Here is a 67,305-nt window from a genome sequence, read left to right on the forward strand (position 1 = left end):
TGCTGCCGCCGCTCTATCCTGCTGCCTGCGCCATGTCCTGGCTGCCCCTTGTTTTTATACAAACAGCAGTGTGGAAGCAGTAGAAGCAGCAGCAGCATCTCTGAAGCTTCTAGCAAAACTCCTGGTGGATGGGGCATTAAGTAGAAGAAGGAATTGATGTTGGGTTGGATGGGTAGAAGGAAGGAGGAGGGAATGAGAATGGGAGTTGGGTTTTTGGAGCGTTTTTTTGCCGGTAGCAACGACAGAGAACACCAAAAAAATATATTCCACTAGAAATGTTTATTAAATTTCTTGCATTTAAGCTGCCGGACCGTCAAGCGCACAAACCCACGCAATGTATACAAACAATCGAATGGGAAATCTACCGGAAATATAGAGTATTATTTTGCAGAATTATGAGAGGATATTTGATGGGATAAGAGAGTTTTCGGATGATCTGCAAATGGAATGCAGTATTTAAAGATTCGAACGATCATTTCGTTCTGTACGTTTTCTGTTGAGGCACATGATTTTTCTAGCCGTTAAATATTAACATTCTTTCATCTCTTTAGCAAGTACATGTACAAGAGGCTTTTTTATATTTTCCAACAGCTGTATGCCGATAGGATCACGATAGCAATTGATAATTATCATATGAGGTGTGTCCCTGCTGACAGGGGCATTTATTTGTTGCAACAACCCTCTTTACGACGTGCGAGTATATGATGATTGCGATATGATTTTGCAAATATGTTTGAATCATTTGAAAGTCGGAAACCTGTTTTTTTTTGGGAACAGATTGCTAGAGTATTGCATATTGGAGATAGATTATAAAAACTTTGGCGGTTGTAGGGCATTGATTTTAAACATCTTTGATTAAGTTCCTGGAGATTCCTTTGGAGGATTACCAATGGAAATGGGAAATATTAATGGAAATACCCTTATGTTCCATTGAATTTCACCAGATCTTCAGGGTACTCTTCCTTTTCCCATACTTTAGTCATCATAGAGATATCTTAACCCTTATGAAACATGAATTTACATATATGTGTAAGCATTTCTCTCTAAGTGGTAGTGTTGCATCCCACTCGCGCGCATCAATATTTATTGTCCGATTATGGGGGCACCGGGGCGCACGTTTAACATTCGGTAACATGACCCACTAATTGGTTTGGCTGTCCGGAAAACAAAGACTTGACCTGGTAAAAAGTTTTTTTTGGGAGCACACGAATGCAGCAGCGCCCAGCAGGTGGCATGTGGCGGCATGTGTGCGGGTGATGCGACAAGCAGTGCGGATGACACCTCTCGGAAGGTGGGGATTACTTGGAATCCTGCCCCCGATATTTCTGGCTCACCTTGCCGATACCTAACCTCTCGAAAGGAGTCCTGAATCTTCAGTCTACTCTCATCACACTCTTTACTTATCCTGCCCCTCTCTCCCGATGCTTTACTCCAATTCTCAGCGCTCCACGCACTCCTTAATCTCCCCCCTCTCATCCTACCACTAATATTCCATTCTTCCCGCTTTCTCTATTAACATCCTTGCCCTCTCTCCATCTCCTAGTCGACCGCCCACCGTGCGAAAGGTCAGCCATAGAAGCCGCAATTTTGTTGAGCCTGGTCCTGCCTCTTTGCTCCTGCCTTTGTTTGGAGGCCCGCCTCCTGGCTGACGTTTTGGAGGCTGTCTGTGGCCCCCAGTGCGTGCGTTGCATGTGACCCATATACATAGACACAAACATGGACAAACAAACATGAACATACATCCACACACAGATGCGCCCACAGACATGGACACATGGACAGAATGGCTGTGTTCATTCATATAAGCCAAAACACTTCAACCTGCCCCCAAGCCGCACTACCACCCAGTGCTGGCCCCCGTGCTTCATCGCCTGCCACATGTCAAAGTGCGTTGAGGAGTTATGCAAATGTATGAAGGGTAGGAGAGGCATGCCACGAGGCTAGGTGTCGGCATATCCATTCCCCTCCCTCTTCCTCCCTCTCGAATCAGATTCCCCTCTGTCCTGTTGCCGTCTAGCAAACCGTAGCGGGCGCTACGTAGGAGCTGTGGCAGAGGACAACAATGCCATGCCACAAAGAGACTGCAGACAGGCGAGAAGGCGGCTCGACTCGACTCCACTCGTCTCCTTGCCGCGCTTTAATCAGCGCTGCCTCTGTCTCTGCCGCTCCCAAGCGAAAGTTTCTGCTTCTGCCGCTGCAACTTCTTGGCAGGCAGAAATTTTGGTTTTTATTATTTCTTTTTATATATGCGGCGCCGCCGTGAAAAGTGAAAAACTTTGCCAACCTCCCTCCTCCAGAACCCCTTCGCTTTGTTGCAAACTGCAGCGCCCGGAGAGAGAAGCAGCGCAGCGCGGGCAGCGAAGCTGGCAGAGCGGAGTGTAGTGCAATTGAGAAAAGCAAGCAGTGAAGTGACTTTAGCAAGCAGTAAAGAGAAGGCAGCACCGATTGCATTCAACAGCAGCCAGGCAGCGACGTTGACGTCAGCATCAAAAGCACCAAGCATCGCATCGGAGGAGCAGTGCCGTGGCGTATTTTCAATTTATGGTTTTGTATGCAGGCTTCAGACTCTCCCAAAACACGCATGTGTGAGAGCCAAAGCCAATGCACCCCGTTCATACATGTATATGTATATGTGCGAGGGCGAGTGGTGGTGTGGGTGCGTCGTCGTCTGGTGCTGCCTGCTGCTTCGTACGTTTGCTTTTAATACATTTTTCCAGCTGTTTTGACGCTGTTTCTAAACTAAAACCTCCCTCTGGCTAAGGAAGAGGAAGAGAGAGCGTGGCTAGGCTGAGATGCTGCTAGAACAGGAGTGGGAGAGGGTGAGAGCCGACCACTTCTCGCATGTGAATTATGACAGACTTTTGTTGTCGCTGCAGCAGACGGACGCCCTGCCGAAAGCTGCGCTGCTAAGCTCTACGCTAACTGCGCTGCCTCTGTCCGGAGCAAGCCCGCTGTCGCAGTCGGCGTTTGTTTTGCATTTTTCATGCTCGAAAAGCAGCGAAGCAGCAGACAAGCGGCGACCTTGAACAGTTTACTGTTGCGAGGGGGGCAGGCACTCTTCTGTGATCCCCTCCTCCTCCTTTTACTACACCTCTCAACTCTGCTGCCGCTCTTTATTTATTTATTTATGGGTATTTTTGTTGTTGGTGCTGTTCCTATATCGCTGCTTCTGTAATGTATGCAAAAGGGGTATCTGCTAGCGGGAGAGGGGAGAGCAGGGCCACAGTGGGGCACAGCGAAACAACGGGGAAAACCTGTCACTCAAAGCCGTCAACATTGAAAACCTCTAAAAAGCAGCAAGCGCCACACAGCCTCCATAATCCAACCTCTTTCGTCTCTGTTCATCTATCCATCCATCCGACCATTCATTCATCCATCCATCCATCTATCATTATACTCTTTTGGCAGAGATATTCTGATTTTGAGGAGGTTTCTGTAATGGAGAACTAGAATCCTGGATCTTATAGTGTTGGTATCCATATCTACGCCATATCCATCTATTATTTTGTATTTTATTTCAAAAATCTGCCAGAAACTTTGGGCTCAGCAAGTACTGACAAAAAGAACCATCAAGATTTCATGGAAATAATCAATCAAAAATAAAGTTTTTGTGTGCGTTATCCTCTGTAGGTAAATATGTACATACATATGTATCTTTCAAAGAAACAACTCATCGTTTAAGAGTATCTAAAACTTCGGCACCCGCATATGGCCCGTTCCTTTCTTTTTAGTCAATGTTGCTACCACTTTGACTACGTCATCGGGAGGCAGACAGAAGGCAGTAGGCGGCGGCAGTCAGCGAAAGTGTTACGTTCAATGCTCTTTCGGTCACTTTGACTTTGGCGTTTTCCCAAAAAAGAACCAACAAAAAAAAAAAGAAACAGAGCCGCGAGTAACAAGTGGTTATCCCTTAAAGAAAGCCCCATCTACCCTAACCCATCCTAACCTCTATTGAACGCCCACTTTGCAACGCTTCTCTTCCACCTTTTTGGTGAGAATTGTAATCAGGTTTAGTCTTAGTTTCTGCGGCTATGCAACAAGAGGCAGCAACGAGAACCATGAATCCCTTTTATTTCTCGTAATTAGGCGTGAAAACCCACTCAATGGAGTGCTGAATGCGAATGCGGAATGGTTGTGGCAGGCAGGGGGCAGGCCCCATATATGGATTACGTTGTTGAAGTGGGTGGGACTAATTGTGAATGAATTTGGGTTGAAGAGCAGGGGAAGAATAGCCACTTGAGGAATACTTATGCTAACCATAAAACAGCAATTGAAGAGGAAACACATTTGATTCCGTACCAATATTGGATCTTATGGCATGCAGAAACGATCTGGCAGCCCGGAACGTTTCATTTCGTACTCTTACACGTTTTAGTGTTGGAAAGTCTAGTATATTACCTGTATTATACCAAACTTTTAAGTAAGACAATTTTATAAATAAAATACCGTCATTTATTTTCCAAGTTTAATGTCATTCTTTTTTTTCATTCAAACACTGAAATCTTAAGAGTACTTGTAGGATTTCAGTGCAGTATTCGCAAAAATTTCTGCTTTCTAAATGCATATTCCTGGAATTATCCTGAAAAACATTACATTTCCCCTTGAAGGCCAAAGGAAAGTATCTTTACATTCGCAATACCTAATTTCTTTGGAAGCAATCTTTGGCTGCCTTTGTACTTCCACTTCTTCGCCAAACAATAGCCAGGGTTGCCAGGGCAACGTACACTTCACTTCAGTCTTTGATCCGGGACCCAAGCCAAGCCAGCACACACAACACACACGACTTGGCCCAAACCCGAAAGCCGAAAGCTGGATGCCAAAACCAAGCCACAAACTTAATGTCCGAATTCTCTTATGCAGCGGTCAATATTTCATATGCACGTGGCTCATGTTCCATGTTTATGAGTGTATCTGTATCTGTGTGTGTGGCTGTGCACATATCTGTATATGTATCTGTATCTCTGTATTTGCATTTGTGTCTGCCATTACACAGAGCAACACATGATACTACAGTGCGTATACGTAACATGCAACTATTCCATCGCACTCTATCGCTTACCCCCAAAATCCCAGAAACAAAATAGTTCCATCCTTTTAGTCATCATCGTCGTTTCACTGGCAGTCTGTTCCTCATTTCTATCCCTATTCGTTGTCCTGCCTCTTTCAACTGTGTGACTAGTGGACAACTATCCAAAGCTTCTGGCATTCTATTTAGTTCGTTGCACAGTCTGGGGCTTAGGGTCTGCTCAACCCACATTTCCAGCTCAACGCTCGCTGGCCCTGGCAATCAGTGACTCCTTCTGTGGCTCCATCTCCGACTCTCAAACTCTCCCAGCTCCCTTCCTGAGTCCAACTTCTGCCCTCAGCTCTCGATTTTTTGCCGTCCAGCAGCCTTGTGGCAGCCAGCTACAACGGGAGTTCCGACGCCGCCTCTGGTCGCGGGCCAGGGGCGTATTTTGATGCTTCATTGTAGCCGTGGCAAAAGTCTACACAGAGAGAAAAAAAAGAGAGCTTTCCAAGCTGAGATAAAGGATTTCCGAATCATTTTTTTTTAGTGAAAATAAATTTAGCAATCTTTTAGATTATTTTCTTAGGCAAAAGCTTTGAATAAGAAAATAGTTTTCGATCTTAAACAGGTTGTTACTGAAAGCAAAAACCAACGGACGGATGTGTGATCTCTATGATCTCTAAAACATATACGAAGGGATATATCAATACATTACGATCGATAATAAAACAGAAAGAAATACTGTTCTACCCCGTTTTTCATCCATTCGTGCCAGATAAAATGTTTTCATACTTTCTACCATTCCAAGGACCAGTCGAATGCATTTTTGTAGGAAACAGCCTGGCAACCCTGAAGCCTCTCCCAAAGAAAAAAGGAGGAGAATCCGTTAAAGTTTCATCATAAATTTATTTGGTTTTCTGCGCAGAATTCCTTCGTAATTTTCCAACACTGTCGTGCAACGGTATAACAGCGGTATGCGTTACACTCAGCCCGGCCCCTATTATAGTTACCCCTCCTTCGCCCTTACCCCCTTACCCCTCTTCTATATCTCATAGCTTCCCCTCTGATTCCACGCCATCTAGCGACTCGGCTTACTGACAGTTCAATTGTGGCGCCGTTGACGTCGTCCTCGTCCTGGTAGTAGTCGCTATATTAGTAGTCGGTATGGCATACACAACTAGACTCGAAAACGAAACGAGACGAGCGAAATTTATGCGGCACCAAGTCGGTCCCAAAAAGCAGCCAGCAATCCCAATCGCAATCCAAGAGCCGGAGACCGAGAACAGGAGCCAGAGCCAGGGCCCATAGCTAGAGCCAAAAAGCAATGCGAACCCCATTCCCATTTTCATTTACCAAAAAACCCAAACCCTAGGATACACGGACCCACTGTGCAATAGCATCATGACATTGCTCATGCCGCCATGAAGTAGCAACCACCCAAAGGCAGCAATACCACCAGCAGCACAGCACCCATTCCCATTCCCATCCCGAAACTCCCAATTCCTACTCCCAGTCGGCAGAACCATTCCCCCAGTCCCAGTCGTAGGTCTCAGGCGAAGCTACCATCTGACGGAGTGGCATTCGTACTCGCCAACCCGCTCTCTGGCAGGCTCTCTGACGATTTTCCTCCTCCTTGCTCTTCTCGTTCTTTTGGGTGGGTTTTCAGCCTCCTCTTTCTCTCTCTCTCTCTCTCTCTCTCTCGCTCGTTGTGTGTGTATATGCTTGGCTGATGTCGTAGTCAGATAGATTAAATCGATGGAAATGTAGGACTGCATACACACACACACACACACACACACACTACATGGAACTTGAACACACTCACAGATCCAGATACATATATCCACTGACACACGAACATTCAGCAGAGATACAGATGCACACATACACAGTGGCACTCGTCTAACGAACAAAATGTTTTTGTTGCTGTGCGGCAAAATACAACAACGACAACAACAACAGCAATCCCAGGCAACGCATCACAGCAGCGGCCATTGCCAGGGGCTTACTATATTCAAAGAGGGGACACACGTTTGTGTGCGACTCGACAAAATCATTTTCAGCATTCTCGGCATTTTTTATGAAGATCTCTTCTAATTTTTTCGTTTTAAAATCACCAAGAATCAAACCGCAATAGATCTCTAGAGAACATGACAATGAGGAACTCTAATGAAAGTTATCATAGATGTTGCAGGAGCTTCAAATCTTATAGAAAGCCAAGTTAATTAAATTATAATTATAAATGTATGGAATTATAGATGATTAGCCTAATAAAATGTCCAGAGATAGTGTTTTGCTCTGAAATTATAGTTGATAAATGTGTTTAGGCTTTAAAGATACGGAATTTTAAACCGACCGAGTTGCGCTGCTGCAAGACGTGTAGTACATGTATATTCAGGAAGGAATATAGAAATTTTAACAGACTTTTCCCTCACCTGAGAGCCTATATTTTGAAAGCCCCTTTTTTTCTGGTGATTTCACTACGCCACTACGCCACTGCCTTACCGCATTTTCAGTTTTGTTTGCCTTCATATGCTGCTTGCTTTAGACATGCATGTATGTGTGTACCATGTGTATATGCCTGGAGTGTGTGTGGATGCATATGTATCCGAGAGTACAGCATGTATGCAGGCGTGAGTATATATGTGCCTGCGAGCGAGTGCCTGTGTGTGTGCTTTAGCGTTGTCATATACAGTGAAAGCTCTCACTAATGGCTGAGGCTCCTCTGAATCCTAAGGTAACATTTTCCCCAGATCGCCCGAAAATCATAAGATAAGATGATGCTTCTACGATCATCACCACAGGAGGGGATTAAGGAGAGTGGTTTATCCAGAGGCAATACACACTGTGAATGTGTTGGGATGGATGGTGGGGGGTGGTGGATAAGCCTCGAAAACAAAATCATCAAAGCGAGCACTCAAACCATGCCCCCGACCGACCCACACAAAAGACAGAGAGAGAGATAGTTAGCCAGAGAGAAAGAGTGGGTGGGAAAGAGTCGTGCTATATGGGCAGTTGGGGGCATGAGAGGCGCGTAGAAAGGCCTGTGGCAGAAATGAAATATCAATAAATGATTAACATTTCGGGCAATCAAGAGAATTTTATTAGAAACACAGAATTATTAAAGTTGCATATTTTTCATTGTTAAAGATGGATTTAATATTAAACGGGGAGTTAGAGAGAGTTACCAGAGGTTTGGGCTGGGAAGTCATGGATTGCCCAGACGGTGAGCGATCTCTGGGGGAAATCTTCTCTGGTTATTCCACGCAGAAGTTTTCTACGATCTAGCATGGGGTTTTTGGGCTTTTTATACCCGATACTCAAAGTGAGTATAGGGGTATATTAGACTTGTGCTGAGAGTGGATGTGTGCTACACTCAGGAGGAGGCGTTTTCGACCTTATAAAGCATATCTATTCTTGATCAGAATCAAGAGCCAAGTCAATATAGCAATGTCTGTGCGTCTGTCCTGATATGCGATATTCAGACTTCTGTGATATCACCCTGTTTCCAGTGTATTTAAAAATTTCACCCCATCCCTTTTCGGCACCACAAAAATCGAAAATCTGTGAACTTTTCAGTTTTGAAGATACGAGCAGACTATAAACGCAGAATTATAGAGCATGAGCATGTCTACCAAATTATTAAATCTAGTAAGAATGGATTATTATAATAGACAAAAAGAACAACGGAAACTGCTGTGGCTACGAAATTCATTCCCTCTGCTTTATAAACACTCTTATCGTGCAGTGTACGCCCTCTGGCGGAAGGAACCCATACTGACTGAGTATCGTGTATGAATATAGAGTCGCGGCCTTAGCCGCGACTCACAACGTTCCCCCTCGTTCTATATACAATTTCGCCATCTATCTATATATCCATCTATTTATCTATCTCCTAACCATAATGCTCTGAGGTTGATCAGATATCAACAGTTTCTAACTCTAGCTAGTGCCTATCCGTCTCCCCAAATTGATGGATAAGTTCCAGTTTTCAAAAGTCGCCGCCATCTAATAGAACTCTAGCCCTCTATCCTTTCCCCCCAATGGCAATGAACATTTGAAATCCAATTTTTTTGGACAATGCCAAAGGCGACTGCAGAAGAACCTGCAACTCCCTTTGCTGGTATCCCCCTTAGGCCTTGAGCCAGACTCCCGACTGGAGACAGACCACAGACTCCGTCTTCGACCTTTCCGTAGACAAAGCAGAGCCCCAACTGGCGGCAACTGGCCCCAACTGCGATGGCGATGTGGCGGCGGTGACGGTGACGCCGCTGTCGCTGCCGAGTCTCGTTAATGTGGCCTGAATCCCACATCGTTGTTGTTGCTGCTTCTGATTCTGCTTGGGATGCTGCTTTCGACGATGCTCTGTGCGGCTCCTCTGCCGCTTCTACGCGATGTTGTAAAGTTTTGCGCACAAATCAGCAAGGCAGCACGCACGCACACACACGTCAAAAGAATACGCAACCATAAGAGCAAAGGAAGGAGATGGAGATTAGGTTTCTGGAGGAATCGAAGGCTTGGATACCCTTGAGCAGGCATTGCCTCATACGATTTTGATGCAATTTTTTAAAAATCTTAAGGAGCAATATTCAGAAAGACTTGATTTGAAGGATGCGTCCAATGAAATGGTACAAATTTAAAGGGAGCCGGGAGCCAGCACAAAATCCACCCTACAAAAATCGTGTACGATATTTGCGGCGTTAAGACTCTTACTATATGACAACTATGTATAAGCATAGGCAGCTATTGGGACTATCTTGAATATACTCCTACTCTCCAAGGCTTCGAAAATTGTTCACCTTTCAAGCATCTGCAGTTCGGCATGCTCCACTCTGTTTAGAGTATCCACAAACTGGTATTTTCAAAGCTTGGCGCTCGAGGGCGAACAATGAATGCCGCCACAGAGCGGGGCAACATCGTTAGAGCTTTAACAGAGCCTCTTTCAGCAATGCTCCCCCCTGGCAACCCCTTTGGGGTACAGCACCCCTGCAACCATTTGCGACGCTGCGCTGCGTCGCACAATTTTCAATGCGCTCTTTGCCTCGAAATGGTGGAAAATGCGCGTCCGTTGTTAGTCGGAAAACGTCGTCATCCGTCGACGGTTGTTTGGCCTGGCCTGGCCTGGGCTTTGGACCAGGTTTGCCTGCCCCAAAAAGAGTCGCCGCCGCAGCAGAAGAGGCTAAAGTATTGGCAGCATTGGGAGCGGCAGAGCCAGGCCGGACTCTAGCTTTTGGCCACCATCGCCGTCGCCGTCGCCGTTGCCTTGACTGACAACAACAACAACAACAGCGAACAAGTCCCAACTCAAACACGAAGCTCTCAGTAACTTCGGCTTTCGGTGTTCGGTTGTGGTGTGGGAGTCGTGTGCAAAACAAAGAGCCACCCAGCAATCTTTCTCTCACTCTCTCGCTCATTCTATCTCTATAGTAGTACATAGACACATACACACGCAAAGACATATATATATATATATATACTTCGGTGGAGAGTGTGTGCAATGCCATCAAGCAAGCAAAGCAATCAGCAGTCATTCCAGGGGTCAGGGGAGGGCATGTGGGGTAAAGCTTTATGTATGCGTGTGCAAGTGTGTGTGTGTGTGTTTGTGTGTACATGGAGGATGCCTAAGCCGACGACGGCGCCAGCCGCAAACTCCACTCCAATCTACAGCCCAACAGCCACCCACCTGCCACCCCAATTTTATCAGTCAGCAAAAGGTCGTTCGGCTATGTGGTGCCTCTGCCTCAGCGGATGAATGCCGTTTCATTTCAGCACCTGACGCTGCTGCCGCTGTGTATAATTGCTCGTATTCGCAAGATCAGGTGTGCTGAGGACGCATTGGGTGGGAGCTTTATCTGGCAGCCGTGGGCAACCAAAAGGCATGATCTCAACAGCCAACCCATTATCTTTTATTGTCTTGGAAGTAATTTTGTAATTAATTTGATAAGGATAATTATAGAAACGATCGATTGCTCTTTTACTATACATATCATTTATAGTATTTTATGTTCATCTACATACGTATTTAATAAGGTTTAGTATAGTATAGTATTGAAATACATCGATCAGATACTGCATTTATATATACATACATATGTATTTATATGACATCCTTTTATCAATATAAAATCTTTCTAAAATCAAGTTATGTAAGATAGATATAGATATTAATCTTTGCCGACGATCCAAAAAAATATCCGTCTCACATCTTAAGATTATGATGATCTGCTATTAACAGAATCAAATTATGTATCCTCACCTATCTTGAGCCAATTATTTTACATAGCATAATATTTTCCCATTGTAGATGCTTATCATATAGATTATCAGAGCTCCACAAACTCTTTCGTATACCAAAGAATGGATCATTCCCCTCTGAAGCATATATATGTACCCCCATATTCCGATACGAAAACCTTTTCCCACAACTTTTTACCATTCTAAACTCTAATCAAAACCTATCGATACACAGACTGCCCATCGATTAGAGACCGTTGGGCGGCATTCGCAATTATCGACTTTAGCAAACGAGCAAACGATGGTAACAGCAACATAACCCCACTATCCCCAATCGAATCGAAGTCGGAGTCGGTGTCGGTGGGGCTGCTGCTGCCTTTGTTGTTCAGGCACTAAAATAGTTCAACTGTCGATGGGAGGGAGGAAGTGGGAGGTAATGCCAGGAAGGGTGCCTGCCAGCCCAAGGAGCTGTAGGGAGTTGGCTACCGCACCCCCTCTCCCCCCCCCCCCCACCCTATAGTAGGGTTTGGGGTTTTGTGGCTTTCGCCTGGCATGTTCTGGCCTGGCGGCTTTCCACAGCGCAACTGAAAATACAAAACGGAAAACTCAGAGCGCGCCAGCAGCAGCACCAGCAACAACAAAGAACATGCGCACGTGGCAGGGCTGCCAGGCGGCGACGACGAGTCGGAGTCGAACGATTTGCTCCACTCGGCTTGCGAGCTCTGGCAACCCTGGCCGGGGGCTGGCTCCGATCCGCCATCATCAGCCAGTGCTGGCCTGGCCAAAAGCGCCCCGTCCATTCAGTACGAACTCTGCACTTCGCACAGCAAGACGCCAACGACCAGCGACGACGACGCCATCGGCGCGCGGCCATAGCCACAGAGCCCGAGCAAAAACTACGTAAATCTCCCAACTGGAGGAAAAGCAAAACCCGTAGAAGCAAGGAAAATAACCAGCAATAAAACCAAAACGAATCAAAAAAAGTGTGTGATATTTCTGAGTGAAAACTGAATAAATATCTTATTCTGTAAACACTTGCCTCTTACTCCGGCAACATGTGGAGCTGGGGCTAGAACTAATAATTCAGTAACAGAAAAAAGGCGCCAAAACTATTAAATCATCGATTAAATCGTTAGAGTCGAGAGCTTTCCTCCAAAGAGCAATCCTGCAGGAAACAGGCAATGCAATGAAGATGTGGACTGAGGCCAATGTGAGTAGATCAATAGATAAAGGTTTATATTATGTTTATAAGAAATAAAGACCTTGATTGTGTTCAAGGTGATCATTTAGCCATTTTCAATCAAATACGTGGGCCATTACACATTACCTCTCCTTTTCCAAACATTTTCTATCTGTGTTACGGTTAGTTTAGTCTTCTGTTAGGCTCTGTTTTGAAGAGGTATCAATGGAGGTCTTCATTCTAACTTTGAGCCTCTTCAGTCTACCTCTACAGTCTTTGCTGTGCCCTGTCCTTTGTAACAAGAAAAGTATGGATGATTGCCTGAGAGATACCATTGCTCTTCCACCCCTCTCATCCATATCACTCCTTGTTGCCTCCTGATGGGTTTGTCTTCCGTTTAACTTAGGCCACCCCTTTCTACAAATATATCCATTGATCATCGTCTATGCTTTACCAAAGACAATTTATTAAATTTACAAATTTTGTGTTGTTTCCCATTATGCTTTGGTTTGAAGATAGACTATCAAACATGTTAGAACTATGCCTGATCTTGATCAATTATGAAGTTGTTTTCCACGTTTTCCATTTTTGTTTGACAAAGTCCTTAAACATTCCATGATATCCAATATGTAATACTTTTATTTTTATTTTTTGTGTGCTTCAAAATCTCTTCAGTTAATGATAATGCCATACCATTTATTGATTTCTCTTATTCTAATTTTTCTTTCCGTTTTATTTTTGACATAAATAATCGTTTTCTTTGTTTTGATTCTCGAGTTTCTTGCTATCCTCCTCCGTTATGTTTTGTGCGCCTCGTTTGCCATTTACCTTTTACCGGCAAAACCCAATTGAAAAGCTATTTAATTGAGAGAGCCGAATTCGAATCGAATGGGAAAGGAAGGAGCGTCAACGGCTAACAGAGGGGTGCGGGCACTGGTGGTCGGTGCTGGTCTCTGACGAGACACACGCAACACCCATGTGGGGGCACGGATATGGGTACGTTACGGTACTCGTAGTAGGCACGGCACGCACAGCACGTCATGCACCCCCCCCCCCACACGCCACTTTAACCGATTCCGCTTCGATTTCCATTCTCCGATGTTGTACTGCTCACTCATCGCTCATCGGTCACCTCTCCCCAGCCCCCCCTTCGAAGTAAAGTAAACAAAGCCAACAACACCAAATGTGCTTTTCCTCTCTCTCTTTTTGTTTTCATTCTTTCTTTTCTTTTGTTGCTTTTTTTGTTGCTCTCAGCAATTAAATGAAAGTTTTTGTGATGATGTGCTAGCTAAAGGAAGGGGAGAGGCGTGTGGCACAGCAGCGGGGTTCTGGTAGGAGGAGGCATTGTAGAAGCTGGCGAGCAAAACAAAAACTGCAAAAATGTCATATGCATCAAACGGGGGCGAAGAGTGGGCGCAAGTAGGTGGGTGGACCGTATGGCGGATGGTGGTTGGCAATGGGTGGTGTTGGTGGGTAGTGTGCCTGCCACGTTTGGGGGGTGTAAAGTGCATTGGCATTTAAGATTCCTCTGCAGGCGGCATTTCGGTCGTTTCGAAGTTTTCTGCCCAAAAAAAATAAACGACAGGAATTTATTGAAATAAACTTGACCCACAATTGCCTCAAATGGCCTCATTCTCTCTCTTCCTTACTATCTCTCTCTATCTCTCTCTCTCTCTTACGGAAATGTCTATATTCCCTCTTTGATCAAATATTCCGCACAAATGGATTTTAATATGAAAGATTTTCGATTTGAAATGTGGGACAGGTTAAGGGTAACAGGTTTTCAGTGCAGGATTTTGTGCGGAGTGTGAAAGTAAAAAAAGTACAGGAAAGGTTTGAGTATTCGAGTTTCTTCTACCAGAACATTCCCAAGTCTAGCTCCCTTAGCTCTTTTGCTTCTGAACTGAGGATCCACAAGAGGAACCAGAAGCAGTCAGTTCTTAGCTTCGCAAATGATCCACCAAATTCCACTTCGAACTGTTGAGAAGTAAACAGTTTCCACTCTCTCTTCTACTCAGTGCACATAAATGATTGAACTGCAAGAGCAGCAGCAGCGGCAGCGGCAGCGGCAGCGGTCGTGAAACGGTAAATCAACAATAAATACAGTTCACACACGCACACACCCATACATTTAAAGAATCGCACTTGTCCTTGACACAGTGAGGTTCCAAACGTCCAAACGGTTGTATAATAATAGCATCATGACTTGCGCTTGCCAATGGTCATCTCGTGGTCCCTTTCTCACCCACAGAACCTTTCCTTTGGTGGTTGCTGAAGAGAAACGGGTGGGTGGAGGAGGAAGGCAGAACAGATTTTCATTATCGGTTCGGGTCTGCGCTCCGTTCCCCATGCAAATTAAATGCCTCTCTGCCGGCACATACCTTAGGTCAGTTTTTCGTATCATAAAAAAGCTGACACACACAGAGAGACGTACAGAAGTGGCAGCAGAAAAAGCCGCAGCCGCACTGTTGTGGCAGAAACGTAGGCAGTGCTGTCGGAAAAACCCCTTTTTTGCGACCCGCATTTAATACAACGGTTTTATGTGTATTCACCATTACGACGCCCTTCAATCGGCAATATTAATGGTAATCCTCCTGCTCTTTCTCTGGTTTTGATCTGTTTGGCAGCAGGGTATATTCAAGAGAAGGCAACACAGTGCAAGAGATCAGGCCAATATCATTTGGGGATCCGCTCTAAATCTTCCTAAGGCGTACTGCACTGCCTTCCCTTTATTTAACATACCCTGGCACTTCCGCTTTAACACTGACGCCAGCTTTCCTATGCTCCTGCTCTGCTCCCGACTCTTGTGGCTGGCCATAATTTATTGGCCACTTGTTTCTAAGCGACGGCAGCAGGCAACGTCATGAATGAATGAATGCGAGAGTGAGTGAGTGAATGAATGGCACTCGCTAATAAGCATCAAAGAGCAGACACAAAAGGGCAACAGCAACAACAAAACTAGGGAGTGAGAAGGAGGCCGGTCAGGCCAGAGGCAGAGGCAGAGGCAGAGCTAGAAGCAGCGACGGCGGACAGCACGTGCTAAGCACATTTAACGACAACTACAAAAACAACAAGAGATAGAGAGAGCAGGAGTATCAAGAGCAAGAGCAAGAGTGTGCTGGCAGGGGGAAGAGGGCACAAAAACGATTAAATTAAAAACCAAAACAAACTAAAGAAACGTTGCCGCGCAGCCAGCGTCAGACCAAGCAGAGGCCAAGGCAGCGCCAAGGAGACACACACACAACCAAAATAAAAATAAAAATAATAAAAAGGCAAAACGGCGACGCAAGTAGTAGCAGCAGCGCATAATAAACGTCAATTTAAAATGCTAAAAGCTTGCGACTGCGACGTCAGCAGAGGGCAGAGCAAAGCCGGCGACAATAATAATAATACAAAAAACAACAAAAGAGAATCGCCGAAAGTTAAGAAGTAAAGAGAGACATACACACCTACACCGACAGACATACACACCTACGGGACGGAGAGCAATAAAAAAAACCCTTTTTCCGGTTTTTGTTTTGCTTTGCAGTTTCTAATCAAGAGAAACACACACGAAAAGCTTAGCATAGAAAAATGCCGCTACTTTTGAGTTGATGAAGGAGGAAACGGTGGAGGAAGCGGAGACTAAGATTATTTTTTTAGGCATTTAACATAATCAAAAGGGGTTGTTGGGGCTTTGGGGTCGCACAATCCTTTTCATGTTGCGCCTGCGAAACAGTGGAACAAAAAGGAAAAGGAAAAGAGATTAAATTGCTAATAAAGTTATTGGGGAAGCAGTGTAAGCTCTTTGAGAGGACAGCCAGCTCCGATATGGTTGCGCACTTTTCAATGTAATTCAGTAATGGAGAGAGTTCTAAGCCATATGCTGTACTTTGAACGTAACGTAAAGAAAGAACTCTAGAAATAAGAAACAGAGAATGGTTATGAAGATTCCTCCTATTTGTAGAACACATAAGATAAAGAGAACGGAGTGAATGAATGGAAAGCTACACACCCAAGCCGATTGAGTCAGCTGCTTCTGGCTATTCCATTTATGTTTACTACGAATCATTCATGGCACCAAACGTTTTCACTATCAACCCACGCCACGACGATTAGTTGAGAAATGGCAATAAAAGCAATATAAAAAAATCATCTCCCCATCATTTACATAGCGACCGAAAAACAAAGCACATCTGGATTGGGGTTGGTGTAGGGTCGATATGCCGGCCGGGTATCATAAATAATACCGAATAAAATGATATTATTAGCTAAATAAATATGTATGAACGAATGGAGGAACGAGAAGGAAGCAGGTCAGCCAAGCAATCAGCGTGGCAGAAAGAGTCAGTCTCAAACATGAATGAAAGACAAAGCGGCGCCGCCGTAAGCAGCACTGCCTGGCGTGAGAAAACCCATTCAAATTGTCAAACACAAGTGGCAGCATCGGCAGCGGCAGCGACAGCGATAGCGACGTCGAACGTAATGATCGGCCGCCTAATAAATGACAATAAAATGGGAATGAAACGAGTCAATGAGTGGGCCAGAGAGGGAGAGTGAGTGAACGAGAGCGAAAGTGTGACTTTAATTAGAGACTGGCTGTCTGTGCATTGCATGAGCGAAATGAGATCGCGAGAGCATGCAAATGGGCGAGACCTCTCGAGTGGATTGGATTGCATTGCTCGTGTGGGAGAAGGATAAAACGATTTAACTGCAAGCTATTGGAAGAGTCTGTGTGGAACGTTTGACTGGGAGAAGTTTCGATTAGTTCGTGGGTTTAATTTTAGAGGTGAATGAATCCCGTTGCTCCTTACGCATATGACCTTGCTCCTCTCCCTACTGTGGCTAAAATCCCTCTCTCAAGAGTTCATTTACCTGCAGTAGCACTATCGTACCAAGAATAATCTGCAATTTGTTTGGCGCTGAGATCTACAGCAGCTGTGGCCCCAAATTGCAACATAAACGGTCCCCCCCCTGCTCTCACGAGAACCCTTTAAAGGTCGCTGGTGGTAGGAGGGGAACTTGGTAGTACGAACAGGCGTAACAAAACAAAAAAGGCGACGTTCTGAGCAGAATTAATAAATTATAGACGGCAGAGCAGTGCAGTCGCGGCCGGCGGCGACAGCGCAGTCACAGACATTTTCCAAAGTAAAGGCAGCGCAGCAGAAGAGGACAGAGAGTCACGTGTAGCGAAGCAAGTGATCAAAACAGAAACGGAGAAAAAAACGAATTTATTATTACAGAAAAGCAATAAAATTAATCAACAATTCAAAAAACTGCAAGTGGTCGTCGAGAGAAGAAGGGGCATAGCAGAGGCAGAGTCTGAGCAGAGCTGCTTCTGCGGTTGGTTTAATAACCCGAAAATAAACGAGAGCGAGAGCAAAAGAGATGCCAATAGTTAGTGATTCGAAGGCAGAAGCAGAGCATGAGCAGAGCGGATGAAGTAGAGTACCAGACGTCGTCGTCGTAGTCGTCATTAAAACAACATAAAAAGTAATAAATAAATATGAGTGTGAACGAGAGGGAGAAGGGGAGAATGAACGACCTTCAACTTCCTACCCCCTTCGACCGAGATAGACAGACAGGCTGAGTAAGTAAGTGCGAGCGAGTGAGTAGCGGCGCTACCTGTCCGTCTGTCTGTCAGCGATGACATTGATAGCTTTAACGGTAAACGCTGTACAAAAGGCGCTCAAAGAGAGCCAGCGCACAGATTAAGTGTGTGTTTGAGCGTGTGGGAGAGGGAGCGAGCAAACAAACGGCATAAATTAAAGTCGTATGCAACATGTGTGAGTGCGGGTCTGTCTGAGATTTTCGGCTGGCTGCTGCGGTGCGCTTGGATGCTGCTCTCCGCTGCGGCTAACTGTTTTGCATATATGCAAATCCCAGGCCAGGCAGCGCCATGTGCACCTTGCAACCGCGTCGCGAATTCGAACTTGTTTGAAGAGCGTGCGCTAGCTTGCCCCCTCCACTGCTGCCTGGACTGCCAGCATGTTGCATGCCATAAGAAAAAGAAACAGCAACAGGAGCAGCGGGAGAAGCAAATTAAACTAATAAGCGTAAAAGGAACAGCGAGTCGCAATAAAGCAACACTTCAAAAGAAACACATACACACGTATGGGGGGAAACTGCAACTGCAGTGCTGCGTGCTGCTGCAGCGACGCCGCGCTGGCGTCGTCGAGACACAACTTCGACTGTCAAAATCCATTATAACCTCAATCGCATTTCTTCCTTCGAGTGGTGCGGACACGGAGCCAGGACAAAGCCAAAGCCGCATGTACAGCCTCTCTAGCCAAAGTGGGCGGATGTGGATGGGGGCACCCCTCCCTTTCTGTGGCAACTGTAAAATCATAAAAACGACCTCATCTGAGAGGGAGCTGCAGCAACAGCATTGGAGTTGCATCCCCAACGAACGCAACCTAACCGAAATGCACCGAACAGAACAGAATAGAACCTAACCAGCTTTTGGCTATGGCCAAAGTCTAATCCGACAGGGACAACACGGACAGGCAATGGAAATTGGCAAGGGCTAACGGAGTGAACAGGTGTACAAGAGAGCAAGGGAAGGGGTATTCTAGGAGCATGGTCGTAGGAATGCAAGCTTTCGGAAATTGAAGCTGGCATTAGGAGAGTGACGATGAAATTTGAGATAATCACGAAGGGATCCATAGCAACTCAAAGAACAAATTGAATGCTAAAGAAATTACAGAAGTAAAAGCAAGAACATCCATAGGTTTCAAATATTTATTGTATTTTATATTTAATATGTTCTCTTTCTTAACATGTTCAGTTCATGTTTGTATAAACCGTTCTTGCAATTGATTTTCCATTTTATTGCATACTTTTAAGCCCCCAGATCTTGTGTACTAACGTTCTTTAAATTGTTCTTAAAACTTTTTCGTACAAATATGGTATACTAGATACAAATTTTGAAACGGTTCTTGGAGTATTCCATAAATCTATTACGATGACTCTATTAGTAGTCAAGCTGCAGTCCATAAATAATTGACTATATTGGAAAACTGGTTTTGAGATACTGATATCACAGCTCCATTCAATTCCCGCTTCTGTGAGTCTACTACGATAACTTATGTGTGTATTTCTTCAAAATCTGCTATTGAAGATTTACATATCCTTATAGGTTGGTTTATACACATACACATGCGAACATTCCACCAACCTAATCCCATGCAAATCTAAAAGTCTATTTCTGTGTTCCCAGAACTGATAGTGACCCAAAAACGTATCCCTAATAAAAAAGTAATCATTACAAGTAAGCCAATAGAGACCGCAGCAATATTCATCTTCAGCTGCACCTGAATTCAGTTATCAATGATTATCGAGTGGTGGGCCCAGCAGATACGATACGACTACGAGTATAGAGCATCTGATGATCATTTCAATATCGCAATTCCTCCTCCAAAAAGCGGCACGAGCAAAAATAGCCACCGCTTCGCCGCGCCGCGAACACAGGCATTAATAATGCCTTTGTTGTTGTTTGGATAAGTTTTACTCAGTCGCATCGGGAGACGAGTCATCATCCACATTCACATTCGATGCGGACGCGATATGGTGGGGCGAGCGGAGCGAGCTTGCTAGTCTCCAAAAATAATGCCAGCTAAAAGCAACAAGATATAAAAACAACAACAATAACGGAGGAGGAGAGCACAAGGCCAACAGCTGGTCGCTCTAGTCTTGGGGCCCGAATCCGAATTTGCCTCTTCATCGACATCCAACATCTCCGTGTCTGTCGCGGTTTCGGGCCTTCATCTCCGTCCCTGGCTCTGCCACCGGCATCATCATATTCATTCCGTTCGCTCTGTTTCGGCCTGGCGTTCCACATTCACATCACCATCCACACACATCCACAACGAAATCCAACAACGTAGCCGCCAAACCTGCAGCGGGTCTTTTTTCCATACCCTTTAATGAGGGTATTCATATTTTAAGCAGATCTTTTAAAATGCTTTCTTTATGATTCCAAAAGTAGAAGGTTTAGCCAGATTGCGTTTTATGTGTTTCCTCCAAATCGGATGAATCTATTATATACATATGTACATACATACATATGTAGGTAGATCATCTCCTAGGGTATATAAAGCTTCGTTCTCCCAAAATACGTTGTTCCTTTCTTGTTTTTAGTGATATTTCGAGTAACTAGCACAACAACAGAGTTGCGTCGGCACCAGCACCAGGCAGACCATCCGAACATGTTTAAAGTTTCTCTGATGCGGCGGCTAAGAGAACGAACGAACCAGACCGACCAGCGAGCGAACAACCTAACCTCCTCCACAGCACACTCTCATAAAATTTTAATACAAAAATTCTGCCAAGCATTTGCCCACCCCCGCAGCAGCAGCATCAGCATCGACGGCGAGCGACCATTACGCAGGGGCCTCTTTTTCCCGTGGCTGGGGCCGGTCCGACCTGACACTCAACTCGTCGTCGTTTGCCGTTCAGCAATTTCATTTCAACATGTTTCTAACAGAGAGCCGGAGACAGAGCCAGAGCCACAGACAGAGACAGAGCTCCCAAGCACCAAGCCCCAACAGATCTTACATCCAGCGCCGGTTCGCTCCGCTTCAGCAAAAGCATCTTAAATTTTTTTTTTGCCTCGGCCCCAGCCCCAGTACCACTAGTGCCAGTCCGGGCCCTCCATGGCATACCACTCCACACTCCACCCGCAGTCGACGTACTTTATAGTCTTACTTTGTTGGTTTTCTACCCACAAGTCTTTCTCTTTTTCGTTGTCGCTCCGTACCCAAGGCAGCCCAAGAGCCAGGCCATAGCAAGACCAGAGCCAGAGCTGGGGCAAAAAACCGAGGGAAAAAGAATTTTTTTATAGGTATTATTTCGTTCCCACATACGACGGACGCGTCGTCCCACAGTCCCGTCCCGCATTTAGACGGGTGGGACCGACGGACGGACGGACGAGCGAACAGACAGTCGAGTCGGCTGGGTTGGCAGGCGGGCGAACGAAACGAAACGAGAATCAGTAGGATATGGGAAAAGCAGGGAGAGAGAGGAAGGGAATGAACGAAGCGAACAAGGGTGAGGTGAATGGTGCGGAGCGGAGAGAGGAAACGGGCAGAGGCCGTGACAGCGTCAGCGCATGTACATACATACATACATATAAAACTCGATACTACGTCGACGTTGGCGTCGTTGTTGTTGCTTTTGCTGCTGCTGCCTCTGCTGATGTTATGCCGCCTGTCTGCCAACCAGCCTGCAACGCAACCCCTCGCACCGCTACCCTCTCTCCCACCCATTACCCAACGCTACAGCCATCAAGCCATTTGCCTCTGACAGCGCACACGATGCGACGCACATAGATACAGATGATGCATACATATGTACACTCGTACCCGTACCAGAGCAAGAGCCAGAGCCAGAGCCAGAGCTATGTATTTTTGTAGGTTATGTGTATATAACAGCGCGCGGTCGACGGCGAAGCAGTGTGAGTCAAGCATTGCGATTGTGGGAGAGAAGCGAGCAACGAAAAACCGAACCAACGAGCAGAAACGAGCTCGCTTCGTGTTTCTCTCTTCTCTTTCTGTTATGTGACTGTGTGTATGGGGGAGGGTAGGACTGTTCTGTGTAAATACAGTGCGGCCTCAGTGGTAGAAATGCCTTGTGTTGGGTCCACAAATCTGAGAGATTTAACGAGTGTTCACTGTGAGCACTGTACATAAAATGTTAAAACTCTGATTATGAGGATGACGTTGGCAAGGGAAGCGAGGTGGTGGAGGGATGAGAAACGACAGCACAGCAGCAGCAGCAGCAGCGGTTGAGCGGAGAGAAGAAGCCGAAGGCAGCAGCAAAAAAAGTTTCAAATGGAAATTTTGAATTAATGAACGAAACGAAACGAAATGAACTAAAACTGGTTTCATTTGTGCTCTGCTCTTCTCTGAGCCAGAGCTCAGAGTTGTTTTTTCCCCGCTCTACCGCTCTTCCACTCTCTTCGCTTCTTCCTCTCTCTCTCTCTCTCACTGGCTTTTGTTACTGTTGTTGTGCCGCTTTCTTGGTGCGTTTCTCATTTGAAAATATTTTCGCCTCGCCCCGAACGAAAGAGGCTAATTAAGCCAAAGGAATTTCTCTGCAATTTTCAGGCGGCGACAACCAACAGCAATTGAGTTTTCGAAAACTTGTCGTCAGCTGAGACTGAGTCTGAGGCCGGAGTAGAGTAGGAAGTTATCATCACTGAGAACGAGCGATCCTATCCGCCGCGAGATCTCTGGTCGCCGTAGCAAACATTTTATTTCGCCGTAGATTTCGTTTCGACTTGGGGGGGTTTTTTTTTTGCTCGGTTTTCAAGGCAATCAGGTGCAATAGTTTCCCACTCGTTGGTTCCGAATGGTCGCCTTTTCATCTGCTTGCTGCGGCTGCTTCGGTTAGCCTCTTGCGAAAACAACGAAACAAAGCGGAAATGAATGGATCGGATCGGTTTGGATCGATTTGATGGTTGGTGGTGTTCGCTCTCGAACAAGTGCAGAAACGTTTGGAACGTGTTCTCTATGAGTTCGATTGCCGTTCAAGCCCCGTTCCAATGCTATTATTCTGCTTTTGCTCTGTTGCCTCGGCCTCTGTTGCTGATTGTTCCTTGCACTGCAGCCGCGACGCCGACAGCAGGTTGCTTCCTGTTCGAATGCTTTTCTTATCAGTGTACCTGCCCTGCTTGCGCCACTATGCTATCGGTCAGGGTCGACATCGGGGTGTGCACAGCAGGTTGGCTCTCTGCTCCGTGTCCGGGTCCTGGTGCCTGTTGACAGATTGTATAATTGGCGTGGAGTAGATTTGATTGCAGGGAGCGCGTGTGCCATCGATCGATATGAATTATACAATCGATAATTGGTAATCGAATGAAAGGTACACCTCGAAGAAGCTTTTAAAGAGAGAGAATGATGGAAACATCTGGACAGTAAGGGAAGATGCAAGTTCTTTATCTCTATCAATTATGTAACTTTCCTTTATTTACATAGGCATGGTAATGCTCTGGCTATAGATCCTTCCCCTTTTTTAATTTGGTTTAAGAGTACAGTCCCACCCTACTCCTAGATTTCCTACCGATAACTTCTTTAATGATTATTAAAATTGCTTTTTAAATAGGAATTTCTGTCTATCGCTTATCGCTTTTTATAAACTAATCAGCCCGTCAAATTTTTTTGCCAAATTATTCGCCATTTCTACAGATAAGCATAGACCTACTTTCATTGAAAGTAACGCAATAAATACAATTTTATACTATCGATGCTTATAAAGGCATATAATGTTTCGGATTCCATAAGTTTAACAGTGAATAATAGAACGGGTTCCTGAGGATTGTATTTTGTAAGATAGTGGCAACAGAAACTTGCGATAACTTAATTGTTTTGATGAGGTCAGTATAAATAATAATAAATATAAAAGGCTATTATTCACTAATTACTAGTAGAAGATGTTTAAGATGTTATGTTTTATTTCCTCTTAGAGTCCTTTAACAACAGTTATTTAAGTCAATAAATTCCATTTGTTTTCTAAAGAAGACAATTGCAATTCTCTTAACCGACAGTTTTCCTGGTAGTTCTATGATATATGGAAATAGGGCACTAATGCATTTGAGAAATGTAATGCGTGTGTCTTGGTTCACAAAAATTAAGACGCCTGCATCCACAATTTCCACAGGATTCCCCATTTATTGGAAGCTGCTCCTCCTGCTGTTCCCTTTGCAGTGCGAATAGACTCGTAATCCGGCTAATGGAATCCAATCATTCGACAGTGCCATGAGACTCTACGAATATGCAAAGCGGCCACCTGTTTTGGCTAAAATGATATCTCACTACACCGCGCCACGCCATGTCGCCGCCTCAGCCATTGTTTTGTGCGGTCCTTTTGCTGGTCCTCCTCCTGTCCATGGCCATAAATTCGCATTCAAAACTCGTCTAAAATCTAAACCGAAGCAACATGTGTGTTGTTCGAGAGTGAGTGAAAGAGTGAGTACCGGCAAGAGCGTCGGCGGTGGACATGGTCGAAAGGGGATGGATGGATAGGTCGGCTGGGGGAATGGAAGCTTTAGGGGGTGCCGGTCCCCATAGCATATGTGTGTGAATAGCGAATGCTAGCAAAATATTTGCACGACACAGCCTTGCACACACACACACGCACACTCTTGGTATGGCGGAAAAGCTGGCTAACGCTGGCGGGTGCAGAGGCTGAGGCAGAGGCAGAGGAGGAGCGCGTGTGGGCGGTTGCGCAACGCCGCTGCTTGCATTGAACTCGGAAGTAAACGCAATAGAAATAGAGAGAATATCCACACTGAAACCAGTGGTTGGCGACGACGCGGAGGAACATGCAACATCAACATCATAACATATTTAAATCGCCAGCGACACCGCTGTAACCGACAGCATAGCAGAACAGAGCAGCAGCAGAGCTTCGGAGCTTTTACTCTCACATGGAAACTGAAGTTTTTGTTTTTTGTTGTTGCATCGCGTCACGAATTAAACTAAACCAACAGCGGAACACAGAAACCGAACAGAAGATGGGAGGGGTAAGCCCCGACTAGAAGATGCTGTGGTTTCTTCTGAATTCCATTCGCATCATTTAATCTTCAATACGATCAATCGGTAATCACTTCATCGGCTCTAAAAGTATGCTGCGGAAAATGTCAACGAAAGCGGAATCAAGAACAGACCATTAAACGATCCAAGGAAGAATAATGCGGGGTTGAAGTAGAGGTTAGTTTTTTGAGGGTTCTTAGTGCTGATACGAGTTTCCCCCAATGAATTATAATAAAACTTAAACTCTACAGAAATCTTTGAGTAATTTGAGTAATGTATATTTTTATAAAACTCACAATCACACGACTAAAACTATTCCTTGTATGTCCTAGGCATTTCTCGGAAATCCCTTATTATGCTTATGAGTATCCGTATTTTGGTATGTGTATGCCTTGCCTACCTGAAGAAGTGATAGTACTGTACTATCCCCACAAAAACCCTATGCATATAGAACTTTACAATTTTCTTAAGTATCTATTATTCAAACCCTATCTACCAGTTGTATGCCTCGTCGTCGTCTTAAACGGCAACTAGTAGCTCTAAGTTTGCCACAACGTACCCGATGTCGTGCCACAGCGCGTACCCCTTTCGATTGAGTAAGCCAGCGATTTTTCGCTCGCCTTTTTCGCAAAAATAATGACATCAGCGACAACGAAAACGACGACAGAGGCAACGAAGAGGTAACTAAAGCACCGAAGCAGGATACGGCAGAAATTGGTTTGATTTGTGTTTTGGGTTCTGCTCCCGTTGCGTTGCGTTCCGTTTTCGACTTCTCGACTTAAACAACAATCATCAGTCAACGTTTGTCCACAGCCTGCGTCGGACTGTGCCACAGCCACTTCTGCTGCTTCGCCTGACCTTCAATCAAAATTCGCTTCGAATTAGAATTGGCGCGCATTTGGTTGTGGCCATATGCAATTTTTTTTTTTTTTGGGGCCAAGAGATAAGCTCTGGCAGTGGCAGCGGCAGCGGCAGCGGCAGCGGCGAAAACAGCAAAATGTTTCAAGGCGAAAACGCAAACGCGGACGCCGCCGCAACAGAAAATTTTTTGCTTTGGCTGGCTGCTGTCAGTCAGGCCAAGCAGTGCGTCGCATAAAATAGCACAGAGCGCGCACACGGCACACCAAACGAGGCCCAAAAGTACCTGGCACCACCAAGGCACAAAGATACAGCTACAGCTACGAGAGCCAGGCGGCGGCCAAGCAACCAGTCAGTCAGCCAGCCAGCGCCAACATCAGAGATACAGATACGAACGGAGCGGAGAGGCGGCAACTGAAATAAACAAAAATGTTGAGCACAAAGCACCAAACACCAAGCAGCAGTGGATGAGGCAGAGAGACGGCAACTCTGTGCTGTGCCTCGCTTTGTTGCTGTGCCTTCGCTTCGGCACATACCCACCGCACACACACACACACACACACACAAAATGAGACTCGTATCTGTGTGTGGGACACTGTATCTATGTGCATGTGTGCGCATGTGGAACCGTACCTTTATATAAACGAAAACGAGCGACCCGACACACTATACGAAATCCCAACTGACAAGCAGCGCACATCGCACATACACTCTCGACTCGCATTTGCACTCATGAGAATGAGAAACTGTGTGTATGTGTGCGATTGTGTTGTGCTGGTGTGTGTGGGTAGACTGTTAGTCAGCATTTGTGCCGCGACCAGGGTTGCCATATGGTAGGAGAATTGACTCATGCGAACGGCGGTTACTGGGAAAGTGGGTTGCGTTGAGCTGTTCGATGGGAAAGTTTTTGGGAAAACTTTGGATTCTATTGAAATCTTATGCTATATCTTCTTTTGATTATAGTGGAACAAATTGGAAGAATTTTGGCGGTACTGTACTAGAAAAGTACAAGAAGCTTTGATTGGTAAATCAATTACTTTCAAAAAGTAATTTCCTTGAACTTTTATTTTGTGATATTTTAAGATATCAGAAGTTATTTGAAGGATTATAAAGAACAAATATATATAAATATCCCTTTAAAATTCAAATTAGCAAACAAAAATGTGAAATGTGAAATTCTGAAAACTACACAGACCACTCCTATATCTTTCAATTTAAAATACCTTGAGACCTCTACCAGTATTCCAAATCTCTTCTTCTTCTGATTGATATCCCAATCGAGTTTCAAATCGTAGCTGGGCTATCGGGCTATCTGGTAACGCTGCGAGGTCTTTTCAAATAAACACCCGCTCCCACAACTTTCGTCGGCGAACAACCGTTTGCACAACGTCGTCGTTTCATCGGTTAGTGGTTGCTGGGCTGTGCTGTTCGTTGCCTTTATTCCACTGAAATATTTCTGCTGGCAATGCCGTTGCCTCGCGTTACATCTGGCAGTGCCGTCAGTATTGTATACGTAGCCCTTCCTCTGCCTGCTCTGCACCGCCGCTCGGCTCGCTCTCCCCTGCTCTCTAGAAACTCGTTCAGTTTCAATGCTTTTTACATAAGTGCGCGTTGAGAGAAAGAGAGAGGGTCATGGTTTAGCATCTCGCTCTGCCTGCCTGCTAGCTGCCTCGAAACAGGGGTGCATTTACTCGTATTCGATTCTGGGCGTGTGTGTGTGTACGCTACAGCGTATCTGTGTGAGTGCGTGCTGGTTTGCCGTTGCCTGCTGCTTGCTTCTTGAACAACGTCCGACCAGTTTATTTCTGATTTCAGCACGACTGCCAGAGGTTCACGTCGCTCGCTCGCTCCGTGTGTCCGCCAGAGCCAGAGCTCCAATACGAAAAAACGACGTAAATATCATCATCACCAGTAGCGCGCGTAATTCAAAGTAAATCAAAATCCCAATTGAAATTTGAGAAAAAAGTGCTCCAAAAAATAATTATTAATTATTAAGAAATTAAATGTGTAACTAAAATACGCGAAACACAACAAATCTGAATATATTGCATTCCGGAAAAAAAGTGATTGGGATGACAAAAGAACACAAAACATTATAAAGTTTATACTTTGAAGAAAATTCTTAAGAAAATGTCATCTGGTGTTCAGTGCTGTGTTGCCGCTTTGGTCCAGGCGGCAGGCTACTACTCGTGCTACTCCTCCTGCTCCTTGGGACACCTGCTGGCCGCCCTTTGAGACCGCCGAACGGATTCTCCCAATCTCAGTGACTGAACCACAGTTTGAGGGAGATATATAGAGATAGATCTGGAAATAAACTACTACAAAAATAACTTTTATTCCGTTTAACGTTTTCATCCATTGGATATAAACATTGTGAACTATAACATTATCCTTGAGAACGGCCCAGCCGAAAATGTGCACAGAGGTGAGTGTCTTTTTGATGATCTTTAAGAGATCAAAGTGTATTTTGTGGAGGAGATGGCGTAGATGTTTATAAGAAAGATCTTAAACGATTCTATGTAACTTTTTTTGTGAAAATGGACGTAGACAGAAATATGCGATATCATATAGGATCTATACAAGATATTGCAAGAGATTATATATGTTCTAGTTGTACATGGAGAAGTATGACCTCATACATTCACGGTGAGGTGTAGGGCTTATTATGGGTCAGAGGACTACGTGTCTGATATTTCTCTAGATATTTAGGGATTAAATGTTTCTTAAGTAAAGAAAACTAGGTTGTATCTGAAAATTGCATGGTATTGGTACGAAAGGAATATAGTAATCTCAAGATTAACAATCACTTACGGAATACCTTAACTTCCTATATCTGAGTTTTCAATCCCGTTCAATCCCAGCGCTTTCCTCCCTTCTCTTTAGAGAGCTTTATCAGCAACTTGAACTTGCCGCAAGTTCAGTTTCAGAGTATGATAAGGGCTCTACGTGTGTGTGGGTGTTTCTGTGTGTGGGAAGGGGAGGTTCTTCTCCTAGAAATTGAGTGAATCATTCAGGTGGTATGCCCACCACCTGCAACATGGTGATGGTGCCTTAGAAATGCGCGTAGTCGTACCCTCAACATGTGGTTTGTGGGCTCCGCCTCCTACTCGCTTATTGGCAATGCGTATGTGGGTGCTACTCTAAGTGGGTGGTGTGGTGTGGCATGACTCGGTTAAAGGATAAAGTCGAAGCTTATGGCTACGGCTGCGGTTGCGACTGCAGCTTTCATTGAACATGTAAACAATGCAAAAGTTGCACGTGCAACGAGCCAGAGACCATGGCCCCCAGCCCCGGTCTGACCGGGCATCATGAAGCGCCATCTATCAGTACACATTCGCAATATGCAAAATAGCCGCTGCTTACGTCGCTGTTGCCGGCTAAGCTGCTGTGCTCCTCAGTCAGCAGCAATAGAGTCGTCTAATGCAACAATTGGACATCGCAGCAGCAGAGACAGCTGACTTTTGGGGCCCGTTTCGTTTAATTAATTACATGCACAAAACGCTCTTTTTCGGCTCGTTCTCTCTGCACTCTCTGCCTGTGTGCTCTCTCTCACCCCCACCACTCCCACTACAGCAACAAACTTTTTGGCGTCGGTCGCCCGTTCCTCTGTCGCCGTCAACTGCTCTGTTTACGTTTTCTCTTTCGTTTGCGGCAGCGCTGCCACCGCATTCATTTCTTAGTCTGGGCAGAGGTCTGGGGATCCGAAGCCCCTCTACCTTCTATAATCTCAGTATTGTACCTCTATAATCAGCAAAGGGTATGATCTGTTTTGCATGGTGTATGCTTGTTGGAATAAATACTCAAAAGGATTTACCGTTTAGTTTCTTAACCTAAACGTTTTCAATTTAGAGGCATCCCTCAATATCCATTGATCACTTCTATAACTTTGTTTTCCTGATTTGCTTTTAATTTATTTCCGCTTTAATACGTTTTCTTTCAATTCTATTCTTACTTCAAATCGCACTCTATCAAATTCGTGAATCATCTTATCATAATTCATAGTTCAATACGTATTCCATATTCATGATGGCTATCATTGAATCCCTGCATCTCTCCTCTTATTTATTCATAACACATTCTTATCAAAGGCATTGATATATTCGTCATGCCCATCAATCCGCCCAGTGCTCTGAATCTTTATTCCTTTTTTTGCTCTTCTTTTTTAATTGTTCCTTATGGTTATGTGTTGTTGTTGTTGTTGTTTCTGTTGTTGTTTTATTTTGCTTGTTCTTATTCTCCTTCGTTTCGTCTGGTTTGTCGTTTTCGTTGGGGCATATTCTGGGGTGGTGCAAAATTCCGGCACGAGACTTAATTCACTTAATTGAGCAGCGACGCTGACGCTGACGCGGACGCAGACAGCGACCGCCACTGCTACCAAGGAAAGGCTCGGCCGCTGTGCTGTCTTTGCAAATAGTTTGAAGTTGGCGCCGGTCCGGCATAGGGCATGGATGGGGCACGACGCGGACCGAGAGTGTGTCGTGGCCGTGTGCCTCCTCCTTTTGTGATTTCACTTTCAGATACATTAACACAAGTGCGCCTGCCTCCGAATGCGCGTGCCTTTTGAGTTATTGGTAGCAGAGGCAGTGGCAGCAAGCCACAGCAGCACAGAGGCAAGGCGGCAAGGCGGCAGCGCTGTGTGGCAGCAGAGCAGCATCCTCCTTCTGTTACCCATTTTCTTTGCTCTTCGATTTTATGAATGAAAATCGCGACTTGGGCTCTGTGTTTGGTTGCAGCAGCAGAGCAGCCACACATTTGCATGTGTTCGTTTGTGTGGCAAGTGGCAGCAGCCCAGGATACGCACACATGGACACATGTCTGGTGGCCATAAAAATGAAATGCCTCAAGGGGGCACGAACCGTCGTGTATACATACAATATCTGCCGTATCCTTTTTTCCTCTCCTCGGAACGGTATCGTTTCTCGCGCGGTCGGTCTCTTAATTTACCACGCTTCTTAACTTGTTGCTGATGTTGCCCCGCTCCTTCGGTCAAGTGCAACACGAATACGAAAATTGTTCAATAAAGAAAATCATAAAAAGAGAAGCTCAAATAATGATAAGTAAAAAAGATACGAGAGAGGGAGAGGGAGACGACGACCCTGCCCTGCCTTCCATTCATCCATGATTCTGGCTCGCGCCAAAAAAAGTTTATTTTTGTATTTGTATTTCTTGTGGCATGAGATTCTTCATTCTTCTAAAAACGTAAACAAAAGCCAGGCCATACAGCAGAGCCAAGAGGAGAAGGAAGGGATCTGGTCGCATGAGCATTTGCGGTCCGAGTCACGACTTTTGTCGCGCCATGGGAGTCGAAGTCGGAGTCAGGTTGTTGTTTAAAACACAGGTATAGGGCGGAACTGAATGGAGGAACGGAACTACTCAAGGGGCTGAGGGGCGACTGGGAATTGGGATCATCAGAGGGGTATTTACCTGAATGAATTGAATTGGGAGAGAAGAGGGAATAAACAGAATCTGAAGGAAGTCTTTTGGTTGGGAATGTCTTCCATCCTTCCATTTTCCATCTGAATTTGCATCTATTAAAGAACTGACTCTCCATATACTGCCCTGGTCTTTTAATCGATCCAACATGTAACCGTCTATATAATAATCAAACTTTACTAAAAAACCCATTATACTATACATTTAAACATCGCGACTATCTATTGCTATTGTGGTTCTCTATCTGTATATCCATCCATCTAGATATTCACCTACATATCTAGATATTCACCTAGATATTCCTCTTTCTCCATCTACAATGATGGTCGCTACAAATCTCCAATCTCTTTCATAGCTTACCGGCTTTCCTATCAATTATTCCGAAGTATTATTATTTCTACTATCGTCATAAATTCTCAGAACATTTTTCAGTGCTTTCCTTAATTACTTTCGATTGTTCAGTAAAGCCAATTCGAGGGTTAAGTTCAAAGCTGATAAGAGCTGCATATCAGCGTAGTATCTGAATATCTGGGGGGTTGAACGAACCTTTAATTTCAGAACTTATCAAAGCTTAACCCAATAAAAACCTCAAAACATGGGTTTGACTGTGCAACAGAGATCAGATCACAGCTTGGCATGGTTGACCGATTGAAAGACCTGCCACATGTGCTACATGGGGCGGCTTATATGGCTATAAGTGAGAGAGGGGGCATCCGCGGACTTGGCTGGTCTTAATGTATGCCCAAGGCACACACACACACATACGCGGAAAGAGGGGCAGAGTGGCAGCAAAGACAGCTGGCAGAAAATCTTATCAATGAATGCGCATCACTTGCACTTGTTTGCACCAGGAGGTAGGTGGCTGCAACTGCAACTGCGGCTACTGTTGGTACGGGTTCGGGGAATTACCGGCTGGCTGGCTGAATGGCTCGACGACGTAAATGGTTCGACGACGACAACGGCGACGCAGAAGATGATGACGTGACTCACAGACAACAGCAACAACGACGACTCCCAACCATTACACATCCACTCCACACACAGATGCAACACGGGACGCACGCATTAGCATTATTAAATCGCCTGCCGCAAATTTGCGGTTGCGTCACCTACTTAACACGCGGACCAGTGGTCAGTGGCAGCAGCATCACGAGTGGGTGGATGGGATGGTTCGCTTGCTTAAGGATAACAACACGAGAGAGCACGAATATTTCCATTAAGCCAAATTAAAGTTATCATGCAACGTAATAGCAAGCATAGCAGCGAATACATCTCTCGCACTCACTCACAATCGCCAAGCAGTGGAGCAAGCAGGGCACCGTTCATCCTCAAGCTTCTTTCCGCCGCTCTCCTGCTTGACAATCAACGAGGACACAGACCAGCAGCGGAAGAGCAGAAAGAGAGGGAGAACCAGCAGCAGCGGAAGAGAGGAGGGAGCACAACCAATGTTGTGGATAAAGGTGGTCTGTGGGTGGAAGGACAAGCAATAGATGTAGAGGGGAAGCATTGGATGGACAAGCAGTGGATGAGTGGGGGAGTGCCAGGACAAGCAGTGTACTCTCCTGCCCTTCCACCCACGTGGTGTACGTGCAATTCGAAAAGTGGTTTTACCCTCGCATACCACCCACCACATCCACGTCCCACTAGCCAGGCAGGCAGGCATCCTGGTGGTAGGCTTTATTATGTCAGACCAAAGGAGGAGGCAGAGCGCAGAGAAGAGCCGAGAGAGCGAGAGAGAGAGAGAGAGAGCATTTCACCCAATTTCATTATATTTCCCAACGTTTTTAGCTTTTATACGTCATACGGCATATCTCACCACACACCAAATCCACCCCACCAGGGGGTGTGTGGGAGACAGAGAGAGTTTATGTGCGTGTGGGCAGAATAGGGTATACGTACAGTGGTCGTACGATAGAGAAAAGCCGGTTCCAATGCTTGGCTCTGCAATGCACGAATACGAATCCACTGCGCAGGGTCGTGCCGAAACATCGCTGCCACGATGAGATGTGGTGGTTGGGGGTGGCAGATGGTTGGGTGGCGGGTTTTTTGGGTGGCTTGGGGTGTGATGTATATGGGCTGTGTAGGTGGTTTTCGGCTGCCAGTGCTGCCAACCCATTATTATAAAGAATATAATATTATAATAATGTCAGGCATAAAGTGCACAAGAGAGACAGGGCCACACAGAGTGAGAGAGTGAAACAGAGAGAGAGAGAGTATTAAGGGAAAGAGAAACCCTCCCACTCTTTGGGCGTTGATGGAGCTTACACACACACACACATACACCAATACAAGGCTATATCTACATGGGGTGTGTGTGTGTGTGCGAAATAAGGTTATTTTATAAACAGTTCAGGGTGTTATATGGGGGGATAGCAGGAGAGAAGGAGCAGAAGCCGGTGCTCATGAGGGTGGGGTTGTCGTTGTCTGTGATTGTGTTTGTGTGTGTGGGCGGCCGCGTATCGAAGTGTGTTGCAGCACGGGAGTGGAGCCAGGAGTCAACGTCATAGTCACGGCTGGGCGCTCGCTCCCAGTGGGCGGATATGGTTAAAGCGACTACAATTTCTCCGTTCTGCCCTTATACAATATATACACTTTGGCTAAAGGACTCGTCCTGTCGCTTTAAGATAGTATGGCAGCGGAAACGAAAAGATCTATATCATGAAAAATTGTGCGATGAAAATGTGATTGAATTGGATCATTTTTGGGAACCTAAGTTCTAACCTCTCAAGTTCCATAAAAAATGTTCAAAAAAATCAAACAAATTAGCTAGACTGACTCCATAAATAATGTTTCTGAATCACTGTACGTTCTGATTCCCTTACAACACCATGAGAATATACCATGGTAAGCCTTGATATGATCTCCATTCGCCGTAACGGCTGGTCTTTTGTGGCGCCGCCTGCCTGCCTTTTTTGGGATTCAAACTACGTGATTTTACGCGCGTTCCCCAACATCCGTTATCCCACCACAACCTTCGCTAAATGTAGCATGCGAGGAGGAGGGGAGGCAGTCCGAGAAATGGCATATTCACCATCGCAGTGCATTGTGCACCTCTACCACAGCTGAAGGGTGTTTTTCGGGAGGACAGTCAGCCCCCGCTATGACCAAAGCTGTCGCTGCAGGCACCAATTTTTTGCCATTCTAAGCGAAACGTAGTAGAAAAAAAGACAGCCCTTGTTTTACTACTTGTTCTTTTTTTAAAGTGTTTTCAAAACGAAATGAATCGAGCGCAAAAGAAGCACAGCAGAAGATATTTTGTTCCTACAAAAATCGGAACGCAACACTGCTGCCATCATTTATTTGTCTTGGCTGATGTTGTTGTTGGTGCTGGCATGGTCTGGCTCTTTTTTCCCTGCTACGTTCAATAAAATTAAACTCGAGTCGAGTCGAGTCTCGGAACGAACCAACGAACGTTCGCTCCGCACAATTTGAACGGCAAAAGTTGCGATATTACGTCCCTCGATATCAAAAGCAGCAGCACCAGCAACAGCAACAACACGAATACAACAGCGATGGCAACTCTTACCCTGTGTACATACATACATACATATCCATTTTATACATGAATTTACACACAGATACGAGCAGCAGCGGCAGAGTTGGTTCCATCATCATTATTTACCAGCAGAGCCAACGTCAACGTCGCCGCCGCCTGCCTGCCTTTGCTTTTGCTTTTGTTGTTTTACCCTCGCTCGCTGGCTCTGTTTCCCCTTCCAACCTTCCTTGGTTTTCTCGCTCTGTACGAATGCCGTCGGTCCCGTCCTCCAACTCTCCCCTGTGGCCCACACTTTATTTTTAACTGTGCGACTGTACTTCGTGTCGTTCGCTTCGGCTCTGATCTCGCCTCGTCGGCTTTGCGCATTGCTGTTCGTTGTAGTTGTAGTTGTTGCTACTCTCGCTGCTGCTGCTGCTGCTGCTTTTGTAGTATTTTTATATGGCATTCTCTCCCATTCCATACACACACTCGCGTACATATATAGGGATGTATGTATATATACACTGGCGGTGACGGTGACGCCGTCGTACCGTTCAGAGTCGAGTCAGCAACATTGGGCTGCGACTGTAGATGTGACTGTGGATGTGGATGGGGAAATTGTGGACGGTGGAGTGGAGCGTTCGTTTTGCTGTTGGGTTGGGGGGCCTCTGTACATTTCAGTATACTACTCGTATATACATACATACATTTTTTCCATGGTATATTTTTTGTTGTAATTTTCTGTTGTATCGTACACTGCGCGACGTGCAATTTGCGCAGTGTATTCGCAGCGAACATTGTTAACGGCAATTGTTGGTGGCTTTGGGCTCTGTCTCTGTTGTTTTTTAGCCAGCCACCGCCATTGTAGCCCTGGTTCCGATTCAGAGCCAGCACTTGACGCAATCCTGGCCCGTGTGTTGATTCGTTCGCGCGCGCCGTTGTCTTATCATTTGGCTCTCGCGATAAGCGAACAGCAGCAACGGCAGCGGTAATAGCATAGCGAACAAATTTCGCATGGCATTGGGGCTGTGAAAGTGGAGGTGATGATGACCAGCATCATCTCATCAGGCTTATCTGACAGTCCGAGGCGAGAGATTCAGCTGGGTAGCCGCCTGGGCAGGGCTATGAGAATAAGTGGAACAGTTAGTTCCGGGATTTTATAGGGGATTCGAATATAATAGCAATTTATCCACTGATCCTACGCAACTCAATCTTGCTCTTACTGTACCTATAGTAAAATAGCTAAATCTATCTTAAAACCCACCTCATGACAACTGGAACTCCCACGAAAATATGAAGTACTCCCATCCCAAGGGAATTCCATGAATTCTTATTAGCTGCGGCTATCAAGAGTGACCTACAGGTTGATTTCCTCTCAATTGCATTCCCATTTAATAGTCCCCCCCTCAGCCACTGGCAATACACAAACTCTCAATCTCAGTCGGATTCAGCTACAGTCTGGGAAGTCCAAATGACATATTGATGGATCGGCTTGCTTGGGATAGTAAAAGATGGAATAGCTGGGAGAGCAGGTAGACGTAACAGACCGCCGTTACAGAAAGTGGTGCTGTCCTAGAAACCGAAACCCGAGGACCGAATGGCGTGCCTAATGCGCTGCATCCTTTTTGAGGATTAGTCCTCAGACCTTAGGTAGAGGATAGAATATATTCGAATACGACACGACAGCTACGGACCAAGAGACGACCGAACCTTGGGCCAGCGGCTTAAGAGGGGATGAGATTTGTGTATGTGTGAGCTCACATTTCAAGAAACGCTCTTTGCATATAATTGTCCGTCCGCGACCAGGCCAAACAGCTGATTGCGCCTCCTTCTTTTTGTTTTTGTGTGCGCGGAGAAGATGAAGTATGAGGCGGTTCATTGACCAAAAGTCATGACTGGGACGCCACCATTCTTAGCCCCACGAATGAGGGTGGTGGAGCGGAGATGGGTATTTACACATGTACGAGAGTACTATATGCTGTCAGCTGTTCGGAACACACATTAATGCTCACGTACCACCAGACCGTACCAGACCGTACGAGAGCATAAGCAAGAGCAAAAGAGAGATGTCCGCACCGCATCCCGTGCCTTGCAAATTTTCAATGTCACCAATTGCGACGCCAAACTCCTCTGCCGGCGTCGCTGCTTATAAATCTTCGACAGCACAAAAAAAAAAAATACATACGAAAAACGGCGCATTGAAAATTGCTCTAATTCGCCAAAAACAGCTGATTTTCGTCGTCGTCGTTGTTGCTTCCTGTACCTTCCCTCCTCTCTGTTCCCAGCCGCGGCCTCCATTGCCTCCCGCCTCTCTGCCTCTCGGTGGGGCAATCGACGGCTGGCTGGCTGGCTGGCTGGCTCCAAACATCGACATCGGCTCGGCGGGTTTTTTTTTGCGGTGTCTGTCAGTCGTGTGGCGGTCGTCGTCGTGCGGCAACATGAAATGGCCGACGCAAAATATGCGCATATAAAAGCTCCTCCTCACCCCCATCACCCCATCATCCTTGCCTTATAACCTTGCATCATAACAAGAGTGTACGTATTTAGGCTAGTTGCAGGTCGAAAATTTGTTTCCTTTCCCACAAAACATCATGTGCCGCTACGGCGCTCACTCTGCCTACCTCTTCCTCCCACTCAGCCATTGTATTGGGTGTGGGAGAGCGGCCACCAGCATGGGAAACACCAAGAGACAACATATCTAGCGTCGTCATCTCCAACTCAAACTCAAAGTTTTGAGAGAGGGAGAGAGCAAGAGCAGGCAAGTGCTAGTTGCTCGCGCTCGTCTTCCATTCAATTCCGTCCGTTTTATTATGATGAGCAGTCGCTGCCTTCCATCCAGCTCTTCCCCTCTATCTTTGTTATTCGAAAACTTTAAGCCCCGCTTCTTTTTTATTATGCCTCTTCCTCTTCGTTGTCTTCTTCTGTGCCGTCACCGCCGCACGCTCTTTTTCATGTTTTTTCGTCTTCTTCTTTGGCGCGAGTATCGTACATTTAAATTGCTTTTGTGCAGACTGCCTGGACTGTGGATCTGGAGATCGTCGTTTCGACCGAGCCAAAGTCGCGGATCAGCTCGGGTTCGGTCTTGGAGCCGCTGTCTCCGTCTCTGGTTCGAGCTCTACCTCTGGCTTTTGTCGAAAACTGAAACTTGGGTTTTTTTCTTCTTCAATCTTGTTGATTTTTTGTTGTTGCCCCGCTTCGCTTCGTTTTCGCTGCTATCGCACGACGTTGAAGAATTCCAAGTGGGGCTCACAGTCAGCGGTAGAGTCAGAGTCAGAGCCAGTGGCAGAGCCCCACACCAGACCAGACCCGACCCAACGACTCGAATCGACTCGACCAGGCCGGCGAGGCACAGAGGTAGCGACCGACTTTAATGCTTGGAAGTCGACTTTTGAGCGGCGGTGCTGTGCTGTGGCCCAAACGGGGTACAGTGGAATGGATATGGTTTCTAGTGGTGGGGTAAACTAAAGAAGAAATTTTCTATGATTTTTTTCTATCACATATCATTTATAAAGAGTTGTTGATTTTTAATGTTTTTAGGGATTCTGGGGATTCTCTGATTTACGAAGATCTATCCAATCTATTCCGAACCGATCTATTCCTAAAACTATGATTTCTTATTCTCAAAGATTTTGAGTAATTTCATTTAGTTTTAAGATCATCTAAGACATATGTTATTGGAAATAAGTTGCGCTGCCTATAGTTCGGGACTTCCCTATGCCTCATGTTGCAACAACACTTCAAGTAATATCGTTCCACTTCTGCTCCACAGTGCCCGGCCCAAGCGGACGACGAAGACTACGATGTTTCGTTGTCTCTGGCTTTCGGGCAAACATTTCGAGTCGAGTTGTTGTTACGCTGCCTCCGACGATGACGGGGCTCTGACTCTGACTCTGTCTCTGTCTCTGGCTGTAGCTGTGTGTGGGGCTCTGTGGTTTTCAGGTTTTCTGTTGGTTTTCTGTTCGTTCGTTCGTTTCGTAGTGTCGGTGGCTCGTTCGGGCCTGACTGGCTGACTGGCTGCCTGGCCGTTTGGTTGGCTCATAACCTGAAACTTGAATATTGTGGAATTTGAAGGTAGCATGGCTGTTGTTGTTGTGGCAGCAACAACTGCAGCAACAGCAACAGCAACAGCAACGCTGCGTGCGAGCTTTAGACTCCAGAGCTCGAGAGTCGAGACTCACACAGGCCAGGCCGTCAATGTGGAGCCAGCCGGAGACGGAGACGGAGACCGTTGCCGTCTTACAGCAGTCGGAAATGTATCTGTATATCTGTATCTCTCCTTCGTAGCCAGCAGTGCCAGTGCCAGTGCCAGCAGCTGAAACGAGTTGCTGGCGAAGCGTAAAATGCTGCTGCTGTGTTTTAATGGTAAAAAGCGAACGAACGAACGAATGAACGAACGTTGGCTCTGGCTGTGGCCCCGAGAGTGGGGACTGGGATTGCGTTGGGGACTGGCTGGCTTTTGTGCTGCTGTTAGCTGCTTGGAACTGGCTGTAGCTGGGAGTGATGTTGGTGTGGCAATTCAGCCTCAAAATCATCATCATCACCATCATCAGCGGCTCAGACTTGAGCTGTGGCTTGATCTCCTCTGGCTGCTTATAATGATGGCAACACACTCGCAACACATGCAACAACAATTTCTCCATCTCTTCAACAAAAATCGAAAGAAAACTGAAAAATTAGCGTAGAAAGTTTTTCTTTTTGTTGTAATTCGATGATTGTTTTCCCGTTTCAAAAGCTTTTTGCCTCAAAACGGGGAGAGCTTTTCAGCTTTTTTGCAAAAAGCCAAACAGATCCGTTCCGCACGGCGTATGCGCGATGTGCTTCGGCTTTTAGCATCGGTTGCCATTACACATACGACCAGTCGTCGCCAGAACAATAAGGCATGCACACACTAATGTCGCCCGATGACGACGACTCAACTCAACTCAACTCGACTCGACTCGCCTTTGATGATGATAAGCCAATAGAACAAGACATGACTCAGAGCAGAGCAGAGGCAACAATACAATGGCAATGGCAGCGAAAGAATTATCAAAGAAGAGGTTGTTTCGTTCCCAAAAGGAAGACCATGTCCATGTCTATGGCCCGGTCATGGAGCGTGTGTGTCTAGACGAGAGACGACTCGAGACTCTTGCTCCAGCCCCTATACCAAAAATAACCAAAAATACAGCTGCACACACGAACGAGTAACGAGGGATGAAATGCGGCGATGATGAGGCAGGGAACGGGAATGGGAACAGAGGCAGTCGGCATGCGGCAGAGGCAGACAGCAGGCAAAGGCAAACAAGACAGCAAGGGCATGGTGAGGGACCAGAGATTGTCATAGGGAAGGAAAAATGCGAAACACATGCGACTCAGCCACGACGACGACGACGACGACGATGACGATATCTGAAAAAAGTGAACTGAAAACTCACCCCAAAGCAAAGCCCAGCCGTGGCGACGATGCGCTCGGTCCTCCGTTTATATTATTTTCCCCCTCAATGCTGATGGCAACTGCAACAGCAGCAGTATGTGGCAGCAACAGCAAAATATGCGAGCATATGGCAACCCTTATAAATATGACGCCGCTCTTCACAAAGGCCGGCCGTCGTTCGCTGCACAGATGTTCAAAAACCGAAAGGGAGACGATACAGACCAGACCGAGGCCGCCGCGCTTGTTCTTCGCTGCATAGAGTTACCTGCCCCGAAATTAAATGGTGGCAACACTGAAAAAAGGCGAAAGTCTTGCAGCTAGAGAAATGACAGAGAGATCTCAGATCGGTGGAGATTAACGTTGGAAAATGAAACTGAGAGGTATTACTAGAGGTTTACAGGAAGATTCGATCGGTTTTTGAATTTATTACAGAGTTCTGGTGGTTTGTAATACTGTAATAACGATGAATTTAGCTTTTGGTAGAATAATTATTTGTTAGCTTACGATTTTTATGCATATGATATTTTACGATCGTTTGGTTTTGTGTTCGAATCTGAACTGTTAGGGAGAGCTTATATTCCTAATAAATCTTGTATTGGTAAAATAAATACATAACAATACATAGCAAAACTGAATCCAGTTTCTGGTGATTTAGAATCAATTAAAATCGAAATATTAACCTTTTATGATAGCGTTTTCTACGAATAAACTTAGGATCTACATTATTCATCAGTTTTTCAAACATCCTTTTCCCGAACGGAATGACCTATGAGTTTTAACATATATCCATAGAAAAACTGTTCGATGCAAAAAATCCAAAAAAGTTGTTCCAAAATTTCCGAAAGAATCTCTAGAAAGAAACCCAAAAATAGTTTCGAAAAGAACAAAACGAGCATCTGAAAAATTCTCTCGCGCAGTAAATGCTGCGTGCGCGGAAGTTGCATGTGTGGGAAAGAAAGAGAGAGAGAGAGAGAGAGAGAGACGAGATGAACAGGAAGAAACAGCAACAGAAAGAAGAAGCAAAATCGAAGGCAATCATCCCACACTGCTTTCTCCCCAACGCCACCCTCTCTTTCTATCATTCTTTCTTTCTCCGTCGTTCGCTCTGGGTTTTATTTTAAGAAGATTTCTCGAGTCGAGTAGCAGGCAGTGAAACGCCGATGAGCAATGCCACAGTGCGGAATACATGGGGAAGGAAGGAAGAGGGATTTGGGTGTGGGTGTGGGTGGCAGAGGAATGGGAGAGTGAGTGGGTGGGTGGTTGGGAGTGGGAGTGGGAGGAAGGCTAAGGGCATGGCAGGGTGGCATCCTGACTGACAGACAGACAGACAGACAGACAGGCGAACGGGAAGACTACTCCTCGACTTTGCCGCTTGACTGTTTGTTGCCTGGCATTTTCCCCATCTCATTTTCATGCGGCTCTTGGTCTCTGCGCCTTTGAGTTGGTGGAAAAACAGAAGGCAGGGGGGAGGGGAATGGTGCTTCCATTTTCTTGATAAGTTTTTGTGTTGTTGTTTTTGTGTGTCCTTTGTGAGGAGCTCCTGTCGCTTGCGTGGAAATTTATGATACAAAGTAGAGTCTCCCTACTCTTTAGTCTTGATTTTTCTTGAAATTTTTTGGCGGCAATTCTCTAAACCAAAATGTTTCTCCTTTCTGCAGGTAAATTCAGCGATGGGTCTTCAAGCAACAGCCGCCACAAAGCGGAAGCATGAGCTGACCTTTGACAGCAAGGATGCCAATACCACATACACGGGCAACTGTGCCCCGCCCCCCCACAAGGCCAACAAATGGGCCATCAGCAACAACAACTACCTGGAATCGCTAGAGGAGCAACAGCAGCACTTGCAACAACAGGGAGAGGCGATGACGACGACGACGACGACGACGACTGTTGAATCGAACAACAATCACATCATCATTGTGGATGCAGAGTCCAAGTCGGATAGCAGCATCATCACCATCTCGAATGGTAGCGAAGTTACTAGCGCGAAGAGCCAGTCGGAGGTGCCACTGCCACCGACGGCAAGTGCGGCCATCCCCGAGGACAGCATCGCCAAGCTGGAGGTGGTGGCTGCTGTGCCCTGCGAGCCCTGGAGCGGTGCCTCCTCGGTCACTGTCACTGGCACGCCGTCCTCTGTGATTGGTGGGGGCGCCGAGGATTGCATCTCCAAGCTGCAGGCCGTGGCCGTGCCGAGCGATCCATGGGGCAGCATTGCCACACGCTCCACCCTGGCCACCACGCTCCTGAGCGCCGATGAGCTGGACGACGACGATGATGACTTTGAGGATGATTACGAGGAGGAGGAGACCATCATACCCACCTACTGCCCCATGCGCTACCATCCGTTTGTGCCGCTGCCACATCCACATCCACACCAGCTGCCAGCGCATCCCCATCCCATCCAGCATCAGCAGCAGGCAGTAGTGCAACAGCAACAACATCAGCAGGCTGTGGTGCAACAACAGCAGCAGAGGAGCAGCTATGCCCCGGGATATGGCAGCCGGCAGCCCAACTACTACTCTGAGCCCTTCCCGCAACAGAATTGCTCGCGGACCGGTGGCCCCCAGCACATGACGCAGCCAACGCCCCAACAGGCGCAGCCACAGCCACAGCAGCAGCCACAGCAGCAGCAGGCGCGAGGGTTCGCCTCGCCCCAATGGTCGGGAATATCAGCTCCCTCCTCGCCCGCGGGCCAGCAGCAGTTCTATGAGAGCGGAAGTCCCAGCGGAGTGGCACCCTCGTACCCGCAACAGCAGCCGGCGGCGCCCCAGCAGACGATCCGCTGTGCGGAGAATGGGAAATCCTACCTGGATCTGGGATGCAGCAGTGCGGCAGCCGCTGCAGCAGCCACCAGCCCCTCGTCGGCCGCCTCGCCCAGCAGTCCGCCTCCCTCCACGGCGCCAGTGCCCCCGTTTGCCGGTCTGCCCCTGCATGGCCTGCCCCTCAAGCGGTGCTGCGATGGACGCGCCAGCGGTTGGTGCAGCGCAAACAGGAGCTGCTACAAGGACACGCGCCTGAAGATCCGCAATCTGTCGATGTTCAAGCTCTCCCGCTTCCGGCAGGTATCGGAGCAATCGCTCTACCGTTCGGTGCTCATCTGCAACACCCTCAAGCGCATCGATAGGGAGATTGAAGCGGAGGCCAAGGAGCTGCATCAGGCGGCGCAGCAGCATCATCAGCAGGCGGCGGCAGCAGCAGCAGCCGCTGCAGCAGCGGCTGCCCAAGCGGCGCAATATCATCCGGCGTATCAGCAACAACAGCAACAGCAACAGCAACAATCCCCGCCAGCGGCGCAACTGCATCCGCACCCACATCCCCAACAACAACAACAACAACAACAGCAACAGTTGGAGTATGCCCCCGTGCTGAATTGTGCGCGTTTGGCCAACATGGATCACTACCAGCAGATCAATTTCCAACCACAACAGCAACAGCAGCAGCAGCAGCATGGTGGATATCACGAGAGATTGGAGCCACAGCCAGCGGGGGCCTACAGGGGGGGAGTGGGAGGAGGAGGAGTCGTGGGAGTTGCAGGATTCCAGGGGCAAGCCAACAACTGTGATACGTCAGCGCCAACCCAATCTGCAGCAGTAGCAACAACGAGCGGGAGTAGTCTGCATCCCTACGATCATTATCCCTTCCGGGAGTCGCAATCTGGACGTGCCACACCGTTTCCCACCTGCCCCCCCACTACCTCCTCTGCAGCAGCAGCATCCGCAGGATCCGCAGGATCATCCGCAACATCCGCTCCAACAACAACGGTAGCCACGAGTCCTGTGAGCAGCAGTTCCTCCGACTCCCCCTCTGCCACCAGCAATAGCTCCAATGCCGCCAGCAGCAGTTCCAGTCTTACCCTGCCACAAACTAACAGTACCACCAGCAATGGGAGCACACCTCCCAGCACCAACAGCAATAACAACAACAGTGGGACCCCCACAGTGACTACTGGCACCAGCGACACCAGCGACTCGGGCTATGCGGATGATGACTCCACGCGTTCCATCAACTGGAGTTCGGTGCTCAGCCTGAGCTCACAATCCGCACTGGATCCCCTAAATAACAACGATTTGTTTAACATTCTCCCTGCGGCAGCCACGCCCACAGCGGTGCCTGTATCTGTGGCAGGAGCAGCATCCTCCAGCTCTAGTTCTACGCTGGCCTTTAGTGGGAGCTTTACAACTGTGCAGGCGGGCTCCAGCGGGGGTAGCAGCAGTGGCAGTGCCAGTGGTGCCACCAATTCCGGCGGCAGCAGCTCCTCCACCACAGCGACCTTCACCACCTTGTCGACCATCTCCTCGGCCACTCACTCGCTGACGTCGTCGTATGTGAGCAGCATCAGCTCGAATGTGAGTGCGGGTGCCAATACCTGGGAGTACGGATTCTTGGACATGGAATTCGGCCTGGGGTCAGAGTTCACGGAGCTGGTCCCGAGCTGCAAGCTCTCTTCGGACGAGCTCTTCAAGAGCGGCCTCAGTGGGCCGGTGGCCAATGCGCGGCTCCACCACGAGAACGAGCTGGAGCAGCCCGCCCACATTATGGTCGGGAGTTAGTATCAGTTGTAGGCGACGTTTGGCGGCGCCCCCACCCCATCCGGACAAAGACAGGTGGTGCAGGAGCGTGCTGGTCACGCTGCTCCCACCACCTACAGTTCCTGTGCCTGGTGGGGCGCCACTAGAAATTCCAAGCAGTATTGAAACGTGAAATAGTGGAAGGGATTGTGCGATTAGGAGAGATAGAGAGAGCGAGCGAGATAGTAATATGCTCAGGTTGTGAAAGTGCATGAATATACCCTTGAAGTACCCCTTAAAGCCGCCTGCCCCTCCCTTCCACACACACAAAAGCAGAGCAATTTGTAAATGAAAATGATTTAAAAATAAGCAGAGAAAAGCCCCAGATAGATCGACATGCAAGCAAAACTACTAGCAAATTTTTGTAAGTGTATATAAAAAACAAATGTTAGAAAACTAAGAGATCGCGATTATATAGAATTTAGGCATACATATATGTACCATTAGCTTTGTTAGTTGCAATTGTTGTTGCCAGAAAGAGTTTTTCGATTCCAAAAAAACAACCAGATGAAAAATCACCAATAAACAAAAACAACACACAAGATCAATTAATGAAACAAAATTTTTCAGTTTTTGGCAAAAAACAAAAAATTGATTATATATTGCGTTAAGATCGAAACAAAACACAAAAAGTTTACTATATTACCTAGCCTATAAGTATTATTATTTATATACAAGAGCAGCGGATGGATACAAAAACAAAACAAAATACATGAAAAAGAACAACTTAAAACAAAGTTTTATAAAAGAAAAAAGTGAAAAGAAAAAATAGCAAAAAAAAAAACATAAAAAATGCAAGCAAATATAAAGAATTTGTTAAAAAAAATTACGAAATCTTTTGATTTTTTTGAGTATTGGGTGGATTTTTCAGGAATTTGCAAACAAAAATTTATCATTTGAATCCAAACAACAGTGCGCGCGTAACTTAGCGCCAGTGTGACCGCAGCACAAACGCAGACTATCGGCTGTGGGGACAGCAGCGGTTGTTTCCTGAACTACTTTTCACATAGCGGTTAAAAGCGGAACTATTTACTTAGGTCATGGCGCCACCTAGCGGTTAAAAGCGGAACATTGTTCGATTATTAATTCCTTAATCGATAATTACATCTATATTAGTATCGAATACTTTCCATACTTTTTGTAACCTAACCTTCCATGTAAAATAAGCCAGTTAAGTAGAAAATGTATTCATTAATTGATATATGGGGTATAGAAACTTCTATGCGCAGGTTTTTTGGATTTTCGCTCTAAAATCGTACTTACGAGCATCATTTATTCCAATGGATTTTATTTAAATCCTTTCACTCATTCACTTTCGAACAATTTCTATTTGGCGCTCAAGATTGGTGGGACATTTTTGGTATTTTCTCTGATGGGATTTTTCCTCGCCCAAATGTCCCTTTTCAGCTCAAGAATGTCCCTACTCACTTACGTTTTATTACGTTTTATGTTGCTGGCAACATTCGATTTGTATGGGGAGCACTGTCCCTCGACATGACGCGGATTGAGAAAATGGATGTTCTAGAATTGAGAAAATGTTTGTCATCGAATGCACCAATAAAGGCCAAAACTAGTCAGTCTCTGTTTTAAAGGTATTTAAACGATATTTTGAAGGTTTTGGTCTTCTTACAGAAACCATGAATGGGTATCGGGGCCGAGATATATTAACAAGACCCTAATCATATGCAAAAATAAGTCTAAAACATAACAATCTGAGATAATTTCTATATAAATTACGTTTTAAAACAGCTTGGAAAAACAGTTTCTTCATATATATTAACGAAATAGGGTATACTCACTTACGTTGCCACTGTTTTTTTTTTACCTTTTTTGTTTAAACCTCTTTTTAGACTAAATCCAACAAAAGCAAGAGTTTAAAATAAACCAGCCAAGTAGAAAATTTATTCATTAATCGTTTAAAATGATGTGGGCAGGGCTAGGAGATCTATCTAGCTAGTAATATCCGACGGAATATCAAAACTTAGGAATCCGGTGTGCACTGACACTGAAATCTGGCAGCACTGGCTGGAGCGCAACAGGTGCTTGCCAGATAAAATAACCTAAAAATGCCAAAAAAAACCAAACAGTGTGTAAATACCATAACGCCTTGTGGCCAAAACACAGCTGCGAGGGCGCAACAAGTGCAGAGCTCCAACGGCCCCAAAGCCCCAACCCGTGGGGGTGTCTGTGCCGTGCCTGACTCTTCGTTTGGCTTTTGTGGCGTGCTGGTCGTGACTCTCTGCCACCGTCGCACCCGTGTGTCGATTGAAAATCTTGCGTCGGCGGTGAGCGGCATTGTTTATAAAAATTTTGTGTTGTAAATACCGCGTGTGTGTAAGTGCATGGAGAAGGGCGCTCGTTTGCGCGTGTATTTGTGTTGGTTCTCAGTGGCTTTTTCGAAGTATTGTTTGATTATTCCCCGTGCAGCGTGTGAAAAAACGAATGCTAAATAGAATAGAAATAGCGAAAAAGGTAAAAGCGAGGCAGAGATTAAAAGAGATTGAGTGAGAAGTGGTTCTACCGCGGTTGCGTCGGCGCAGCAGAGGGCGATACAACGGTTTGTGTGTGTGTGTGTGACTAGTTTTTGGCTGCTGTTTGCGCGACTGTGTGTGTGTGTGTGTGTGTGAAGTAACAATTTAATTACTTTCAAGAGCCGTTCAATTACCAAAAATCAATTGCAAATATGTGTAATTTGCTTTCGATTGCATTCGGTGCGTAATTAAATTTTTGAGACTTCACCGAAAAACAAGCAAAATCACTCACACACATGAACAGACGGCAACAGACGGTGCACAATGGAGGGGGGATTGTCCAGAGGGGCACCCTCGAGCGCTAGATGGTGGCGTAATCGTAATCTTTTTGCCCTCCTCTTAATGATTTAATTGAGAGGAGCGTAAATTGAAAAACTGAAATTCAATTTACAGTTTGACTTTTGCCAGAGCAGAGTGAGCCCCAAAGTGTGTTTGAACAAGGTGAGGAATTCAAGAGAACGCTAGATTTTGTTTCTCTTCCTTCAGACACTAAGAGACATTCGAAGGGTTGGAATACCTCATCTTGAGGTGATCGTGAGAGTCATCTCTGTGGATTCCTCACCTCGTACAACAACACCATGATTGAATCCACACACCCACACACACAGACTCTCTCAGACCCATTTCTGTGACTCCCATTGTGTTCGTGCGTCGCGTGCCGTTTGCTGCATTTCCTTTTGCTTTTGTGGACGGGCCGCCGGGAAAACGTTCCTCCGTTTATTTGCTTTTCCAATCATCAGCAAACAGTGGAGATGACAGCATTAATAAACCCAAAACCAAAAAAACCAGTTGACCGTGATATTATCGTACTCGTACCATACAAGAAAAGCTTGCAAAATATTCAAAATAAAAATGTGAATGATTTAATTGTGGAAATATTTTGTGGTGTTGTGTCTGCGATGTGTGTGTGTACCCCTGCTTGCCCCTCTCACCCTGACTTTATCGAGTGTCAGTCGAAGGGCATTTCGTCAATGAATAACGGCAGTTTTATTGTAGCTTGAAGAGCTTAGGAGGTGCTAAAGCGAGGAAGAGGAAAAGAGCTTAGTGGTGCGAAAACGAAAAAGAGCAAAAGCACCATCACCTTTGTGTCAGCAGAAGTCGAAGCACCGAGAGCAGCAGCAGCAGCGACTGCGACTGCAAAGCCGGCATTGAACAAGCAATAAAACAGAAGAGAGCAAGTAAAAGATAACAGCAAAACGCAACACGACGTCAGCAGACCCTTTGTGGGGCCCCACATTCCAGCAGCGGGCATTTTGTGCGTCGCCATTTCGAAGGTCAGGCCAACAACGTCAAGTCAGGCTTGGGGTCACCGTCACCCCGAATTTTTGCAGCAGCAGAAAAAGCGCAGTAAGCAGCAGCAGCACCGCAGCATCAGAGTCGCGGGTAAGTCAAATACATGTGTACATATGTGTGTGGCTGAAAGAGTATTGGTGTACATCAAAGTCAATTTACTCATTCTTCTTCTGGCTAGACCCTTTCTGCATATGATATTATGATTTTATGGAAATGTTTGCAACGCAGGATGAGGATAGCACAGAGTTTTCTTAAAATATATACATTGTATGTATGTATGTATGTACATACATATATTCACGATCTGCAGAAAGAGTAAAATCTATAAAGCCATGTTTTTTATCTGTTTCTCTTTCAAATTACTTTTAAGTTCCGAAGCTATGTCAGGGTATTCTTCGGTCTAGCCTGTATTTTTTGTTGTTTGGGTTTTCTACCTTTGTTCTTCTTCACGCCCTTCTGTTACGCCCTCCCGCTCTCTGCCTGCCGGATGGCCATGTAAAAACATTTTTGCGTAGAAATTACATATTGTTTCGTTTTCTCTCTTTTTTTCTGCCTTGCACCTGGGGGTTACTTGTTGTTGTTGTGTATTTTTATGGCCGTCCTCATCGTTGTAACCTCTGTTCCCCTCTCGGTCGTACTTTAACAGGGCATCGCTTTCTGCTCATCAAAGCACAAAAAAAAACACATTCAAAGGCGACGGCGGTGGCAGCGGCTGTGCTGTGCCTCAATTATGTTAATTATGAATTGCTCTGCATTGTCTGTGCGAGTGTATAAGAGTGTATGTGTGCGAGAGAGCAAGTCAAGCGGGTAAGTGGGCTTTTGGGTTGCACAGGTGAAGGAAACTGTAAGGGGGAAAGGCAGGGCAGAAAGGCATAAAGGCAGAGGCAGTGGCAGTCGCAGAGGCACAGGTGGAAGGCACGCAACTGTAACCCAAATTCGAGGGAATCTCCTCCATTGCCAAGAAAATTGATTCAACACCCGGCTCCTCTCCTGATGATCTTTTAATGGACCATAAACCTCATTAAAGACCCCCGATCCAATGGCAATGAACTTCATTTGTTTGAGAGTTTGGCTGAGACTTGTCGTATAGGTATTTCTTGCTAAGAGAGACCCCCTCTCTTCCAGTGGTTTTTTGGGAGATTGCTGCTATTATTGCCACAAAACAAATTTGTGATCATGAGGCACATACAGTTAAAGAAAGGGGAATGGGGAAATAATAATGGGGAAAAAATCAATTTATTGCATATTTCCCTTCATAGAATGCAATATAAATTATATAGAAATGTTCCCACTGTTTTTTTTATTGTTCGTGGATTCAGAATTAAAATATTAGAAAGATCACTCGGGGTTCTTCTCGGTTTATAAGGGCTTTATGTAACGTTAATGTGTATAAGAATCTATTTTGTTTTGTTGCATTTCCTTTCCGCGAATCCTAATTTTCTTCATCAGCTGCTATTCAGCTCCCCACATTTCACATTCTTTTGCCGCCACATTCCCTGTTGGACTATACTTTTTCAAATGAAATTTATCGCGGATTCAGCAGCTGAGCAGCCAGCAGAGGGGCAACAACAATAGATCAGGGCGAACAGCACAGCCAAACAGCAGCCAGCCACTGCTTCAATTTTATCCGTCGCTGGAGAATTTCGTAATTTCCAAATCACAATATTAATGCAGGCCGAGGCCGATGCCAACGGGGGCCTCTAGCTCCCAGCCCTACCCTGCTCATGCCCCTCTTTCTCCAACAATGGGAAAAATGCGAATGAAGCGTTGCTGCAACGAGAGGGAGTAAGGGGGGCAAAGGGGCTACTTCTTTTTTTGGAAACCTTTCAACAATGGAAAACTTGCCCAAGCCGTCGTCCACGGAACTGCGTCCAAAGTGCCGCAGTTGTTGCTGTTTTCTGCTGCTGCTGCTGCCGTTGCTGCTGCTGTTGGCATCGCCCAAGCCGGAAGATATTTCAGACTGGCTTGCAACCATGGGCAGAGGAGAAGCTCAGGGTGGGGTCTGGTGTTTGGGTGCCTCCACCGCCAGCCTGTTCCATGTTTAGACAGAAACAAGTTTTATGCTTTGGCAATGATGACGCTATGGCTATGGCCCCTTCTCTGATCAGTCCAGTCGGCTTTTGTGGCCAACACTGCCGGCTGCTGCTTTTGTTGTTCTTGGCCAGGCCAAAACACCATTCGTCCCCTCCCACAGCCCCACTGCCCGGCAGTTAAAAACCAGAGCCGGTCTACTCCCGAGCGCATTTACCATTCCACTCCTCGTAGCGTATTGTAGTGTGTAGGACAGTGTAGTGTGTGGTGCAGCCGCTGTGTAGTTTTGAACTAGTTGCGGCGTATCAAATCAAGCCGAACCGTTGTCCATCCGGCTGTCCGACTCGTGGAGATGGTATCGTGAAGCACGAGGAATTTTGTTATTACGTTCAATGGCAATATACGAGAGTGCGGCCGAGCTCGAGCTGGCTTTTGAACTTTATGCTAGCTTCTCTTTAAAGAGATCCTGGAGCCAGCTCAGTCTTACCACTATAATTTATAGAATTGCCATTCATTAGATACCCATTTACTACGGAAAATATTGAATTTTTGTCCACTGTTAAACAAATATAATTTATTATCGTATAAGGAATGGAACGGAATACCAAATATCGAGAGCTTTCAATCCTTTGACCATTATATACTCACGATCGGGGAGTCATCTCTAGATCCCCTCTTTGCCACTCCACCTCTGGCACTTCCCTGCCATAGTTTACTCCTTCTCTTACAGCCTTCTAGCCCCGTCCACACATCGCACTTTTTGGTAATGTTCACAATTTGGAAATTAACTGGTTTCTGCCCCCCCCTGGATGACCCCCCTAGAGAGAAGGAGGAGACGTGTCTGGGCCACAGTTCGGACCGTTTGTTCGTTTTTTCTAGCCATTTGTATTGTTCGTCGTTCGGCGGCGTCGTGCAGACGGAGAGACATTGAGACAGAGAGAGAGAGAGAGACAGATAGATAGACAGACGGACTAGACAACTTTATATGTAAAAGGCTGAAATGAGCTTAAAGTTTTCCTTCGGCTTCGGTTTGGGTTTCTCGTTGGGTGCTTTTATTTTTCGGCGTTGTGGTTTTTCGACCGTCTGGGATTGCGCCCCCAAAAAAGTTTTATTTTCTACACAGCCAGAAATGGGCGGGCGGTTACGCTGTGGAAAGGGGTGGTGGGGGTCAAAGGGGGTCAGGAGGATTGTGTGGAAGTCGGCCATTCAGGCGCGACAGGAAGACAGTGCTCGGAAGGAAGTTCATTTTGTGCAACTTAACGCTGCGTCTCTCCCTCTCTCCCTCTCTTTCTCTTTCTCTATATTTTGTTTTTTTTTTTTTTTGGGTGGAAAGAAAGGTGCGCCTGGCTTGCATTTCCTTTGAAATGTCGGATATGAAACAAAAGCTTTTTCGACTGTTGTATCTGCAAAAAAAGATATACATAGTTTGTGATTCAAGATAAAGAAGATAAAGAAGAGCTCCAGTTATTAATACTAATACGATTTTCTCATTTTCTTTTATCTTCTGCTGCAGTTGTGCACAAAGCAATTTAAAGAGTTTTATTATCGGAATTGCTGATCCTCCTACACATCACAGAGAGGGGGCGACACCGAGAAAGGGGCACATAGACAGTCATCGAAAGACAGTCTTAGTGGAACGTATGCTGGTGTGGCACATGTGAAGGTGGAACTTATGTATGTGTGTGAGTCGCATGATGGACTGTACACATGAGAGTGGATCCAAACAATGCAAAAATTTCTTTCCATTAATCTTCTCTCTTCCGGTCTTTCTCACTTTTCAACTTTTTCGTTTAATGGAGAAAACGGGACGAAGGCAAATGGCTCGCCTCTGCCTCCCACCCTCATACACACATACTAAATTTTTAATCAAGTTTTACAGCAGCTGTGATTCTACTTTTTGGGAAGCTCCGCCCCCCTCCCCCCCTCTCTCCCACTCTCTCTCTTTCTCTCTGTGCTCTATCCTTTATCCCTTAGCCCATGCTCCGTTCCCTGATGTGCGTCCTGCCTCGCTGGCAGCACAAAAAATGCAATCAACGTCAAATGCGCTTCGGAAAACTTTGTGCAAAATAATAGAAAAGCCATTAATTTCACTTCTCGTCGAAGATGCAGCTCCAGCAGCAGCAGCAGCCTCAGCAGAGGAGGCAAGTGCCTGGGCGTGGCGACTCGGACATATGGCGACACAACTAAGGAGGGGGAGAGAGAGAAACGAAAGTAAAGTTGCTTTTAATTATGCGCATAACGGGAGTCAGAATCTGATTGGAATTACACGAAATCCGATTAATCGCTCACTGAATTCGATTTCCATCTTCTTTCCGATGGAGGGCATGGAAAACTTTTCCTTTCTTTCCGCAAGGCGGGGGAGGAGAGCAAATAGCATCAAGTTCTTGGCTTAAACAATTTTCATTAGCAAAAAAACAACAAAGGCAACAAAAGAACCGCTAATTTCACTTACAATTAGCGGTATGCCAACATGTCGCATGTCGCTCCACAGAGAGGAGAGCGAGGAGGGACACGGTCTCCCTTCAACCACATGGAGCGACACCAAACAAGTTTTCCAACTAAAATTACACAGAAAAAAAAGCGAGCAAACTACGCAGGGATACACTGAAGTGGGAATGCTCTTAAATAAGGGAGGATTTCTAATGGCAAACTTCTCGAAAATTCTACAGAAAGTAATGGGTCTAATCATACTTTGGATACTAAAGGATTTCGATTGTCTTCCGCTCCAAATATTTGTAGATATCCCATAAAAAAGACGCGACAGCCACTCGTCAGCTCAGTGGCATGCAACACAGAGACGAGTGTGCTGCTAAGTGTAGGTCCAACAATTTGTTTAACATTTATGAGTGACAATGCGCGGGGGGTGGGGCCTGGGATGGGTGGGGCCTGGGAGCAGTTATGTAAAACAAAGTTTAGCCAACGGTCAGGCCAGGCGGTAATGCAATAAGAAACTTTTCACAAATTGCCGCCGCTCCTCGCTCGGACTTTGGACTGCATTAAAGTTGTCAAATGAAGTCGAACTTCACGAGTAGATTGCCGGGGGGCACAACTGTGACCTCTGACCCACTCTCACTTCCCTCACTTTCCTCACTTCCCATGCCGCCTCCCATGGCCAACGGACAAGTTTCCTCTTGTGTTGACACATCCTTGACGCTGGTGTCCTGGAGATTAGTCAAATGTTCTGTGATGTTTTCCTGTTAAACGGCTCCGTAGGAGGGTAGTATTTATAATTGCCAGCCTGGGGGCCAGGCTCTCAGATACTCAGAATGCTCGGAGATGCCCGAGGGTCGACCGACAAGTTGTGTGTGAGAGATGAGATTTTTGCCCTAAAAGCTAAGGTTTACTTTGTGAACTTTGTGGAAAAGTGGAAAATAAACACAAAAATTCAAGATGCCAGTGGCTGATTAAAGCCAGAGGACTGAGCTCTACTCTCTTAAATATCTCTCCCTTGACTAAATCTGAAACCTTGAGAAAAACTTGAAATGAAACAGTTTCTGTTTCTGATATCACTTGCCAATCTTCTTCTGATCAAATTAAAGTCTCGCATGCAAACTGCATTTCCCAAGCAAAAACTTTCTCAACAACTCTCTGCCGCTCCTCTGCATTTTCCCCTCTGGCTCTGTGAGAACGCCGCCATCATATTTTGCCCCACAACGACGTGTCTAACAAAGCAATTAGAGCCACGGATACGCCAACACCGTTCGAGTTTGCTAAGTAAACGACGCCCCGTACAGACCCGTACATACCAGAGTCCAGAATCGGGAATCCGAACCCGGGCCCATGCCCCAGGGCAGCCGTATTCATTAGGAAGTGTCCGGGAGGGGGGGGAAGAGAGTAGAGGAATATGCCCTGGGTTCTTGCTTCCTTCTTGCTAGCCCCCTGGTCCCTTTTCACGACCAAACTTATGGGTCACTCGTTCAAGAAATTGCACAAAACTTTGCCATCCACAGACAGCAGGAGGAGAGAGTAAGAATAAGAGTAATAAGAGGGGGCGGCAAGAGTAAGAGCTAAAAAGGAAAGGGAGGCAGCGCGTAAAGAGAGAGATGAATGCCTAATGAGGACCCTTCGACTGCCATGGCACCATGAATATAATTAAATGAGTGCAAGGTGTAAACTAGTGAATTGTTTGATCCCCGCCATCACAGCCCCCCTCCCCCCCCATTCCTTTACTGTCCACCTCGCTGTACCTTTCTTTTGGTAACTTTTTTCTCCCTGTCCTTGTTGTCCCGTTCACTTTGTGCCTGCTCAGCAAAAATGTTGTTCAAACTTTCTTCTTGGGCCTCAGCAATTTTTTTTCGCCTGCACTTTTTCCACAGTTTTTTTCGCCTGTTGTGCCACCCTTCCTCCAGCCTGACGGGCACTTTTCAGTCACCGACTTGATGCTCCAGTTAGCGAACTGTCAGTCAAGTCAGTTGATCGTTTAGAGGCCTGACAGGCCAGGCCAGCCGGGTGGTCCTTGTTGGACAGCGTCGCAATGGGATACTCTTTAGGAAGAGAGAGAGAGCAGAATGTAAAAGGGTTCCACAATTGCGTATTGAGTACATATAATAGATTTACTCCCCTGCGTGTGCCATAAACGGGAGCAAGCATAATTTTGGAGGTAAGTGGAGAGACAAGATATGAAATTATGTTCACCTTGAAAAAGGGCGTTCCTGGAGTATTCCTACAAGGCTCTATCGCCTTCGCTCTTCCTTTCTCTCCGTGCATGCTATGTGGCCTTCGCCTGGTCTTCGGTGGATCGTTAATTTTAATACTGGGGTCAAAGGTTCGGGCAACCGGCTGACGACAAGCAAGGAACTCTTCCAATTACTCTGCCGCTCTCTCACCTTTGAAAATTGTGCTTATTAATCAGCAGGTTAATGAGGGAGGGGGGGAGCCTTTCCTTTGGGTAAATGGGGGGGATAAAGAGACGAGAGCGACAAGGCGGCTCCAATGACTGTTGCAGTTTAGCATCTAATTAAAAAGTTCCACGCCTGAAAGACTGTGTTTGTGTTTGTGTTTGTGTCGCCCAGCTACCGGAGGATGCAGCAGCGGAGAAGCAGAATCCGAGTCAATGTTGGAATCAACTTTCTATGGCACCACTTTCGCTGCCATCTTCCATCTTCCACCTTCCCCCTCTTTCCCCTGCCCTTTCCCACCCATGAACATTCTTGTTCTTGCATGAAACCCGTTTCTCTCTCTCTCTTTCCTACTCTTTATGGTAATGAATGGGTCAGGCGCAAAAAAAGTAGAGCTTTGATTTCTGTTGCCGCTGCTGCTAACCGCAAAAGCAAATAAGAGAAAGAGAGAGATGGAGAGAAAGAGAAGGAGAGAGCGAGAGCAGAGGAAAAGAAACAACTTGTGATGTGACATTGGACCCGCAATGCTTTTTCGATTCTGTTTTTTCTTCTGTATTTTCTTTTTATCATATTTTATTTTCACACTGCTTTCGTAACTCTATTGACCCTATTCGCAGGTGTCTGTCTGTCTATCTGTCGATCTGTCGTTCTGTCTGACTGTCAAGTTGCATCCCCCTCGCCCCCACCCTTCAGAACGAAACAGTGCCTTGGCTTTCACCTTCTCCTGCATGCATTTTATACATTGCTTTTACTGCCGCACAACACACAACAACCCACACACCACACACATCTCTTCAGCATGCGAAATATTTCGATAAATGTGTGTTCTTGTGTGACAGGCGAAGAGAGCAGCAGCTTGGGATGTCGGTTTGTTTTTGTTTCCACAGATCTGTTTTCGGTGTACCCTGTACCAAAAAAACGAGTAAATCAGTTTTGGGTATAGGTTAATAGGATGGGGATCTTCCAGGGTATCTTTCCTTCGATCATTGAGCCACAGAATGTCCATCTTGTTTTTCTTTTCTCCAATCCAGTCCACCCACGTCTCTTTGGGCGTTAACTTTGCACGCATTGATGACGAATGGCCCTGGAAAATGATGAATGTTTAATGGGGCAATGCCACAGCAAAAACAGTTGAGGTAGCATATTGAAGTGGCGGCGGCAGTGGCAGTGGGGGATGCACAGAATCGTTCAGATTGTGGATTGGGGAGGGGGCCATGGGTATCCATTCATGCATCATGGAATGAACTTTGAAATTCTCACATGTCTCTCGAATTTCAACAAAGTGTAACGATGGAAAAATATGGTTAAAAATGCAAAGGGAATTGCATTTACAAACTTTATATTTGATTTTGAGTGACAAAAATTGAGAGGACATACGAGCTATGTAACAAATGGCTAATTTTAAATAAGGCTTTGAAGAGAATTTCTATTACCGAGTATTCTTTTGAGCATTATATCCGATCCTTTGATCGTGATCAATATCAAAAGCAACACTCAATTGGAAAAGATTAAATATTTCTTTTGTGCAGAAGTGTCCCCAATTGGACTCCCGAAGTGCTTTTTCAAATTATCAGAACTATACATTAAAAAGGGATTATGGGTGAAGTGATCTTGTTTCCGTTCTACTCATTCCCACATTGAAATGTTCAATAATTTACTCGAATTCTTCTGTGCTTATCTCCAAATTTCCCTTTGTTCTCATCGATACTACTCCCTCTTCTGGATCTCTTGAATTCCCAAGTACTTAGGCTCTTCCTTGATTATCTTGAGTGAAATTTTTCTAACATTGCGTCACCCTCTCACAATAATGAGTTACATTCCTTGTGGAATATTTTTTCTGGTTTCTGTTGTAAATATTGTTTCCCCCACCCCTCTCCTTGGTTTTGTCCCATGGGTTTCTTCCTCGCTTTTTTTTTTGTGCACATCGTTTATCAAATTTTTGCTGGATTTAAGCAAGTCTATAAAAAAAAAAAAACACATTCACACTGTGAAGTGAGGGGTAGGGGGACGGATATGAATAGATATAGATATACGGATGGCATTTTTTCTATCCACGCAACATGTCGGAGCGAAGAAAGAAGAAGAACGAAAAACAAGAAGAATTTGAGAGGAAAAGCGACAGCATCGACGTTGTCATCGTCAAATGATGTCATGTTATATCTGCCCCTCCCTCCCGGTCCCGCTCCCCCTCCTGCTCGGTCTCTTCGTATCTTTCTCCCCATCTCTGTTTGTCTATTTCTTTAACAATTTACCGTTTTGGCCAAATCCAAATCCAACACGAACCCCACCGACCAGAACGGGGTTAGGGTAGCCTTCTTTATGAATCAGTTACCAAGGCGCTGATGCTGCAATAAAAGGTGCGATTTATCATAATGGCTGACGCATGTAGAAGAGACAGAAGTGAGGGGGAAGACAGGGAAGAGATTTCGCAGACCTTCTCTCACTCCCACTTTCACTCTCTTCTCCTCTAAAAGGCATCCCAAAGTACATTTATATTTTGCAATATAACGCAATGTGGAGCTGGAGCTCCTGCTGTGGATTGTGTGGATTGTGAAGCCATCGATTTCATTTATTTTTGCCATTTTCCGCATTTTTCACAAATCTGTTTTACACACGCACACACACTGGCATACACAGAGCTCCCATTTATGGTGGGGTTTTCTATATATGTACATACATATGTATGTAGTTTCTTCTATGAATGTGTGCGAGTTATCTGAGGCGGCCACCAGACGCCGCCAGTCGCCGTCGCCGTCGCCGCCAGTTTCCATATTGATTACAACAAATTTTCTCCCGTCGCCATTTCGCTTGGAAGTTGTCGCCGGCTTTCAAAGAGGACTTGGGGGAACGGTAGCAGGAGCTGGAAGCTGAAGAGAGAGAGAGAGAAAAACAAGATTATGTAACTGATACGGGAGTATGTGTGTCTGTGTGTGTGTAGTTGGTCTGTTCCGAACATTCCCACGTATCATTAAAGCTCTATTAGCGCGACATGTGCGCGAATGGAAATACGATTTGGCAAAAACCAAACAGAAGATGGAATGGGAGCTTAAGAGTAAGAGAATGACACCCTTACCCGTCTACCACCATTAAGACCAGCGACTTAAAGCAATTGCCAAACTATGTTTAGGTATACATACCTCTCCTCCCGTCCCCTGGAACGTGTATACCCATGCCCTAATCCATAAAGAGCAGCTTCGTACAGGTTCCTCTCTCTCTCTTTAGTTAATTTTTCCATTATGCTCTCTTGTATGCATTTCCTCTGCTGAAGATGCTGTTTTTTCTCTAGTTACAGTTCTTTGCTGCTTATAATATTTCCATACCCTTTGAATGACCCATTTCAACCAATATTGCTGATAAGTATATATGTACTTTTTTAGCAATTAGAAGGTAGCTCTTTAAAGTAAATGTACATATATATGTACATATGTATGTACATATGTACATATGTATGTATATTCTTCATCAGGATCAGGTCACCCAGGCTATCTGGTCCATTTGCAATGATCGATCAGGGAAGGTATGTAAAGTTTCGGTACCCGAACCTAATCTTCGTTCCTTGTTTTTTGTTTTGCTCAGCACTGCTTTACATTCCCACCTCCCTCCTTTCCTCCTTCCCTCTAGCTAGTTCGCTCTGCCATCAACCGACAACCGTTCACTTGCTTGACATTTACTGCCGGCTGCTGCTGCGCTGCCGCAGTTTTCCGCTCTCCGCTGCCCGCGCCTCTGCTCTGACCATTTCTTGGAGTCTGTGTTCGATGGCGACAGAGGCTGCTGCTGCCTTTGCTGACTTTGGCGGCGACTGTCTGGAATTTGGTTGAACCGGTTTATGTGTGTACGAGTATGTATGTGGTTTGCCAGTGATTGTAGTTGTAGCTTTACGAGGAGTTGTTGCTGGAAACTGGCGACTGGCTCAAAAAATACAAAATACTTGCACACAGAGAGCAAAACAGCTTTTGTGCGGAGAGAGGCTTGGCTTTTGGCTTTGGCTAACCAACTGGCCAACAAACACACACACACACACATACATGAATATGTTGAGGCTGGATGGTAGAGGGGGGAGGACACATAAAACAGCGTGCATATTTGTCGTTGTGGATTATTTCATAGCAGAATTCTCTCTCGTGTGGGAGGAAGGGGAGGAGCGCGAAAGGAAGAGCAAATAATTGCGGTCCTCGTCCTCCCGCCAGTGTGGCTGCTGTCCAGGCAGCTCTTCCTTTTCTGCTGCTGTTCCTCTGCCAGCGCCTTTCTCTCTCTTTGCCTGTTCCGGCATTTCCCTCTCCATTTGGCTCTTTTCGCTGTTAATTTACATTGCAAAAATGTTCTTCTTTTGACTTTAGACGCAATTTGCAATTCAATAGTCTATAGATTTTTCTATTGTCAGAATGGGTCGTCCGCTCGAGAGTGGGTGGACCCGAGATAGAGGGTGGGGTGCAGGGTGGTATGTGGTATGTGTTGTGTGGTTTTTGTGGGCTGTTGTGATTGTGACACAGCGTGTGCCAACAGGAGGAAGCGGGGGGTATGGGGTTTAATCTCGTAATTTGTTGATAAGAATCCCATGAAAAGCAAGTGAAATCGACTAGATGGTATCCCGTAGCATATCCTTTGCATACAGGGTACAGCCCAATGATATCTCCTCTACTTTTATCCCCACACAAACACAATCACTCCAAATGGCCAACACTTTGCTGTTTTGGAAAAATACAAAAGTTTTCCTCTGTCTCCCACTTCAGCACACCCCTCCCCTCAACTCTCTTCCTGGCTCTATGAAATCTAATCTCTTAAAATGCATCCAAATTTCTGTGTGAGAGGGGAGGGAAACATGGAGGGGAACCCCCCATGTCCGATGGTCTGATGTTTCGAATATTCGATATTCGAGTGATGCCCGCAAACTATGCCAAAATAGTTTCAAAATTCGATTGGTTTTCGGCTATTGGCCACATTCTCGCATCTCCCTCCGCCCCCCCCTGTTTGTGGAATCCCCTCCGAGCCACTACGTTGAATTCGAATGCAAATTGATAATGAAATATGCGAATGCGAATGCGGATGGGGGGGAAAATGCAATGGAAACGCACGGGAGTGCCGTGCCCCTCCCTTTGGGGTCAGCATTCTTACTGCTGTCATGCCGACATTTCACTCTCTCCCTTTCCGCTCTTTCCCGCTTATTGGCCATTTAATGCAATGCGGCTAATAAACGAAATGCGGTAAACGCAATGACAGTGCGATTAGCCATAAATCATTGTGGCAGCATCCATCGTCTGCTTGGGATTTGATTTGGGGATTGTGCGGGGGGGGGGGGGGGGCGTTCCTGTTGCTTCTGTGGCTACTGTTGCTATCCTGCGGTTCCTTAAATCATAATCCGCACGTTCACAGTGTGTGTGTGTGTGTGTGTGTGTGTAGGAGTTTTGTGGTGTGTGTGGCGGGAGTCGGGATTCTTTCAAGCCTGGTGAAATACGAAAGAAAGGAAACAAAATTAAATCAATATCAAGTGAGGGTGAGGGTGGTTAGAGATCGATAGAAAAGGAAGTCCATAAACTTATGATTTAACAAAATGGATAAATGTCGATAGCTAGGGTTAATACATTATTGATGACACATCAATACATATCAAGTAATCAATACCCTTCCCCACCCCCGCCCTTTGGAAACTTTTGATTTATTCAATTGTTTATTTATTCAGCGATGTGATACAATGACAAAACATTCGTCCACCAATAAATCTCAATCTCAATGCAAAGGAAGTAAGTAAGAAATACTGAGATTCTCTCTCTCTCTCTCTCTCTCGGACGACGACAATAAATAACAACAATAATTATGCACGACAAATAATGTTCAAATAAAAAGGAAATACCCCCTCCCCTCCCCTCCCCCTCTCTATTCCTGCCTATTCCTTCTTTCAATGATCCATAATTGCTATTAATTTGCTGAGAGAGATAGAGGAGAGAGAGAGCAGAGGGAGAGTGAGTGAGAGGGAGTGGAATTTGCGCAGACTTTTCAAACAAATGCTTCGACACTTGAATGGGAGTTTTCCCGAAAGTTTTCCCTCCTCTTCTACTCCCTTTGGTTGCTTTTGTTGTCCTCTAATTTATTTAGCATTGTGTAAACTTGTTTCAAGGCTGAATAGGTTTTTATTTCGAATGGAAATTACTCTCGTAAATGGGGAATAATAGCAAAAGCAATAATAACAATCCATACAGACATAAAACATGAAGAGAAATGCAGATACGAAGGATGGAATACCCTCGAAATGGGAGCCAAGAATGTGGCAAAGAAAACCTTACAGAAAGAAAGATTATAGAGTATATTCCACATTGAGATTATGGGAGAAATATAGCACGAATAGTAGATTTCTGGACGATTTTTATGATTTTCAGTGGATTTAAATTAGATATATTTGAATTGTTGGATTCTAAAGCATTTTCTTCTGCTTGCTTTCTTCTATAAACACAGGCAAATCCTCTCGCAAGGATGTAGCCCTGAGCAAACACAAAACAACCTCAAAAGTAAAACATTTGAATTACATCAAAGACAAAATTCTACTCGCAAAATGGCAAAAGTTAGAAGGCTCCCCAGAAGTTGGGTGTTCGGCGACGACTGTTTCGACTGTTTTTGGCCAAACTCGAAATCAAATTGTGCCAAATTACTTGGCCAACAGCGGAGAGAGAGAGAACATAGAGTGCTGGTTGTGCTGTGAATCCCTGCGTAGCTGTCTGTTGGTCCAAATGAATAATTTGGCATCGCAGATAAACGAAATCAATGTCCAATGGCCCTCTCGAACCCCGAAAACCCAAAACCCCAAACCGAAATGGCAACATCTGCAAATTTAGACGACAGAGAGGGGAATAGAGAGGGGTAGGGGCAGAGAGGGAGCTATAGAGATGTAGGGAGGAACCTCTGGGGCCACTCTGTTGGGGAACTTGTTATTGAATTAAAGTGACTTGATTTACGGGCGCGTTCTGGTCAAAAGCTCTTAATGGCATTTGCCACGAGAGTCCTGCAACTTCTACCCCTTCTCTTTATAGAGGAAGATATATAGGGTCATCTATTCTCTGCAAATAGAGCTTGTGGGCTTAGTGGAGGAGTAACAGTCAAGTCAACGTCGATATGATATGGCACTCGATGAAAAGTGAATGAACATTTGATTTAAGAGCTTAATGTTTCGTTGAATGAAAAAATTAGTATTTACAGCGAATATCTAATAGTTTTTTTAGTTTATGTATTGGATAGAAGGAATATCTGCATTGGTAGGTGTTTGCTAAACTCTCGATTTTTCATTAACTCCACTTTGAATCGTCTGTGACAACGATTACATAGCGATTAAAAACAACAAAACCTTAAATCAAATTAAAAAACAGTAACAATTCTGTGATTTAAAAAAGTTTTCGATGTTTTGGATGCTTTGCTTAGAGCCAGAGCCCCTCTCTACCCTGCCCCCTAATGAGAAACAATGTCGTAGCAGCTGTTAATGTTGGGGCAACAAGCACGCAGATACGGAGGCACAGATAAACGGATGGGAAACTAGAACTAAGGCCGGCACTCCACTTCTCTCTTCAATGACAACGGATAGCGCTAATAATTTATGCATGTTGCACACTCACCCACTCTACCCCTCTGCGGAGCAAGGTTTATCTTGTAGCTGCTGCCACGCCCCCCAACCACACACACACACACACACACCCCTACGCGCACGCTGACAACGGTGACACATAATTTAATTAAAACTCTGCACCGCACCTCGTGAACTACAAAACAGTGCAAATGCAAATTATTATTAATTACAGTACAGAGAAAACTACCCCTCCCGCTCTGACTCTCCGCTGTCCTCCACTTCTGCGGATAGACCACGAGACTCTGGGGCGCCATCTGTTGCTAGTCTGCTGCTGTGTGGCGGCAAAAACGGTTTAAGTGCTTTCGAGTGCAACTGGTAAGTGAATTTAAGAGAGCCAGAGGGCTCTCTGCATCTTTCTGCATCCAAGCAAAGAGAGAATATTAAGAGCTTCTGGCTTGGATCGCTCGGGAGCTTAGAACTGTTGCTCGGCTTCTGCAGAGCCGAATGCAATCTCTTGCTTGTCTCGTGCCGATCTTAGTCCCTCTCGCTTCTGATATTGGAATGCTGATCTTTTCTTCAATCGCTCCTCCACAGATCCTGCTCGAGGCGGCACGCATCAGCTGCATCTTGGGCCACTCGAAGGGCTCAAAGCGTTGCAGAAAAAAAGGGGACTTGGGCGACACGGCATCGATGCCCGACTCCGAAAGGGTGGCTACGCCTCGCTTCAGGTGCAAGTGTCGCGGTTGTAGAGCTCCAGGATGAATAGTAAAAGGATGAGGGTCCTTTAATGTGCGGCAGAGGTCCACGGTTTCCCGAGATGATGATAGTTCTGACAGAGGTGTCCTTTACTTTTGACAGAAGTATCAAGGGGTTGATTGGTGTATCCACCACTCTAGTAATGTTCAAATTAAACAATGGCAAATTCCCGTACCTGCAGGAGGACACTATTCTGCTTTTAAGCATTAATTATATCCTTTTTAGCCTTGTTATCAAACAAATGCCAAACAAATTGGCAAGCGAAAGAGGGTGAGAGAGGAGAGGCAGAGAGGTGGGACAACAACAGTGCAGATAAAAGTGCAAAATCCAATCAAGCTATCCTAATTAAAATCCTGAAGGAGGAGGCCTGAAGCAAACTCAATCACTGGGTGAGAGCGAACGCATGCATCCCCAAGGGTCTCTCGTTAGTTCCTTTGCTCCTTTGGGTTTGTCTTTCTGTTTGTTGTTTGCTCTTTCCTTCTTTTAGGAGGAGGAGGAGGAGGAGGAGAGAACCTAAAACTGTAAAACTATGCTAATCGAGAGTGGTAGAGGAATAGTAAGGCAGACAAAGTGCTACTCTCAGACAAATGAAGATGGAAATCCCTGAGATACTTTTACACACTTTACTTAAATAATATTAGATCAAATAGGTTTTCAATTAAGGCAGATAGAAACCCAGAAACATTCCGCTAACCACAAAATCGAAATCTTCGCCCATATAAGAATGGAATTCCCTTGTTATTCCCCATGTAATCTCTCATTCTCATTTGATACTCTCTCCAACACAGGAAACAAATTAAATTCTGTGTAAATTATTCAATTTCCTTGCAGCAAGAGAGTCAAGTGACCCAGCCCCCAATGCGAGTGCCAGGATACGCGCGGAGAGCGCCACTTCAGAGGAGTCGCAATCCGATGAGAAAGATAGAGAGAGGGAAAACAGGGAAAGAGTAACCAGATCTATTTCACAGCCAGAGACAAAATGGGGAATTCTGTTTCTCATTCAATTTTCATTCACATTTCTGTCTCTCTCTCGCTCGTTTCTCTCTTTCTCTTTCCCGGCTTTCCCTGTCTAGAGGAATGCGATTTTCGCGCAGTTGTTTTCTTTAATTTTCCGCATTCGAAGGCAGCAGCAAACAGTCGACTTCCTGCCTTACGTCCGTGCGCCACGTATTTCGCGAGCTTCTGCCACTCCTCCCCCCACTCCTGCCCCCCTGATGTGGCTCCTTTGGTTGTCGTCTCGTTTGTAGCATCCTGTATCCTGTGTAAAACATATGCATACATTTTATACGGCATTACGGCATTACAATATTGCATTTGCTGAAACATTTCTCTCGCTTCCCACTCCCACTGCTTTCTTCCTCCAATCTGCCTCTTTCCTGCGCTATGCGAATCCTGCGAGAAGCCCCTCCATGGAATCGTCGCTGCTTCCTTCGTTAGCATTGAGTTACGGCTGCTGCTGCAGCTCCTCGCTGTCGAGTGTACCCTACAATTTATGACATCTAGGGGGTTTCTATTTCTATTCAGTTAGGGGCTCTCTTCAATATATTTTCAATATAAATATTTCACTAGAGAATGCCCAACTACTCTAATTCGTATCCTGTGATTATTATCTACACCGATCTATCAAATGAAATGAAGGATACTGTGAACAAAAAAAAAAACAACATTAGAAACTCTCGGAGTAGAAACGTCTATGCTTTAAGAAAGCTTTTGAAAGCATACTTTTATGATGATTCTCATTAAAAACATATCATATAATTCCATTACTCAATTCAAATAGGTAGGTATATGTAAAATTTTCTAAGGATCCTAAGAAATATTCCACATATCCACTCTTTCATCTCTTATCGTGGATCATTCCCCTTTTTACTACAGGGAATCTTGTACTTCGGTAGGCTCTTTTTTCATCCGCTTGTAAGTTGTTTCTTTTATTTTGTATTCAGCTTCAGTTTCTGTTTTCGGTTTTGACTTTAGGTTTTACCTGGGCTTTCCACTTGCCACTCCTTACAACCCGTCCACCAGAAACCAGTATCTATTGCTCCTTCAGAGTCCTTTCCGTTCCTTTCCCCCCTCTGCCCTGCTACCTTGCCTGCTCCAATTACTGTTTGCATAGTGGAGTGTCGTCGTCTGCGGAAATTTGTTTATTTTACGCGCATTGCGTTTTGCCGTGGCTTCGCTTCGGTTTTTTGGGGTTTTCCGCGTTTTCCGCATTTCAGGATTCTTTTTACAGGAGCAACACGAATCAGACATCCTTCGAGCGTGTGCGGAGACTCCGAAGACAAAATGACAGCTAAATGCATCACAGGACACTCTCGTGGCAGAATTTATTTGGCGTGAATTTCCTCCTGTACTTTTTCGGAATTTGTATTTTGCATTTTCCTGTAGCGGTTGACATTTTCCCTTTACCTTCGCCGTGGAATCAGAATATCTGCCTTTCCTTCAGTCAACAGAATATAGGATGGCGAAGGGAGGGGGAGGAGTGTTGCCTGCTGGACAGGCGGCTCTCTCTCTCTCTCTCTCTCTCTCTATCTCTCTCTTACTCTGTTGCAACATAAGTTGCTCATAAAAGTGTGTTGCACAAACAATCGTATAATCGTTTCGTTGAAACGAAAACCTAATGAAAATGTCGTTAAAATCTGTGCAAAAACTTTTTGTTTTGGGATTTGTTTGGCTGGAGCTTTTGGCAGAAAGAGAAAGAGATGGATATAATTGGTAGAAATGTTCCAAAGCAATAAAACCATACACTGGCAGCTCTGAGACCGAGAGAATCCCTATTGAAATATAAATATAGGTAGATACCCGCTGAAATTGTGGAAGGAAGGAAACATTCGGAAGTAAGGACGTTCCAAATACTTTTTTTTTTAGCTCCAGTAAACGTTACTATTGGATCTGGAACAACCTCTACACTCATTTCACATCCAACTGCATTTTGCTGACAGTTGGAGCTTCCTTTTTGTTAGCATGGAACTGACACGAGGAGCTCTACATCCATTCTGAATTGATGGAAGAAGGACATCTACTTTACTCCTGCTGTGTGGAGGAGCTTGCACTTGTTCTATTTCTATTGCAATTTCTATTTCTAGTTCTAGTTCCCTTGACAACTGATGAGCTGATGGCTTAATCTAGTAATTGGCCTTAGAAGCCCCTGACTGCCATAGAGTCCTGGCCATTGAGGCCAACAGACAGGCAGAACTTGGCCCCAAAACCGGAGCGGGGCTCTCTCCCTGCTCGTTTCTCTATGCAGATGAGAAGGAGGGCAGGGCTTCGGCTTCAATCACTTGACATGTTGTTCGGTAGTCAATTTTGTGGATTGCTGAGATTGTTGCCAGTCCACCTCCTGCGGCTCCTCTCTTGTGCTGTTCCTGCACTGATATTATCCCCATTTCTACCATCATTTACTCCTCCCTTTCCACCTTTGGGTGCAGGCTTCTCTGGCTTCTATGACATGTTGCAAGTGCACTCCATGCAGAGTCCTTTCCTCCTGTCCAGTCAGTAGTTTGGCCTGTGGCCAGGTATTCCGCCTGTCCCTTCCTTGTGGATATTTCTCCTGTGGTTGCCGGCCCGCCTGCCCGCCTGTCCTTTCCATTGTCCTGTTTTGTGGCCCCAACTCTGCGTTGACAGGCGGCTGC

The 67,305-nt window shown here is 45.7% G+C and overlaps 1 protein-coding gene across 2 annotated transcripts; it reads left to right on the plus strand.

Annotated features, from left to right (window-relative positions):
• Window positions 1–12,049: 12,049 nt before the first annotated feature.
• Window positions 12,050–45,187, plus strand: LOC108156179 (hormone receptor 4). Of its 2 annotated transcripts, none has more exons than XM_017287510.2 (2): window positions 12,050–12,452; window positions 41,772–45,187. In XM_017287510.2, exons 1-2 carry the CDS (start codon window positions 12,429–12,431, stop codon window positions 44,661–44,663), a joined length of 2,916 nt encoding a protein of 971 aa, XP_017142999.1. In that variant the 5' UTR covers window positions 12,050–12,428; the 3' UTR covers window positions 44,664–45,187. The 2 variants fall into 2 exon arrangements, with proteins under 2 accessions (XP_017142999.1, XP_017143000.1); XM_017287511.2 differs by lacking the exon at window positions 12,050–12,452 and adding an exon at window positions 27,608–28,217.
• Window positions 45,188–67,305: the final 22,118 nt, after the last annotated feature.

The sequence above is a fragment of the Drosophila miranda genome, chromosome 2 (genome assembly GCF_003369915.1).
Source record: "Drosophila miranda strain MSH22 chromosome 2, D.miranda_PacBio2.1, whole genome shotgun sequence".
Classification (NCBI taxonomy): domain Eukaryota; kingdom Metazoa; phylum Arthropoda; class Insecta; order Diptera; family Drosophilidae; genus Drosophila; species Drosophila miranda.

Bases quoted from the DNA above. Each gene is read 5' to 3' on its own strand.
- LOC108156179 (XM_017287510.2), top strand. From the start codon at position 12,429: ATGAAGATGTGGACTGAGGCCAAT. The intron at 12,453-41,771 runs GTGAGTAGATCA...TCCTTTCTGCAG, and splicing joins AGATGTGGACTGAGGCCAAT to GTAAATTCAGCGATGGGTCT.